The following is a 71164-nucleotide window of genomic DNA, read 5'->3' on the forward strand; positions in this document are numbered from 1 at the left end:
GATGATAGACACTAGCTTTTAATTTAACTAACTAACTAACTAACTAACTAACTAACTAACTAACTAACTAAGTAGATACTGTAAATCTTAAAATTGCTCATCCCTGGATTAGATTAGACTAGGCCTGTGAGTTATTTTGTTAGCTAATAAATGAGCATGGTTGTGCAGGCATGTGTGCAAAAATTTTGGCCGATGCTATAGATCTTTTGAATGGGTCCAGTATAAAGAGTTTCCAATCTGGAACCAATCCCAGGCAGTGTCCTTTTAAAAGAAGGTTGGTTTTCAAGTCTTAGTGGGTGATAAGGTCTAGTTTCATTCCAGGAAGAAAAGTCACTGCTGATTTCTGCAGATGACATCTATGATAAGCACATACAAGGTCAGTTACCCAGATTCCACCCCTGCTTAGTTGGCACGGCTACCTAGAGTCTGCTGAAGCCATCAGCATTCAGTGGAATGGGCCCTGTTACAGGTGTCACATAATACTTTTCCTGCTTTTGTAAAGAAATAATGGAATCATAGAACTGCAGAGTTGGAAGGGAGCCTGAGGATCATTTAGTCCAATCCCCTGTAATGCGGGTGCCGCTGTGGTCTAAACCACTGAGCCTCTTGGGATTGTCGATCAGAAGGTCGGCAGTTCGAATCTCCGCAATGGAGTGAGCTCCCGTTGCTCAGTCCCAGCTCCTGCCAACCTAGCATTTCAAAAACACACCAGTGCAAGTAGGTAAATAGGTACCTCTGCGGCAGGAAGGTAAAAGGTGTTTCCATGCATTCTGGTTTCCGTCACAGTGTTCCGTTGTGCCAGAAGCAGTTTAGTCATGCTGACCACATGACCTGGAAAGCTGTCTGCAGACAAACGCCGGCTCCCTTGGCCTGAAAGCGAGATGAGCGCCCAACCTCAGTCACCTTTGACTGGACTTAACCGTCCAGGGGTCCTTTACCTTTTTTACCTATGTAGCAATGCAGGAATATGCAGTTGTCTCATATGGGGATCAAACCTGCAACTGATCTTTCCGTGTGGCAGCACCTAATTTATACTATGATAATCACAGCATAGCTGTCAACTTTTACCTTTTCTTGCTGGAATCCTATTCAGAATAAGGGAATTTCCCTTTAAAAAAGGGAAACGCTGACAGCTATGAATCATAGAATCATAGAGTTGGACGGGACCAAGAGGATCAACTATATCAAACCCCTGCAATGTAGGAGTTTTTGCCCAATGTGTGGCTCAAACCCACGACCCTAAGATTAAGAGCCTCATGCTCTACCAAAACAATACAAGACATCCTTTGAAACTCACTCTTCTCTGAATAAACTCGTGTGGAGCATGGAATCTCAGCCAGCTTGGATTAATCTCAAATTTATTTGTAGAGAACCAAATTTCTGTTAGTTATGTATGCAGTTGGCTTTCCTTCTTTTTCTTTGTCTTCAGACTGCCAGTCTTTGTGCAATAGGGATTCCAGGGCATACCAGAAAGTTAAAGGTAAAGGGACCCCTGACCATTAGGTCCATTTGTGACCGACTCTGGGGTTGTGGCGCTCATCTCGCTTTATTGGCCGAGGGAGCCGGCGTACAGCTTCCGGGTCATGTGGCCAGCATGACTAAGCCGCTTCTGGTGAACCAGAGCAGCGCATGGAAACGCCATTTACCTTCCCACCAGAGCGGTACCTATTAATCTACTTGCACTTTGATGTGCTTTCGAACTGCTAGTTTGGCAGGAATAGGGACTGAGCAACAGGAGCTCACCCCGTCGCGGGGATTCAAACCGTCGACCTTCTGATCGGCAAGTCCTAGGCTCTGTGGTTTAACCCACAGCGCCACCCGCGTCCCACCAGAAAGTTACTTTTGCACAATTAAAGTGCATTACAGCACTCTGTTACCCTAGCACAAGAAATCCACTTCAAAACAAAACAAAAACCCTGTCATTTTATGGTAAGGAAAGTGAGAAGTGTGAACTAAACAAAGGATTTGCAGGAAGATGTATCACCCCACAAACAATCATTGTAGTATCACCCCACAAATGAGAATGAATGCTCAAGGAAGACCAGACATAAAAGGGACGGCATATCCTGTTTCACCACTTGAGGTGGAACAGGAAGTGCCATCCTACCCTGCCACCATCGCACTTCCTGTGCCACCGCCTCCACCACTGTTGAAGTGGTGTCGGCACTGGTGCCGATTTCCAGTGAGATCTAACAAAATCTCATGAGACCTTGCCAAACTCTCATGAGATATTGTGGAGTGCATGAGATCTCACAAGATCTTGGTGAGATCTTGCTGGAAATCAGTGTGGCTTTTCTGCGAGTGGTAGAGGAGGCAGGGTGTGTTGTGCCTTGGGGGCCCTGTTTTGGGGGGGCTTCCAATGCCCATAGCAGCTACTTCACCCCATTTCATGGGTGGGCCAGCCCTGTGACAGAGTGTAAGCTTTGTGCAAGTTTCCATACAGAATTCAAAGTGCTGGTTATGACCTATAAAGCCCTATATGGCTTGGGCCCAGGCTGCCGAAAAGAATCCTAAATTCTGAGTGCAATGTCAATAATAAAGGGTTTCCAATAACCCTTAAAGTTTCTGTCTGAGGTTTTCAGTAAACTAATAACTTCACCAAACTAAGTCATTTATCTTGCTAATCATAAGCTTGGTCGAGTTTGCAGTTTTTATGTCGTTGCAAGTATTAGGTAAGGTAAAAGTAAATGACCCCTGGATGGTTAAGTCCAGTAAAAGGCAACTATGGGGTGCAGCGCCTACCTCGCTTCAGGCCAAGGGAGCCAGCGTTTGTCCACAGACAGCTTTCTGAGTCACGTGGCCAACATGACTAAGCCGCTTCTGGTGCAATGGAACACCGTGACAGAAACCAGAGTGCATGGAAACACTGTTTTCCTTCCTGCCACAGTGGTACCTATTTATCTACTTGCACTGATATGCTTTCGAACTGCTAGATTGGTAGGAGCTGGGACAGAACAACGGCGGCTCACCCCCTCTCAGGGATTTGAACCACCGACCTTCTGATTGGCAAGCCCAAGAGGCTCTGTGGTTTACACCACAACACCACCTGCATCCCTTTTGCAGGTATTAACTATGCTATGGTTAAAATGCATTAAACATGGTCTTGAAAACCAACAAAACATGTGTGTCCCACATAATGAAGTCAAAATATTAAGGGATCCAAATGTGGTTGTTGAAGAGATATTAATATTCCATTACAGAGGCGTTGAAGAGTCCACGTAGCAGTTGGCTCTGGAAGCAGAGTGTCCTTTCCGCAAGAGTGTCCCTGTGATGAATCAGTTCCTCTGACCTTTCCTTCCAGATAAGGTAATTTTGGTGACACTCTCAATGGGCGCTTTAAGTTTGGGCAGTGTGGCTTGTGGTGATGGGTCAATAAATAGAAGCTTCCGAGCCACAGTTCACAACTTTGAACGATTTCGCACCCGGGACGGAAGCCTGATCCCGGGCTAAAATGAAGCTCCCGGTTGTAGCTGCCGTTCTTTTAATCTCTGCACTTTGTGCAAGAGAAACGGATGCACAGGTGAGATGGAAACAGACTTCTAGGAGAAATGCATCAGCTTTTAATTGGATGCTAGTGGGGGGCACGGGGGGGGGACCTAAACCAATGTGAATCAAAAGTGTCATGTTCTTTATTGACCAGAAGCCCCGTACCCAGCATTGCTCAGGAATTATAAGAAAGGGAAAAAAATGGAACTAGTGGTTAAAATCAGGACAGTTTTTAAAGGTTCAGTTTGCCCTCTTGATTCAAAATGTCATCTGGTCCAAACATAGATGACAACCTGCTCCTTCATCTCAGGAACCAACATGCCACATTTAGTTATGGTAGCTTAAGAAGTGTCCAAATGCATAGCGAACAAACAGTTTTCCAAAATAATTAATAGATACCTGTGCTTGCCTTCAGTGATGGAAGTCAAGGCACTGTTTATAAAAACCAGAGAGTTTTGAGAGGGCATCTTGCTCGTAAGAAGAAGCAGTGGGGGCCAGTGTGGTAACTGTGTTAGTTGACTTATCTCAGTTTCTCATTTCTCTTTAGCTCTGTTCTCCAAGTAGATTGCATTAAAGAAAAATGTAATTCTGAAAATTCATCAGCATTTCATTACGAATTTCTAAACTTTACAAGTTTGCAAGCAGTTTCCCCTAATATACACATTTCTGCAAGGCAGTACCCCCCAACGTAATACATTTTGTATGCTATTTTCACTAATGCTCACACTTTACCCTGGTATTGTGCGTGCATGTTTGTACACATTACCTGGCTGGTAATTTGGAAGGGTGACTGCATTTCAGTTTGCGCATTGTTTTGGAAAGGGCAGATTAGGATGGTTTGCTTTTAAATACAACCAATTTGAATTTCGTTGCCAGTCCTTGCAACATGGAAGGTAACTGACTGAAGTGGGGAGCTTTGGGTTAAAACCTTGTTTTCCCGTATGTTAATGTCTCCCGATTGTGGAGAGGGCTTGAGTCCACATACAGTGCTTCCAGAGAACGCAACAAACCCTTTTGTACTCGGATATAAGAGAGTAACTAAGGCAGAACTCCTATGCACACTTACCAGGGCGTAAGTCCCATTGAACTGAATGGAAGTTACTTTTGACTCTGAATAGGAATGAATAGGATCGTACTGTGAATCCAGCTTGCAAATAATGGCTTATGTCGCAGAGTCTATTTCAAATTAAATTCATGGAAACTAACAGCATTGTTTCAATTGTTTTGTTATAGCAGTGGAATCCTGGTTTAGGTACCTCCGTAAGTATGACACATTTTGTCCATCTGCTTTTGTTATGCTTTCTCTCAAAAAGGATGCTACGCGAGTAGGATCTGCGACAAATCACCCTCACTTGTTTAACAGGACCAGTCCTGTTCTGGGCTAGAATTAGCCATCTTCTTCCAGGATCCTACTTGATCAGACCAAAGACCCATCTAGTCCAGCATCCTGTTCTCACAGTGGCCGATCAGATGCCTTTGAGAAGCTCCAAAGCAGCGCATGAGTACAACAGCAACTCTCCACACTTGTGATGCCCAACAACTGAAGGCAGTACACAGCCCTTGTGGCTAGTAGTAGCAGAAGCCTTAGCCCTCCACGAATTTGTCTAACTCCCCTTTTAAAGCCATCCAAGCTTCCAACCAGCGCTATATCCTGTGCTAGCAAATTCCATGCTTCAACTATGCACAGGGTGAAGCATCCTCATGCTGGGGAGAAGAGTGGGCTAGAAAGGTTGCACTCATGCTCCTCTTGTGGGTTTTCATGAAAAATAAAATTCATTTTATATTTTTATTTTAAAAGAAGACATTCCACCTCTTCTCACCCTGGGCTGGGATGGTCAGCTTACAGGATCCTGTCAAAAGCACTGGACCTGCTTAAGCTTTTATTTTCCTCCTGGAAAGGGCTTTTCCTGGAATGACCAGTTTTTGTGCAAATAAATTTCCACGTGGAGGCAGCCAAGAGCTATAGATAGGGATGGAATTTCCTGCAAATCTCAACAGCAAGCTTATCCACGCTGATTTTTGGTTTCGTTGTGGGGATGTAAGGCGGGCAAGGAAAAGGACTGAACCACCTTTGTCTCTTGATCTTTTACAGCTTAGTTATTCCGGCCCAAATGTGCCTCCTCCACCTCCGCCTCAGCCTCCTCCTCCAGTAAGTATAAGAAAGTTTCCTTTGGGTCATTGTGACTCTGTGCTATGAGGTATGAAGCTACATAGCTCATTATATCAATTGGTAGTACCTTATTCAGGGGAGGGTGTTTATCAGAGGCTGCACCTGGAGCAAGGTCTGAGATGGTCGCTGTCTTCATTCTGCTCTTTGTTCTCTTAGGTTGCTTATACACCATGCATATAAAGCAAATTTAAAGCTCACCCAACCCCCAAATCTTGGGAATTGACGTATGTTATGGGTTCTGGGAATTGTAGCTTTGTGAAGGGTAAATTACAGTTTCCAGAGTTCTTGGGTGGTGTTGGGGATGTACGTTTATGCAGCCTTAATTTTTTAATGTTGAGGATGTACATTTATGCAGCAAATAAATAATATTTGAATAATATTTGAACAGGGAGGGCATTCTGGGACAGGGAGCCACCACTGAAAAGGTTCTCTCTCTCTCTCTCTCTCTCTCTCTCTCTCTCTCTCTCTGGTCTTCACTTGGTGGTTCTGCTTGGCATCACTGTAATTTCATTGTGAAGATGTGAGTGTGACAAATAAGCTGTGCATCTCGATCTTTTTCAGGGTCCTTACGACGGCCAAAATTCGGTAAGTATGAGAAACGCTTCCTTGGACACTTCAGAGTATGGGATATCAGACAATTTTGCTCAACTTATACACCCTCTGATAGCTACTGAAAAGGTTTTCTCTCGGATCTCCAGCCACCACACTGCAGATGGAGGGGGAATCTGGAGAACGACCTTTTCCAAGGCTGATTTGATTCCCCACCTCGTTCCCAATCTTTACTCCCCTCTTGTTCCTGATGTAGATCTTTATTTCTCCCTTGCTTGTCATGTCGCTCTTCACCCACCCCTTCTTCCCTGGCAGGGCAGGTGGGCCATTTTGTGGTTTGGCTCTGGTGGCAAAATGTCTTGGGCCGACCCTGGCTCCAGAGCACACTTCATGCTGAATTATAGCTGTTTGTGGCTTCCTGCCATTGCATGGATGCGTCAGTACTGACAGTGACTGGCCCCAGTTTTTTAAGGACCTGGACTTGGCTCGTCAATACGTGCTGTGGTTCTGCTTGGTTTCATTGTGCTTCTGTTGTGGTGGTGTCTGGTGGGCAAGAGACAGAACGGAACAACTTGCTTACGTATCTTGGTCTTTTTCAGGCCTATCTCGGTGTCCAAGCCCAACCTTGGCAGCCTCAACCTGCCTCAGTAAGTATGAGAAATTCTTCTTTGGAAGATTCTAGGTTCTTTGATATGGGGCGTTAGACTATGCGGCTTGGTTTAGATATCACTTAGTAGTACATGGCTCAGAAACTGAGCATTGAAAAATCAGCTGGAGCGGACTCTGAGGCAGCCTTCACTTGTATCCCTCTCTTCGCTCTCTTAGTTCTTCAGAGTTTTTGGTAATAATAGTAATGAAGGCACCAGGAGGACCTCCCTGGAGAAGGCAGGGAGTCACCATCAAAAAGGTTCTCTCTCTGGTCTCCACCCACCACACTTCAGATGGAGGGGTTGTCCAGAGAAACGCCTAAGGTGACAATCTCAGTTGATACAAGAGAAGGCTGGCAAGCAGGTATTTGGGTTAGCACTTTTAAGGATAAGAGAAGCACTTTGAATCAAGCTTGGAAACTCATTTTAAATGGAGCGGAACTATGTAAGGATGCTTAAAACAGAGTTCACAGACCTTTTTGCGTGTGAGGGCCACATTCCCTGTTCATCAGCCCTCCGAGGGCCGCATGCCAGTGGTGGGCGTGGCCAAAACGAAACCCACACAGGTGCTCCAGGTTTCCCTACTTACTTGGTTTATTTATATTGTATCCAAGGCACTGATACCCCCAGCTTTTAGTCAAAAAGACTGACGTGCAGAAATCTCCATCAAAGACAGTTCCTGCCCCCAGACTCACAAACTAAAAAGACATGGCAATCTAAAGACAATCTAAAAAGACCAGAGATTTACAGAAGATTGGAAGAAGTATGTGAATTATTTGAAAAGCAACTGTAATCAAATTACGCTAGTAGGACTACAAGAAGTTTTATAAGGAGAAATATACGAAGTGTTACAAAGTAGAAAAAGATAGAGATATTGGTTATGAGTTTGAAATGTAATAGGGAAAATAAGAAATGCATACTAAGAGATTAGATTGGAAAATTTTCAGACAGGACTGATGGAAGTCAAAAAAATTGAATAAGATGTAAAAGTATGTTTAATTACTGTTGAAAATGATATGTTAAAAAACTAAGAAAAATTTATATATATAAAAAATAAAAAATAAAAAGACATGGCACATGAGGAAAGAGGACTGGGGAGGGAGGAGGGAAAAGCAAGCTCAAACACAAGTTCTTCAAGTTACAGTTCATATAGTTCTGCCCATGATGTTATCTCAGATGCACCAGTAAAGGCAGATGTCACATTTCTTCCATATAATGTTGTTTGATTTATTTAACTACCAGAGGATGGTTTTAATATTTATTTAAACATGGCCCTGTTCTGTGCTAGCTGCCTCCCGCACAACTCACACATGCAGTCTGCCTCTAGCTGACCAACTGGTATTCAAGGAGCAGTTTATGGAGATGTGTGTTGGGCCAGAAATGAGTAACCTGTGCATCTTGATCTTTTCCAGAATTATGGTGGTGGCCCAAAGGGTTGCCATCTTGTGGTTTGGCTCAGGTGGCGAAATGTCTTGCGCTGACCCTGGCTCCAGAGCACACATCATGCTGAATTATAGCTGTTTATGGCTCCCTGTCATTGCATGGATGCGCCAGTACTGACAGTGGCTGGTCCCAGTTTTTTGAGAACCTGGACTTGGCTCGTCAATATGTGCTGTGGTTCTGCTTGGTTTCATTGTGCTTCTGTAGTGGTGACGTCTGGTGGGCAAGAGACAGAACGGAGCAACTTGCTTACGTATCTTGGTCTTTTTCAGGCCTATCTCGGTGTCCAAGCCCAACCTTGGCAGCCTCAACCTCCCTCAGTAAGTATGAGAAACTCTTCTAAGTTCTTTGATACGGGCCATCAGATTACGTGGCCCAGTTTAGTAGTTCATGGTTCAGGGTGGTCAGAAGTGCAGCTGCAGCAGACTTGCGAGGTGGTCTTCCTCTCTCTTTGCTATCAGTTCTCAGATGTCACCTGTGTGATATGAATAACGGTGCCAGGGGAGCCTCCCTTTTAAAATGTGTCAGGGAGGGGAGGTTATTGGGTTGTTCTTGTTTTTATTTTGATTATGTGTTTTGTGTTTTGATATTGTGATTTTATGTTGATAACTGCCCTGAGACTTGCAAGCATAGGGTGGCTTACAAATTTAATTAATTAATTAATTAATTAATTAATTAATTAATTAATAATAATGGCATTCCAAGGTGAAGAGCTGCCACTGAGGTCTCCAGTAACAGTATTGGATCCAGGTGTACTCTAAGTCCACAAGACTATTCTTTCAAGGGAGTACAAGCCTACAAGGTCTCCCTCGTCTCAGGATTCAACTTCACCCTATTGTTTGTCATCTAGCCCGAAACTAAACCCATGACACCAGTGCTGGGTTTGACCTGTGGCCCCTGAAACCCGCCCCCCATGGGAATATATGGCCCTCTGTGGTGAAAAGTTCCTCACGCCTGCCATATTTATTTATTTTTATTTCACAATGTTTATAGGACTGTTTTGATGGTTGTAAAACCTCTAGGCAGCTTGCAAACCTTAGGGAAGGCTTGTCCATATATTCAGTTCTGATTGCTGTGGGAGAAAGCAGGATCAGTGAATTTATCTTTTGATTTTCGTAGCAGGTGGGCTTGTATGTAGGCTCCCCTGGCCCGGTGAGTATGACCACTTCTTTGACCTCCTTGTGTAATATCCCCATTTTAACTTATTTCTGCTGGGTGGATACACTCACGAGCTCTTGCTCGATTTTCTTGCAAGTTGGAGCTTTCTGACTGGCATTAAAATTTCCCTTTTCCCCCCAAGTCCAGAAGAATCTGCTTGAGACTATATTCCTTGTGCAGGAATGAAATTTGTGTAGCGGGAATCAGTGTGCTCTGAGCTGACCTGATGCCTCCATTGAAATGCATAGATTAGTGAAAACACCACACAAAATACGTTCTGTTAAGCAAAATTGTACGCAAATGTGTACATTTGGAGGACTAGCACTAAAATACTGATTCATTTTCACGAAGACTTTTTCGAAAATTGCAAATGCGAAGTTTCAAAATTGCAAATGCGAAAATTGCAAATGCGAAGTTTCAAAATTGCAAATGCGAAGTTTCAAAATTGCAAATGCGAAAATTGCAAATGCGAAGTTTCAAAAAATGACAAGCTGATATTGACAGATTTGCCTATCCCGAACTACAAATCCTCCCTAACGGGAATAGGGACTGGGTTATTTATTTACCATCCAAAACATTTATAACCTGCTTTTCCTGACCAGATTAACTCAAAAGCTGGGCTTGTTGGAACAGGGATGGGGCAAGGGAAATGTGTTGGCAACGTCAGGGGACGTTTGGGTTGGCCATGGTCAACGGCAAAGCCAGGCGTCTCCCAGCCGTGCTGCCTTGCCTCGCCTCACCTCACCCAACAAGCACAGTACTGCCACTGCCTTCACCCCACCACTCACAAGCTACTTCTGCATGCTGGCTTCGGCTGATGGGGGTTGAAGTCAAACAACATCCGGAGGTCACAGGTTCCCCATCCCCACTGGGCCCTCTTTGCTGTAATAAAGGTAAAGGTACCCCTGCCCATACGGGCCAGTCTTGACAGATTCTAGGGTTGTGCGCTCATCTCACTCTAGAGGCCAGGAGCCAGCGCTGTCCGCAGACACTTCCGGGTCACGTGGCCAGCGTGACGAAGCTGCTCTGGCGAACTGGCACCAGAGCAGCACACGGAAACGCCGTTTACCTTCCCGCTATAAAGCGGTACCTATTTATCTACTTGCACTTAAGGGTGCTTTCGAACTGCTAGGTGGGCAGGAGCTGGGACCGAACGACAGGAGCTCACCCCGCCGCGGGGATTCGAACCGCCGACCATGCGATCGGCAAGTCCTAGGCGCTGAGGTTTTACCCACAGCGCCACCCGCGTCCCATCTTTGCTGTAATAAAAGGTAAAGATACCCCTGCCCGTACGGGCCAGTCTTGACAGACTCAAGGGTTGTGCGCCCATCTCACTCTATAGGCCGGGGGCCAGCGCTGTCCGCAGACACTTCCGGGTCACGTGGCCAGTGTGACAAACTGCATCTGGCGAGCCAGCGCATCACACGGAACGCCGTTTACCTTCCCGCTAGTAAGCGGTCCCTATTTATCTACTTGCACCCGGGGGTGCTTTCGAACTGCTAGGTTGGCAGGCGCTGGGACCGAGCAGCGCGAGCGCACCCCGCCGCGGGGATTCGAACCGCCGACCTTTCGATCGGCAAGCCCAAGGCGCTGAGGCTTTTACCCACAGCGCCACCCACGTCCCCCTTTGCTGTAATAGTTTGGTAATAAACCAATCTCTTTGGAGAATCTGTGGTCACCCACGTGTTGCCCACTGTAAGCCCCATCATCCCTGGCCATTGGCCATCCTGAATGGGGCTGCCAGAAGTGAGAGGCCAACAAAATTTGGAGGACCACAGCTTCCCTATCCTTGGCACAGGTGGAAGCACACCTGTTCACCAATGATTGAGTGTCATGGGACACCTGCAACAACTTGGGTTTCTGTGAACAGGCTTCTTTTTAATATGAAAAGGGAAAGAGTATAAATTACAATTAGAGGGAGGAAGATGCATTTCTCTCATCCATCCAAACACGTTTTATAAATATGTGTGTGTGTGTGTAGATACACAAACACCCCATCACTGATATTTTAAAAGCTGGGAAGAGGAGGTGCCATTTGTTTTCTAAAAAGAAGTTTGTGGAAACAAAACCAACCATTCTTTCTTTCTTTCTCTAGCAGGGCTCTGGCTACTCTGGCAGTCCAGGGGCTCGTCCTTACCCTCCTCCTCCTCCTCCCCCAAACGGCTACCCTGGCTCGGTGAGTATGAGAAGTCCTTTTCTGTCTTCCCTATCTTTTCATAGAAACCATGTGAGCTGTCTGATCCTAGTCCTACCGATTTCCATGTCATCCCTCTGTCCAAACAAGTGCTGCCTAGGACCCCAGCCCAAAGCTTTGGGCAAGGGTCAATTATATAGGCTCACCAATCAGTGATCCACTGGGTTGCCAGGCCAGAGGTATCCCAGACCCTGAGACTTCAGGCCCCAAACCTGAAATCTAGGGGTGGTGAAATATTGCTTGAGGGATTCCATGTCAGCTACAGCTCCTAAACAGATCTACCTGAAACCAACAAGCATGTTTAACACTGAGGTCCAGCACCGAGGGCCTTCTGGTGGTTCCCTCACTGCAAGAAGCCAAGTTACAGGGAACCAGGCAGAGGGCCTTCTCGGTAGTGGCACCCTCCCTGTGGAACGCCCTCCCACCAGATGTCAAGGAGAACAACAACTACCAGACTTTTAGAAGACATCTGAAGGCAGCCCTGTTTAGGGAAGCTTTTAATGTTTGATATATTACAGTATTTTAATATTTTTTTGGAAGCCGCTCAGAGCGGCTGGGGAAGCCCAGCCAGATGGGCGGGGTATAAATAATAAATTATTATTATTATTATTATTATTATTATATGCATAGGAACTGCTTCCAAGAATAAGAATGTGTTTAAGGTTCAGGGCACCTAAGCAGTTTCATTTCTGATGCGGAAACAAACAAGACCAGATGACATTTTGTATTTGTGTTTTTCTAGGATGACGGTGGACAGAGTGTTGACGCATGGGTAAAATAACCTTTGTTTACATGAAGTTGCAAATTCTCCTTGTGCCGGGTCTCAAACGGATGTTTAGGTCTGTGCACCAGCCACAGCTGAGTCCTGAACCAATTCAAGGGGAACTGGGAGTTGCTTGAATTGGGCTGAGATAGGCCTGGATGACTGTGGACCTGTCTGGGTAGCTCAAAGCAATCTGGGGTTGTCAGGGGGAAGGGCATCAAGTGGGAAGCAGATGCAAGCATTGGGCAGGGAACTGGCTGGATTTTCCTGGGAGAAGGTAGACTCTTTGAATAACCAGTGTCTCTTTCCTTCCTAGTGGGAAGAGCTCATCAACAGTGTAGAAGTAAGTATTGAGAAGGGTCTTCTTTCTCTGGCTTTTTCATAGGTTAGCTAAACAAAGAGAAGTGAAGTTGGCTATTAGGTTAGATTGTGTGTTTATTTGAGCCACTCCCATCTAGCAGGTAGCATGCCCATACTTGTATCAAGATTACCTGGGTCCAAATCTCAGCTAGGAAATTCCCTGTGTGACCTCTTGAGCAGCCGGGTCTACCTCACAGGGTTGACATGATGATTAATAGGGAGGATTAGTTAGCCTGTCCTGAGCTTTTTGAAGGAAGGCAGGATGAAATGGAACCACCTTCTTCTTCTTCTTCTTCTTCTTCTTCTTCTTCTTCTTCTTCTTCTCCTTCTCCTCCTTCTCCTCCTTCTCCTCCTTCTCCTTCTCCTTCTCTTTCTTCTTCTTCTGCAATCACTCGTAGCCGAGTAAGATTGTCCTCCATAAACATGGTTTTAAAAGTGAGTCCATAAGTGACTGTGGAGGCCAATCCTGGATCTACACGTCCTTCCACAGTAAGGATACAGTGGTACCTCAGGTTACATACTCTTCAGGTTACATACGCTTCAGGTTACAGACTCCGCTAACCCAGAAATAGTGCTTCAGGTTAAGAACTTTGCTTCAGGATGAGAACAGAAATTGTGCTCCGGCGGCGTGGCGGCAGCAAGAGGCCCCATTAGCTAAAGTGGTGCTTCAGGTTAAGAACAGTTTCAGGTTAAGAACGGACCTCCAGAACGAATTAAGTACTTAACCTGAGGTACCACTGTATAGGTTTCCGGATGGGAGTTGATCATGGTGAAGGTTTGCCAAGCGTGCCTTCCTCTTAGCACGTTTCTCCCTTTTGTCCTGCGTTCAAGCATCTTCAAAACTCATGACACCTTTGGTAAAGGCTGTTCTCCAACTGGAGTGCTCACAGGCCAGTGTTTCCCAGTTGAAATGGAATATAAGTGAATGGAAACCACCCCTTTTTAGTACTGCTGTTCAGGATTCCCTGGAGCTGTTATTTACATAAGAAAAGACCATGGGCTTCAAGTGAATTTGTGCAATTAGTATTTTGTCCAGTCTCTGGCCAAGGCCCTTGTGAAGCCAACAGAAACAAATGATGATTTTTTACATGACTACTACTACTACTACTACTACTACTACTACTAATACTGCTATTATTTGTAGAACGAGTTTGGCGGCAAAAGACAAGTGAGTATAAATCTCATTTCTCCAATTGTGAAAGCTGTAACTTGGGGAGGAAAAATTGCGCATATAAGTAAAATGTCTTAAGACTTTATCGGGCTGGTAAGGGACTAAACATTAAATGAAAAATAATGGAATGGGAATCTTGATGTGGCTGGATGACTTGCAGCCTCCCTTAGATTTGGCCGCTGCTCCTGGAGCTGTGTGCAAATGGAATTTTTTTGGGGGGTGGCCGACACTTTTTTCAAGGGGGAAGGGGGAGAAAATAATGCACCTCAGACATATTTTCAGAAAATGCATCTTCTGATACATTCTGTTCCAGTTCTATGGCCTAAACTTGAAACTAAAAAGCCCATTGTGTGCTTAAGAATCAGTGTGTGCTAAGGGGTCTGGGTGCCTAGGCAGGTTCTTTTCTCATACTGAAACAAACAAGATCAAAGAACATTTGCATTTTCCCCCCTTTTTGTAGAGTTCTTCGAAGCAGTCAAGCCCAGGACTGGTAAAATACATTTTGTTCAATTAAGGTTGTCATTTCTGTATCAAGCTGGCACTAAGATTGTGGTCCCCTTGATTCTAATTCAACTCCCATGCTTAGAATTGTGCTCTAACAATGCAGTCCTATGCATAACCTCAGAAGCAAGGCTGTCTGCACACTGTACCTTTAAAGCCCATTCAAAGCACCTTCTTTTCCTCAAGGAATTCTGAGCACTGTACTTTGTTAAGGCCTTGCTGGGAATTGCATTTCTGTGAACAGCAAACTATGGTGCGCTGAGTGTGCTTTAAAGGTATAGTTTGCACACAGCTTAAGTCCCATTGTTTTCAGTGGAGCTTATACTCAGGTCAGTGTCCATAGGATTCTAGGCTAAACATACGTCCCAATGCATAATCCTGCGCATGCCTATTCAGATGTAAGACCCGTTGAATTCAATGGACCTTGTTCCCAGGAAATTGAGTACAGGATATCACCCACAGAGCATCAAAGGAAAGCCGTGAGAGGGAAGTATGAGGACTAGTGGTCTATTTTGGGGGAAGAGATGGAGTAGGTACACACATAAAAGACCCATGAGTACAACCCAACAATAATTTGTGATGAATCCCCATTGAAAAAACTCTATATACGAATAGCTAAGAGTCCTTTGGTTTCAACGGGTCTTAGTTGTGACTTCCTTTTTGCTGGGCTGTGGAATTAACTGTTTTAATGATCGTGTCACAGTTTTGTGCTATTGTTCTTGCAAGGGTGCGATTTCGGGAAGGGTTCTTTGAACAAACATGAAGAAATGCATTTACATCTGGGATCTACCTGACCCCAGAACCCTTCCGCTGACATTGTAAATGGGCTAACTGACCCCCTGCCCTCGCCTCTGCATTCACTTGCTAGGTGAATGTGGAACCATGTGATATTCATGTGGAAATTGGTGCTGTGAACCAACGCTGTCTGGCCAGTTCAGGTGTTGTATTTGTACACATATAGCGCTCACGAGAGCTCTGACCATTGAGCCAACAGGCTCCTTTCAGGAGGAGCCTGAATTCAGCTTCTTCTTTTGCTGGAGCCGGACAAGAAGATCCAGTCTCTTTGAATAACTGATGTCCCTTTCCCTTCTAGCTTGCAGGAATATTTGGAGGCAGAAGAAAACAAGTAAGTATATGGAAGCAGCTTTTTACTCTCTTTGGCTATTTTGTATAATCTCAGTATCTAGTGAAACAGGGGTTAGCTGAAGATGGAACATAAGTGTACACAAACCATTGCTTTTTACTCGGGGCCTGCTTAAACATTCAGCGGGATCAAGGCCACAGGCATTAATTGCATTTGTGCAATTAATATCATGTATTAGAATCATAGAATTGTAGAGCTGGAAGAGACCCCTAGGATCATCCAGTCCCCTGAAATGCTGTCCCATACAGGGATTGAACTTGCAACCTTTGCACTTTCAGCACCACGCTCTAACCAGCTCAGCTGTCCAGTCTTGTTTGGGGCTACGTCTCTCAGATGCGCAGGCAATTCTTGCTGGGGATATGTGTTTATGAGCCTGAGATTCTGTGCCATTTATCATATGGAAGCCAACAGGAATGAATAATGTCTATTTTATTTTGTTTTTGGCCCTGACCACGGGTGATGATGAGCGACAGAAGTCTCATTTCTCTCAATTGTGAAAGGTGTAATTTTTGGAGGGGGAGGTGCACATATAAACGTGTTGAAATGCATAAAGATTACATCGGGCTAATAAGGGCTAAACATTTAAATGAAGCATAATGGGATAAGACTTTTGGCTTGAACTGAGTACATGTAGCCTTCCTTAGAAGTGCAGGCTACTACTAAACTGTGTTAAGATGCCAACTTGATATAGAGTAGGGAGACAAATTTACAAAGTGGGCTTCTTTTTCAAGGGGGAAATGATAAATCTCAAAAAATAAAATAAAAAATCTCATGATTTCCCCGCCGAAGGAACTCTGTCTCAGCTCTGCGACCTAAACAGGTTTAATTGGAAGTAATAAGCCCATTTGATTACAAAAAAATAAATGTGTGCTTAAGGGTCTGTGCACCTATGCAGTTTCTTTTCCCATGTGGACACAAACCAGATCAAATAATATTTTTATTTTTATTTTTTGTAGAGTTCGTCAAACAGAAACCAAGGATGGGTAAAATAACTTTTGTTTTCCTGAGGCTGTGATTTCTGTGTCAAAATGCCACTGAGATCCTAGTTCCCTTGAGTCTGATGCTGCTCCCAAGGCATGTGTGCTTAGAACCATGCTCTAACAATGCTATCCTATGCATATCTCCTTGGAATTAAGTCCTACTGTGTTCAGCAGGGCTTATTCCCAGGTAAGCATCTATAGGATTGCATCCTTAATATATGAATTGCTGCACAATCCTATGCATGGGTGCCTACACAGACAAAAGGCTGCATACACAACATATATTTAAAGTACGTTCAAACCACATCTTTCCCTGTCAAAGAATCCTGGGAATTGTAGCTATGTGCAGAGTAAAGTTTTGTTCCCTGGACTCTTTAGTGGGGAACATGTGCTTTAAATGTATGGTGTTCAATGGGACAGCTATAGAATTTCACCCTCAGAGCATCAATGGAAAACCTCAAGAGAAAAACGTAAAGGCTAGTGGTCTGTAGAGGGGAAGAGATGTGATAGGAACAGGCAAGAAAGACCCAGAGTGCACATACATAATGAGAAGTAGTGGATACAATGCATCTCAAGAAATAACAGGTACAATGCTTCATGAAGAGCTCCCCTTGTAAAAAAGGCAAAATGTGAGCTTCCTATCTCTTAAGATCTAAACTGATTTCCATGGGACTTAGCTATGACTTCTTTCGGATGGATTTAACTTGCCTTAACTGCTTTGATGATTGCTGCGGTATTAAGTGGTCCACCCGTCCTATAAGACTTCCCCTCTTTGCCCAATGGTAGGGCTGGCCCTGGCTATTATGTGGTGTAGTGGTTAAGAGCAGTAGACACGTAATCTGGTGAACCGGGTTCGTGTCTCCGCTCCTCCACATGCAGCTGCTGGGTGACATTGGGCTAGTCAGACTTCTTTGATGTCTCTCAGCCCCACTCACTTCACAGAGTGTTTTTTGTTGGGGTGAAAGGGAAAGGAGAATGTTAGCCGCTTTGAGACTCCTTCGGGTAGCGATAAAGCGGGATATCAAATCCAAGCTCCTCCTCCTCCTCCTCTTCTTCTATTGAATACAAAGTGGGAAAGCTGCACAGATTAAGACAGGATGGGGAGGCAGGGGCACCAACTTGAATAAAATATTGTGGGGGGCTAGGTAAACCCCGCCCCACATAATCACATGATGCAGTGCACACAAATCATTTGAATGGGAATGCCCATCAACTTTGTAGGGCCCCGGCCCCTTCAAATATTTTATGGTGGGGGACGAAGCCCCCACAGCCCCTAGGAGTTGGCTCCGAGGGTGTGGGTGTTTTCCTGCCGTGGGTGTTTTCCTGCCCAAGTGGTTCAGGATATGTGAAACCCCAAAGCGAGAAAGGCAGGGGTAGGGGAGTTGCAAGGAAAAAGTGAGGGCAGCAAATAGATGAGAACCCCCCTTTTCCCTGGAAGAAGTTGCCATAGAGGTTCCAATATGCATGGTTATGTGAGGCGTTCCCCATCTATATGCCACTTACTGTTACAAATAAATAGTGAAGCGGTTTACGAAAACACACACAAAAAAGCCTTTTTGAATAATCTATGTTCCCCCCCTCCTCTAGTGGCAAGATTTTACACCAGTAAGTATACAGAAGGGTCTTTTTTCTCTGAGTGTTTCCTATCACCTCAATATCTAATATTGAAACGGGTTAGCTGAATGGAAAGGTGGAGTATTGGGCCAAATTACTAGCATGTCACAACTTGAAGGAAGAAACTGCAAAACATGTCACATGTAAGCTGTTCTGGTTAGAAGATGATGATGTACGTTACTAAATGTATTGCCACCCATCACCAGCCAGTCCCTGAATTTAAAATTCATAACTTAAAAGCAATTAAGGTGCAGTATAGAATGAGTCCTGAAAGCATACATCTCAAGGGTCAAAGGCCGAGACGAAAGGATGCATGATTAATCTTAACATATGTGAACATTAAGAGGAAAGCTTTGTCCCCGTTTGGCTTTGGAATAGGACATTCCTGGACCAAATCAGACTGGGATATTTTTTTCTCCTTGGTTGGTTGAAGGTGAAGAGAGAAGAAAACTATGTTCTTTGCTCTTCAATTAGGATGTTGTTCATCATGCCACAAGCTGTAATATAAAATCAGCATCATAAATGAATTAGGCAGGATTCTTTGAGAAACAGAGAGTTAAATTGGAATGATCCTCTAACTTGGGAATTGGCAGACTTTAGGCCAGGCTTCCTCAGCCTCGGCCCCCCAGATGTTTTGAGACTACAATTCCCATCATCCCTGACCACTGGTCCTGCTAGCTAGGGATCATGGGAGTTGTAGGCCAAAAACATCTGGAGGGCTGAGGTTGAGGAAGCCTGTTGGGATCTACTTTGTTTTTACTAGAATCGCAGGAGCCACCAAACAGAACCAGGCACCAACGACATGCACTTAGAAATAAATACAGTCGTACCTTGGAAGTCAAACAGTTTAGTTCCCAAACGTTTTGGCTCCCAAACCCGGAAGTGACTGTTCCGGTTTGCGAACTATTTTGGGAAGCCGAATGTCCGATGGGGCTTCAGCAGCTTCCGATTGGCTGCAGGAGTTTCCTGCAGCCAATCAGAAGCCACACTTCGGTTTCCAAATGTTTTGAAAGTCGAACAGACTTCCTTTTTTTTTTTAATAAAATTTTTATTGGTTTTTCAACATATAATATAAAACAATACAAAAGACAAACACAAACAAACAAACATATAAACATGTATAATTTCATAAATTTTTTCATATACCCAGTTTCAGCGACTTCCCCATGCCTCCCTTTTCTGCATCCCTGTTTTGAACTTTTTTCAGCAACCCCTGGTCCCAATTACTTATTAGTTCCTTTCTATAACCTCTTTCTTTCCTATCCAATCATTTATCGCTGCAAATCTGTTATGCTTTACCCATGACATTTTAACACTCAATAATTTTACAAGAATTTTTAAGATAAAGTTTAAATTTCTTCCAATCTTCTTCCGCCGTCTCTTTCCCTTGGTCACGGATTCTGCTCGTCGTCTCTGCTAGTCCCATATACTCAATCACCTTCGTCTGCCACTCTTCCAGTGTGGGGAAAGTCGAACAGACTTCCAAGGTACGACTGTAATTCCACATCTCAGAATTTGTTCTGAGCAGTAGTGGTCTGTGCAGAGAGGCAAGGGCACTTAACTGACCTCTTATTGCCAGTGTACTTGCACCTTACTTGGAGACTGCAAGGGAGAGGGGAGAACTGTGTGATGCAAACAAACCAGCTGAGCAAACCTGGAGCTCCTGCCAACCTCCCTGCCACCTCAACCCTCTCCCTCCTGGTAAGACACAGCAATGCCATTGGCAGGAGGTCCGGTAAGCACTGTTCTGCCTCCACTTCTGGCTCCTCCCGGTTCTGAGTATAACTGCGCTCACCATCCTTCCACTCACAAATCCATCCCTGCCTCCCCCCCCATCCCAGCTTCAGGTTTCTTCATTTCAGCAGTTTAAGCCAAGTGACTGTGATAAGTCTCGTTTTTTTCTGGTTGTGAAACTGTATGTTTTGGAGGAGAAAGTGTGCACATGCAGGGGGAAATGTGCAAAGGTTGTATCAGTTTAATTTCTCATGCGGAAGCCAATAGGAAAAAAATAACATTTATTCCCCCCCCTTCCTTCTTGTAGTTTGATTGGTTCGGCAGAAGGAAACAGGTATGACAGGTTTCGTTTCTTTGATTGTATTCTCTTCTCCTTGTCGTTTCTTTGGACCAGCACCTTGAATATGTGAGCTTATGATCCATCCCTTTCATATTCATGCACATGGACACACAGAGAGAATTATTGTGTTCTTTCTTTCCCTCTTCAATTATTGGATCTAAGTTAAGCATGTATAATCCTGGGTACAATGCCTTGTGCTAAGGTTGCTACTTACATATCACAAAAAAAGATGATACAGACCTGCATAATTTATTTGTAGAGTTGGAAATTAGAGATCATTTCTCTAATTTATTTGTAGAGATCATTTATTTGTAGAGTTGGAAATTAGAGATCACAATCTTGGGGAAGATTGTGACCAGGTGGCCTGTGTGTCTGCTCAGTCTGATGTCTGTGGGCTACTTCAAAATATCTGCTTTCCCTTTTAACAGTACTTTTTCTTTAAACTGGACTAGACTGGTTTGAGAGTCCCTCAAACAGAAGATTGAAAGGCAACAACACAACAAAAATACAAATTCTGTAGTTTTAAAAGACATTGTATGCAACATATTGCCACTACACTGGTACCTCGGGTTACATATGCTTCAGGTTACACACGCTTCAGGTTACAGACTCTGCTAACCCAGAAATAGTACCTCGGGTTAAGAACTTTGCTTCAGGATGAGAACAGAAATTGTGCTCCGGCGGCGTGGCGGCAGTGGGAGGCCCCATTAGCTAAAGTGGTGCTTCAAATTAAGAACAGTTTCAGGTTAAGTACGGACCTTCTGAACGAATTAAGTACTTAACCTGAGGTACCACTGTAAATAGGTCGAGTTAATTGTGCCCCCCCTTTTAAAACAAAACCCCCCTGAAACTGTAATTTTGGAAGGTAAAAGAGCACATACTAAAGAGAATATGCAAAGATCGTATCAGGCTAGTAACAGGCGAAACAACAAAATAAATACAATAGGGTGAGATTGAAGTTGATGGACTTACGGTACTTTTGTAGGCCTTCCTTAGATGCTAAATTAGAGTTGTGTGCAGATGGCCTCTTAACACTTGATAAAGTGTGTGCAGAAAATTCTGCAAAATGACCTACTTTTTCTGAGCTTGGGTGGGTGAGAAAAAAATAAATCTCAAAAATGTTCTTGGAAAAAGAACCTTCTGAAGAATTCTGGCTCAGCTCTATGACCAAAACATGATAAGCTCTTTTAATTTTATTGGGGGTTGCTTCCAATAACTAAGAGTGTGCTCAAAGATCTGTACACTTAAACAGTTTCATCTTTGATGTGGAGAGCAACAATATCAATTAACTTCTCCTTTCTTTCTTTCTTTCTTTCTTTCTTTCTTTCCTTTTTCATTTTTTTGTAGACTGACGACAGCCCAAATTGGGTAAAATGCTTTTTTAAAAAAATGTACCTGACATTGTGATTTCTGCGTTAAGTTGACACATATCCCAGTCCCCAAGTTATATGTGCTTATAGGTAAAAGGTAAAGTTAAAGGATCCCTGGACAGTTAGATCCAGTCAAAGGCAACTATGGGGTTGCAGCGCTCATCTCGCTTTCAGGCCGAAAGACCTGGCATTTGTCCACAGACAGCTTTCCAGGTCATGTGGCCAGCATGACTAAACCGTTTCTGGTGCAACGGAACACCGTGATGGAAACCAGAGCGCATGGAAACACCGCTTACTTTCCTGCCACAGCAGTACCTATTTATCTACTCGCACTGACATGCTTTCGAACTGCTAGGTTGGCAGGAGCTGGGACAGAGCAACGGGAGCTCACTCCATTGCGGAGATTCGAACCAATTGCACTCTAACAATGGAATCCTACGTATTCCCTCTCAGGATGCAAATGCAATAAATAGATAAATAAAGTAAGCCCCACTGAGTTCAATGTAACTTAGTCCAAAAAGACATTGGGCGTAGAATTTTACCTTTGGAGTGTCCCAGAAGAAAATTTTCTAGGCTAGTGGTCTGTTGGCAGATGAGATAGGAACAGAATATGCACCTATACCTTAAGAAAGAGTGGGCACAACACAATGATGTGTGGCAAATTCCCATTTAAAAAGCCATAAGAGAGAAACCTGGGCTGTGTACACATTGCCATTTACTCTGGCTTGATTGCACCCCCGCTGCTGGATTTTGACATTAGCCACATCCCCCTATCTGTCCTGTAGCTTCTTGAGACATGCTGCCATTTGACGCACCTCCTCTCAAACCAGCTTCTATCCGATTTGAAAATGGCAGCCACATGCCCTTTGCACCTAAGCTGGGCTGTTTAGATTTTGGGGCAGCTGTTGTGAATGCACAGGTGACAGCTTCGTGAATAGGAGTGAGGTAGTGGGCTGAAAGCAGCAGGGATGCCAAACAAAGAATGCGCATTGGGTGAAGACATCCCGGCCTCCTCTTTAGCGTGTACAGCAACATGCTAATGTGACTTGAAACACAGTGGGTTGGTGGGAATAACCTTGTTGCATTTTAAGTCGCTAACATGTACGAATCAGGAGTTGTTACTTCCTTCTCTGGTGGGTCATAGTGCTATTTGTTTTCACGATTGCCACAGTTTTAAGCTCATCGTTATTCTTGCAGGGCTGCTTGGGGAGTGTTGTTGAGGCAAACATGGGATCTACCTGACCCCCAACACCCTTCTGCTGAAATTGTAAATGGGGGAACTGACCCCTGCCTTCCTCCAGGGATGTCCTAGGAGGGGCACCTTGCTAGCTCAGTGTGTGGAAGCATGCAATACGTACGTGGGAATGGGTACTGTGCACAACATACACGGCTGATTCCACACATGTAGCGTCCTTGAGATATTTATCCTTAGAGCCAACTGGCAGCTTTGGAGATGGAGAGGCTAAACTGAGGTTCTCCTTTCTCATATTGTTGAAGATCCCACCTGGCTTGCAGTTGTGCATTGCAGCCCTTGCTGTACGAGCTGCTGGATCGGGGCCTTAGGCAGGGCTTGCTATAGACATTTTCCTGGCTGAGGCAGAGCACCAGATGTGTGTCTCTCCCTCCTCTACCAACAATTTCTACCTTTTTGTGACACTCAAGACCTGACGTCTGAAGTGGCTACCTCACTTTGCCTAAAGTTATGAATGGCCTGGCTGTAGAACACAGAGAAGGTGGGTGGGGCAGGTCCCCAAGCTGCATTTTTGGTTCTGGATGTGAGTTTACCATCTTAACCCCATGTTTGGAATCTCTCCTCTTTGAATAACCTACACTCTTTCCCTTCCAGATGAAAAGATTATTCGAGATGCCGGTAAGTAAATGGAAAGGATTTTCTTCTCTGGTTGTTTCATATAAGCTTAGTGCCCAATACTGAGATGTGTTAAGCGGAATGAAAAGTTGTAAAGACAGCTACTGGGCTAAGATATATATACTGTATATATTTAAAGTCTGGTATACCAGGTAGCATGTCAAGACCTGAAGTGAGATGACCGGAATCCAAATCTGAGCCACAGTACTCTCTACATGACTTCTCTCTTAGCCTGGTCTACCTTAGAGGGTTGATGCAATGAACCTTCTTCATTGAAGAAAAGTGAGATAAAAATGTAATATAAGTGGATATAAACCATGTGGCGATCACACAGGGTCCCCAGACGTTTCACTGTCTATTGATCCCTCTTGCCACCACTTTTTTCTCGCTGCCACCACCCAGGCCCTACCTGGTACAATACTGAGTCCAGTCAGGTTTAAATTGGGACATAAACTTCTGTTTATTTATTGCAGTTTAACAAGCGTGTGGTTTCATAAATGGTATCGGTCAATTACAATCATAGGGTGCCTATCCAGACCTACAAGTTCCGCTACCTGCTCTCACTCACTAAACCACCTCTCAGATATTTACTTGTCTTCCTAGCCCCTAACTGTTCCTGACTCAGCTTATTTCGCTACAGTAACTCAACTTACCCACAGATTCTATCCCAATTCACTCCCACTCCAACCAACCACCCAATTCCCAACGAACTCCCCTTTCGCCCCAACCAGAGCTGGTTTTATAGTCCCTCTGACTCCACACGCCCCCCTGTCCGGGTTCTGATTGGGTGACTTGTTTAACTATTTCACCTCCCGCACTCTCATATGATCACATCACAAACCACCCCTTTATCTCTCTTCCCACCGCCGGCCCTGGGGCAGTTTATACATTCAGTGGAATCAAATAGGGCTGTACCACTTCAGGCTACAAGTGGTGGGTGGAGTTTACATCTGAATGCTCCTCTAACTCAGACATGGCTTTGCTTCCCCTAGAATCCCAAGACCCACCAAATAGAACTAGGTGCAAAAGACACAGACTTAGAGTTAAGTAATTCCAAACCCAGGAATTTGTTCTGAGAAGTAGGGCTCAGCTATTGCACATAGATGTTAAAAAACTTGGAGACCACTGTGAAATCCTGAAATGTCCCATTGTATAATGGAATTCCTCAGTGTTGCCTTCTGGGATATGTTATCTACGTTGGAGTAGGATGGCTGAAATACAGTACCCCTAATCCCCAAAGACCCTCTATCTAGAAGGGAACCATATTTAGTGATAACAAAACCCACCAAGAGATCCAGAAGGATGTCTTGTTTGCACTTATGAAGTTAAGAAACTCTGAATAATGTATTCCTTTTCGTTATAGATGGAGCTCGTAGAAAGAGTGAAAGTAAGTACAGTATATGGAAAATGCTTTCTATATTAACAGATTCATATAATTTCAGTGGTACTGGACTGGATTTGAGCCAGTGTGATATAGAGAATGACAGAACTGGAGTAGTGAAACCTTGATTTAAATCTCTGATTAGCCATGTATGTACCCATGTAAACTTTTGGGTCAAAGATAAAATACTCAGAAATACCGGTAACCTATTTTCGGCATTGTATTTGTCCTATAACACAGCTGATCAAAAACCACAACAAAAACTAACAATGGCAGACACAAATCATACATGCATACATACGTCAAATTATTTATGCATTTTGTAACTTAAAATTAATGCTAAGATCCACTGAGTTCAATGAGACTGATTCTCAGGTTTGCATGTATAAAATGTTTAGCTAAATCTGTAAAAGTTAAGAATTTCTAGCAACCTACTGAAATTAAACCAGTCATTCCAATACATAAATATGGCTGTGCTGGCTGAGGCTGATGGGAGTTGTAGTTCAACAGGACTTAATGTTACCACAGTGGGAAAGGGGTAGCACACAAAACCCCATGTCTCCAACACAGCCGGACAGATGTTTCCGGCTTAAGCAAAATTCCTGACTAGAGTTATTCAACCATGGGTGGTGTTTGTTCTCAGAAAATATGACAGGTCTATTTCTTGTCATTGAGGGCCCATCCACAGTTTCATTTGTCCCATGATTTCAAGTGATTTCAAGTCACAAATTCGAGAGGTGGCTGTTTGTTGTTTTTGCTCCGCCGCTTTCCCTGGGGAAACCTCCTGCTGAATCGGAAGAAACAGAATCCACAGAAAACCCAATGGGCCCTGAAATAATGGCCACCTTTCTGCTACCTTAGGAATCATTTTAATGAAGTGCTACTTAAAGTAACTCCTACTGCCCCCCCCCTTTATTTTATAGGAAGCGTTTTCTAGAAAGAATTCTCAAAACGTAAGTACTGCTGGGGGGGGGGGGAGGATGTTCGCAATTTTGCTATTCCAAAGGCAAGCAAGGTTTGGCATGAATGTGAAGAGCCTTCCAGTTCTCTTCTTAAGTTTGCAGCTAGAGCAAATCCACAGCTTTTTGTCCCAGAGAATGAAAAGGTCACATACCGCCACGGTCACCGGATGTGTTGGATTTGTCAGGTTGACTTTGATACTCCTGGGCATGGTCAATGAATTGGCTGCGGGCAAAGGAATTGGGCATTTGCGTCTTTCTAAAAGAACATTTGAATCGGTTTGCCAAAGATGCAGTTGCTGAAACATTCAAACACACACCGGGGATCAAAAATCTGTTGATTTTAGTTCACGGTAATTGGAAATGTACATAAAGCTCTCAAATAAAATTCTTTGAGAAAAGGTATTGGATCTTGCATAACAAGTGGGCAGAAGGTACACAGTTTTTTCACTGTAAAGCCATCCTCTGGAAAAGCTGCCAGACTTGTTTAGATGTTACAGTGTTTACGTTGCAGTACAATCTTTGTATAAAAGACTGGCGATTGCTGACAAGGTACTGTATATGGCAACATTGGTGCATTTCCCCCTAGAAAAATAGGTGCTGGTACTCACCGCGAAGTTGTTACGGTATGTGGTCACGCTTTTTAACAACAACAACAAGAGGTACCATTGAGTACCCCCTGAAAAAAAGGCACTGGGCAAAATGAGAGCAAGAGGAGGCAAGGTACTATACCAGTCTGTGATACAAATATTGTACTGCAACAATACTGTCTGAACCCAAATAAATCACAATCAATGAGTATTTTTAAAAATATGGGAAGACAATATGCGGTTAAAACTGTTTTTAACACTTGATTGGAAGCCGCCCAGAGTGGCTGGGGAAACTGGGGCTGGGCGGGGTATAAATAAATTATTATTATTATTATTATTATTATTATTATTATTATTATTATGTTTGAGGCCAGTATTGTTTGGATTTTGCAGAATATCTGAGAGTACAAATGGTACCAATTTAGGGGGGGAATGGCAATTAAAGCGTTGGTGAAGAACTTAGGTTTACCAGTGCACAATGGGTAAAATAACCCCATTTAATGAAAGCAACAATGAAGAAAAATATTTTTTACCTGCCCTCCGACCCAAGGTCCAAGGGCAGGTCCTAGCAATTGGAAAAAAAGTTAAAAACAATTAAAAACAAATTACAATCATAATGATAGAGTGGATCCCAAAAATATAGATCTCAAGTGTCCAAGACAAAGGTAGAATGAAGTGTCTCCAGGATTCTTCAAGAACTGCTTAGTGAAGGCACCAGATGCACCTCTGTGGGGAGGGAATTTCAGAACTTAGGGGCTGCCATAGTCTGAGAATGCCTTTTCTCACCCAAGTCCACTGAGCTTCTGAAGGTGATGAAACTACCAAGAGGTCTCTCTCTGCAGAACTTAATACTTGAGAGGGACTGTAAGGAAGAAGGTGTTCTTTCAGATATTTGGGGCCCAAGTTCTTTCGAGCATTAAACTCTAGTGTGAGACCTTCATTTGGGGCTGGGAACAAACTGGCAACCAATGCAAATGTTGTACAATGAAACCCCAGCCAGCAATCTGGCTTCATTTTGAACCAATTGAAGTCGTCTTCAAAAGCAGCCCCACCTAGAGCACATCACGACAGTCCAGCCTGGAAGTTAACAGAGTACATAGCACAGTGGGCCAAATGGGGCCAGAGCTGGGGAACCAGCTGAAACTGGAGAAGGCAATCCTAGCCAATGAGGCCACCTGAGTCTCCGGTGAGAGCGTTGGATACAGGAGAACCTCCAAGCTATGGACTTGCTGCTTCTAGGAGAGTGCAACCTTGTTCAGAACAGCCCATCTCTCCACCTCCTGGATTTGAGAACTCAGAATACCTCCATCTTTTCATAATAGCTCTCTTAAGGAACTGAAGTAATTAACTCTTCATTTGTTTCTTATCTTTTTCTTTCAAGAATAACCGCTATCAATGGCCGTTCCAGGTGGGTAGCTTCTTTGTTTATTACTTTTCTTATGACCAATTCACATGTACTATATGTACACTGTTAGGGACAAAATGTTGGAGTTCTTTTTTTTTTTTTAATATCCTATGCATGAGAAGATCATTCAAGAGGTCACCACTGCCTTATACTGAGTCAGATCATGTGCACCTACATTATGCCTGCAAATTCCATCTGCTGCCTTGAAAAGGGGTGAAAATACAAACATAGCTGTTTTTAGATTCCCCTATTATAGTGCCTATTATAGTGAATTATAGCAGCTATTATAGCACCTATTATAGTGAATGGGGAAAAGTTGGGCCTTGCTTTTAACAGACTGTATTTGGTCCTGATCCCAAGTTGAATTATAAAGACGCTGAAACAGATCAAGCTTCTTCCCAAAGATACAAGGCATATCTTGTGGTTGACACACGCGCCTAATGCCTATATAAGCCTGGGCTTCTGCCATGCTTTTTTTTAAATAAAAAAACCAAACAAACATTTATTAGAAAACTAACAAAACTTTTTAAATTACTGTTTCTGTAGAGTAACGCTGGTTCTTACCAACAACAGGTGAGTATGACAAATTTGGTTTGCCTCCTTATTTCATATCCTATGGTAGCTAAGTGAGCTACCATATATAAAAGTCATAGAGCCATAGAGGTGCACATGATCCAAAGAGTTGAAAAGCTATTTCCATGTGCCTAAGAGGCCTTTGGACTTGTTAGGCAGCAATCCATCACTTCCTCATGCCTCAGGATATTTCATTTTTGGAGTAAAAAGTGTGTTATATGGCAAAGGAATCCAGCTCTGAAGCGGGGGGGATCCAAATTTCCCTCGGTGCTTATATTTAGACTGGGCTTGCCTGAAGTATTTATTTGGAATAACATGCTCCAATTGACTCTATTAAGCAGGTATGCCCCCTACTTTCTGGTACATGTCACGGGCAACCCCTCACCTTACAAACTCTGGCATGATACCCGTGTTCTTCACAGAACTCATCATTAAAAAAGCGGTTGTTGCATCATTTTTTTTTAATCAAGACTTTATTATGAAGCTAAAATAACAATCCAGTAAGGAGTATGAAATAAAGGAAAATGAAAAAGTACAAAAAACAGGGTTCAAAGGGACTACACAGTGAATCTGAAATAGTACAAAACAAATGTTATGAACACCAAGTATAGCCATATATCATTGGGACTTGCCTTCCGCATGTTTGGCCTATCATGTAAGTAACAAACGGCAGCCAAATGGAGGTAAAATCCATAGGTTTAGCTGCACCCTTAATTTAAACACCAGTTTCTCGGAAATGAAAATAATGCAAACAGTTCCTTCCTTTTCTTCTTCAGCCTCCCCAACAACCTCAGCAGAATCCAGGAGCAGCCGTATATTTATATGCTGTGAGTATTAATTTACTACCAACAGGATTTCACATCATTTGGGTTGTTTTTGAAATGTAAGCATTTCCTTCCCTTTCCCATTTAGCCCGCTCCTCCACCACAAAATCAAGGAAATGGACAGCCTGTGAGTATTAGTTTCTTAGAACAAAATTTTAAGTCTTTCTATTTTATATGCAAGCATTTACTTTCCTTTCTCTTTCAGGGTTCTCAGCCATATCCAGGATATGGACCGCCTGTGAGTATTAGGCCACTTCGAGGCTGATGCTGTTTTTGGATGGGGCTCACTCACAAACTAGCAAATTCAGGTTGCACAGTTAAAGCTGATTTGAAGCCCTTGTACAACATTTCTTCCTCCACCCCTCTGCAAATTGGACTGTTTGCAATAAGGAAAGTAACAGGAAAAGCGTGGGATGACACTAGCTTGACACACTATTTTATAACCTCCCCGCAAACAAACCATAATGAATGCCCAACAAACATTCCTTCCTTCTCTTTCAGCCTCCGCCACCATATGGACCATATGGACCACCTGTGAGTATCAGTTTCCTAGAAACAAGATTCTGCATGATTTGCATTGTTTTTTTGAAATGGAAGCATTTTCTTCCTTTTCTCTTCCAGCCTCCTCCACCCAGTGGAAATGATCAACCTGTGAGTATTCATTTCCTACAAGCAGGATTCTTTATATTTTGCCCTCTGTTGCTATAGCACAACAAATCCACTTTATAAAAGAATTTGAGGCTGTGTCCACGCTTCCATTGATCATACAGTCACTGCATTTCCAGTACTGGTTTTTTTAATGACAATATATTAAATGCATGGGCACCCTGTAAATTGTTGTGAAATATTACCGTTTGATGCATTGTTTCTCAAACGAGTTTCGGGATGATTGGATTAAGCCATTCATATGACACTAAGCTGTGCTCATGTCAACAGCTACATGGAAAGTGCTGTGAAATGCTTTAAGGTGCTAATGTGAACACACCCTGACTCTTTGTGGTTTGGAAAGTGAAATGCAAGGAAGAAATGATTAATGGGAAGATGAAGGGAGGGGGGAGCAAACCAGGATAAATGCAGGATGAATGCTCATTATTGTTTAACTGCCCTACGGACAAATGAGAACAAATGCTCAATAAAGGCCAGGCACAGTTCGCAAAAGCTTTGAGAGGCAAATCAGGATGAACACTCAATAAACAAGTAATCTGGAGAAGCACTTGATTTCCTACAAAAAGTATTTTATACTTGTGTATAGGTTTAGAATGCAAATGTTGTCTTCCTTTTTTTCTTTCAGTCTTCGGTATCATTTGGAATATATGGACAACCTGTGCGTATTATTTTCCTAACAACATGATTTTACATCATTTGCATTGTTTTTGAAATAGAAACATTTCCTTCCCTTTCTCTTTTAGCCTCCTCCCCCACCAAATCAGGGAAATGGGCAGCCTGTGAATATTAGTTTCTTAGAAAAAGATTTAAAGTGTTTTTTAATTGTATTGGAATGCAAGCATTTTCTTCCCTTTGTCTTTCAGGGTCCTCAGCCATATCCAGCATATGGGCAGCCTGTAAGTATTAGGCCACTTCCAAATTGATGCTATTTTTGAATGGGGTTCAGTCACATACCGACAAGTTCAGGATGAACAATTAAATTGATTTGATGCCCTTGCACAACATTCCTTCCTCCACCCCTTTGCAAATTGGACTCTTTGCAATAAGGAAAGTAACAGGAAAAGTGTGGGATGACACTAGCTTGACACACTATTTTATAACCTCCCCGCAAACAAACCATAATGAATGCCCAACAAACATTCCTTCCTTCTCTTTCAGCCTCCACCACCATATGGACCATATGGACCACCTGTGAGTATCAATTTCCTAGAAATCAACCTGTGAGTATTAATTTCCTACAAGCAGGATTCTACATGTTTTTCCCAATAAGCAACTGATGTTGTTTTCCAACCTCCCCACGGATTTTCTGCAAATGGTTCAGGTTGAATGCCAAATAAGAAGGCTGGCTGCAACCTTAAGGTAAAGGTACCCCTGCCCGTACGGGCCAGTCTTGACAGACTCTGGGGTTGTGCGCCCATCTCACTCAAGAGGCCGGGGGCCAGCGCTGTCCGCAGACACTTCCGGGTCACGTGGCCAGCGTGACATCGCTGCTCTGGCGAGCCAGAGCCGCACACGGAAACGCCGTTTACCTTCCCGCTGGTAAGCGGTCCCTATTTATCTACTTGCACCCGGGGGTGCTTTCGAATCATTCCCATCCACTTCTCTTTCTCCTCTTCTGTATTAGGGTGCCTCTGGAGTGTCAGTATTTTACAGGAGGGATTCAGGCACGTAGCAGAACTTCAGTTTAGAGCAATTAAAGTAGATTAAAGGCGCCTGTTGCTATAGCACAACAAATCCACTTTAGAAAAGAATTTGAGGCTGTGGCCACACTTTTGTTTATCATACATTCACTTCATTTCCAGTGCTGGTTTTTTATTGCATATTCACATGACATTATATTAAATGCATGGGCACCCTGTAATTTGAAATGTGAAATACAGTGGAACCTTGGGTGTTGAACGTAATCCATTCTGGAAGACCATTTGACTTCCGAAACATTCGACAACTGAGGCACAATGGGCGGTCTGCAATTTCAATGGAGAAAATTGAGAAACGCACCTCGGAAGCCATTCGATAACGGAAGCAATTACTTCCGGGTTTTCAGCATTCGAAAACCGAAACATTTGGCTTCAGAGACACTTAAAAACTGAGGTTCCTCTGTATTACCATTTGATGTATTGTGTCTCAAACCAGTTTCAGGACAATTGGATTAACCCATTCCTATGACACTAAGCTATGCTCATGTTATCAGCTAGATGGAAAGTGCTGTGAAATGCTTTCAGGTGGTAATGTGAACACACCCTGACTCCTTGTGGTTTGGAAAGTGAAATGCAATGAAAAAATTATTAATGGGAAGATGGGGGGGGGGAGCAAGCAAATTGGGATGAATGCAGGACAAATGCTCATTATCATTTAATTGCCCTACAGACAAATCAGAACAAATGCTCAATAAAGGCCAGACACAGTTTGCAAAAGCTTTGAAGAAGCAAATCAGGATGAACATTCAATAAATAAGTCATCTGGAGGAGTACTTGATTTCCTACAAAAAATATTTTGTATTTGTGTTTTGTGTTGGAATGTAAATGTTTTCTTCCTTCTTTGTTTCAGTCTTCCGTATCAGTAGGAATATATGGACCACAAGTGAGTATTATTTTCCTACCAGTGTGATTCTACATCATTTGCATGTGGTACTCTGGTTACGAACTTAATTCGTTCCGGAGGTCCGTTCTTAAGCTGAAACCATTCTTATCCTGAGGCGCGCTTTTGCTAATCGGGTCTCCCGCTGCGTGTGCACCTCTGGTGCGTGATTTCTGTTTGCATCCTGGGGCAAAGTTCACAACCAGGAGCAGCTACTTCTGGGTTAGCGGCCTTCGTAACCCGAAGCGTTCGTAACCAGAGGTACCACTGTACAAGAATTTCTTTCCCTTTCTTTTTCAGGATCCTCAGCCATATACAGGATATGGACAGCCTGTAAGTATTAGGCTACTTCCAGACCAATGCTAAATGGGGTTCACTCACATACTGACAAGTTCAGGTGGCACAAATTGATTTGATGCCCTTGCAGAGGAATCTTTCCCCCACTGCTCTGCAAACTGGACTTTTTGCAATAAGGAAAGTAACAGGAAAAGTGTGGGGTGACACTTGCTTGACCCAATGTTTTATTACCTATCCAAAAACAAATCAGAATGAATGCCCTATAAATATATATTTCCCTTTATCTTTCAGCCTTCACCAGCTGGTGAAAATCAGCAACCTGTGAGTATTAATTTCCCTACAAACAGGAATTTACAGCTTTTGCATTGTTTTGAAAAGCAAATATTTCCCTTTCCCCCCCTCTTTCAGCCTCCTTCGCCATATGGAGGATATGGACCACCTGTGAGTATCAATTTCCTAGAAACAAGATTCTGCATCATTTGCATTGTTTTTGAAATGGAAGCATTTTCTTCCTTTTCTCTTCCAGCCTCCTCCACCCAGTGGAAATGATCAACCTGTGAGTATTAATTTCCCTACAAACAGGAATTTACGGCTTCTGTATTGTTCTGAAAGGCAAATATTTCCCTTCCCCCCCCCTCTTTCAGCCTCCCTTGCCATATGCAGGATATGGACCACCTGTGAGTATCAGTTTCTAGAAACAGGATCCTGCATGATTTGCATTGTTTTTGAAATGGAATCATTTTCTTCCTTTTCTCTTCCAGCCTCCTCCTCCACCCAGTGGAAATGATCAACCTGTGAGTATTAATTTCCTACAAGCAGGATTCTACATGTTTTCCCCAATAAGCAACTGACGTTGTTTTCCAACCTCCCCATGGATTTTCTGCAAATGGTTCAGGTTGAATGCCAAATAAGAAGGCTGGCTGCAACCTTAACTTCCTACAAATCAGATTTGCAAGCATTCCCATTCCCTTCTATTTCACCTCTTGTGAAAGGTGCCTCTGGACTGTCAGTATTTTACAGGAGGGATTCAGGCATGTAGTGGAATTTTAGCTCAGAGTAATTAAAGTACATTAAAGGCCTCTTTTTCTATAGCACAACAAATCCACTTTATAAAAGAATTTGAGGCTGTGTCCACACTTCCATTTATCATTCATTCACTTCATTTCCAGTGCTGGTTTTTTTTATTCCGTATTCACATGACATTATATTAAATGCATGGGCACCCTGTAATTTGTTGTGAAATATTGCCGTTTGATGCAATGTTTCTCAAATGAGTTTCAGGATCATTGGATTAAGCCATTCCTATGACACTAAGCCATGCTCATGTCAACAGCTAGATGGAACATGCTGTGAAATGCTTTAAGGTGCTAATGTGAACACACCCTGGTTTGGAAAGTGAAATGCATGAAATGGTTTTGGAACGCAAACGTTCCCTCCCTTCCTTTATTTCAGACTTCGGTATCAGCTGGAATAAATGCACCACCTGTGAGTATCAATTTCCTAGAAACAGGATTTTACATCATTCAACTTGTTTTTGAAATAAAAGCATTTCCTTCCTTTTCTCTTTCAGCCTCCACCACCCCCTGGTGGAAATCAACCTGTGAGTATCAATTTCTTACAAACAGTATTCTAAAGATTTTGCAGTGTTTTGAAACAGAAGCATTTCCTTCCTTTTCCCTTTCAGCCTCCACCACCACCTGGCGGAAGTCAACCTGTGAGTATCAATTTCCTACAAACAGGATTCTACATCTCTTGCATTGCATTGAAATCGAACCATTTCCTTCCTTTTCTCTTTCAGCCTCCTCCACCACCTTTTGAAAGTCAGGAACCTGTGAGTATTAATTTCCTAGAAGCAGTATTTTGCATCCTGGTTGAACAGTCCAATGAGGAAGGGGGAATCTGTTCTGGTAGTACCAGCAAATCCTGAGCCCTGCCAGTCTTGCCCCAGTCAGCACAGCTAGAGCTCAGAACAATTTCTGTTATTAGGCACTGTACTAAAATGTACATAAGTTCATTTAATCATGTTTATACTTCTTATTGGCTACCACTTATATATTTAATTTTTAAATTGCTGCATATATAGGTGAAAGAAATATATCATGTTCAGGTTTTTTGCATTTAGTGATTGGCCAGGAATTATATCCTCTAAGTTTGGTCTTCTTACTCAGGAAAAGAAGTATACCAGCTTTAGGGTTGTGTTATGTCTTGCCTCTTTCAGAGTTCTTCAGGGTCTCTGTTCCCCCCAAAGAACATTCTTAGTAATACAATGCAATGCTTCTTGTCAGTTTTAAGAATGCCTCCTATGAATAAGCAATGGCAGAAATGAAGCAGAATCGTTTTAATTAATTTCAACCATTAATTAATGTGTTTTCATTGCTTTCACTTAGAAACAAGTTAGACATAAATGGGAGTGCATTCTTTTCATTATTCATCATTTCCGAAACGAAAGCGCACTTGTTTGGTTTTCTTTTCCTTCACCCTCTTATGTAGCGTTGAAGTACAGTAATAGAGGGGAAAGCTCAGTTCAATGCACTTTTATAGCTTTCAGTGAACAGCCATTGTAACTTTCCGGAGAACACAAAGTTAAATTTCAGAAGTACAATTTCAGTTTTTTACTGGGAGAGCAACTTTCCTTTCCAACTGCAAGGACTGTGCAGCCAACAAAGAGATACAAGTGATCTGGATGTGGCTCAGTTACCCCTTAGGTGAGCTGGCAGGTGCAGCTATTAACAGCGTAAGCTGGAAGACTGGATGCTCATGGTTCAAGTAGCCCTGTGAATATGAGCATAATAACATCAACTTGGGATAGTAGTAGTTTATTGAGATTAATTGTGGCACACTGGTTAGAGTCACTCCACTTTAGCAAATGCAGCCCCCTTGATATTTGTTTGAGGGGGCCCAGCACATGTGTGGGTGTGTGGCAGCTTCAGTCCTCAGCTCCTCCAGACGTCACACATGTGATGCACCCCAGACCCCCCTAAAACTTGGGGGCAACCTGGCGCCTCTGTTATCTTCAGTTGGCAGTTACATATGTGGCAATAAGGGGAAGGGGATATGGGAAATATAGCCACATGACAATGAAATGCAAAAAAGAACAGTCTGCAATGATTCAGTATAAAACCTGATGAACAAAATGGTCATTCACAGCAGCTGTAATTGTGAACACAATCACCCCTGCTCTGCTGTGGGGCAGGAAGTTATTGATATTACATCTGCAGTAGTTACGGAAAAGAAGTGTTTTGGAGTACAAAATAAGGTTTTGTGTTTTGAAAGACCCATCTGTTTCAAGTTCTTTTTAAATCTTTATGAATTAAAGCTTGAAATAGATGGATATTTTGAAATGATCTTGTAATCTACCCAAATACTTTGACTTTTTAAAAGCAAACTCTCCTTCAAACTGAAGCACTCGGTGAAAGATTCCTGACACCCACTCACTCAAAAAAGAAACAGCAGATTCTCCTCAGATCTAGTTGTTTCTTATTATAATGTGTACTTTCCCTGTTTTACAACATGCTTATATGTCCATGCCCTTATTGCCCTATCCATTCCTCCTCAAAAGCCTAGCTTGAGTATTTCCTGTACCTTTTCAGGATGCAATCATTTGTAGGATCCACTTGATGTCCTTAGTAGCCTCTTACTTAATCTTTAAAAGCGCTTTCTAAAATAGTGACTTAATGATGCACCCTCACCCACTCCTTCTAGCAATTACATGATGATTTCCCCCCCGTGAGTTCAAGCGCATCAACATTCTTGTTGTTTTGCACTTGGTCTGAGATGGTTGCCTGCATTTTGTTTTTCCAGGCACCATAAACCTGACCATTCAACCTGGGAAATACACTCAGGTGAGTACAGAGGATGCTGCTTTCGCACCAAGAGAGACTAAACTATGCTAGTTTGTCCAAAGACGTTCGTATATGGGTTACCTTGGGGTGTGGGTATATAGGACTATTGGCAATGAATGTAAGAAGTGGAATGCAAAATGTGAAATACCAGCTGCTTAATATAGATGGCTTATTGCAATATGCATGTTTCAAAACTTGAGTTGAAGAATAATCTTTTAGTTCAGAGCATCAGTTCTCGGTGCCATTTTAAGATGATCCCATATTTCAGATAGCTGTAGCTCCAAAGAACAAATAGAAACCATAGATTTGTTGTTAGCCATACTTTGTTCTCTGTACCAGAAGTTTCTATCAAGCATTTAGGCATGAATCCTAAATGCTACCTGGAGGGTGTCATGGTGGGTTATACTGTTGTGAACCTAATAAGAAAACCTCAACCTATAGTACACTGTTCTCTTGTCTGTATTTCCTTGTAACTTTTTAAATGTTGTATTTTTTGTTGTGGTAACCCACCCAGGGACTTCATGGTGAAGGGTGGGCAATAAATTAATGGAAATAATATTATTACACATATCCCCATCTCCTCTTGGGTCAGGTTTGATGTCAAGATGACAGCCTGCTGATCCTGAATTTTTACTGCATGTCCATAGGTGCTGTGGGGCTTAAACATTGTGCAGAGCAATGTTTTAACACACAGAGGGAAATATTTATACGTATAAGAGTAATGCTAGTTAATCCCCCCCCCCCACAAACCTGAATAGATCATGATATAAAAAGCATAAGCAAAGTTATATTTCTGAATCTTGTCAAGACACAACGTATATCTGATTCCCAGTTACTGACTTCCACAGGAATTATTGACAAAGAAGAAGTCTTGATTTGGGGATCGTTTGTTTTATCCATTTTTTTTTTTTAAAAAAAGTTCTGGCCCCAGAGACCAGAATTAGGGAGAGGGAAACACACTAGGATGATTTTTCTACCTAAGGTATCGTTGGGTACTTTAAACCTTGAATTGGGGAGCAATTCCATTTGCTGCTCTGCCTCAGGCAACAAAAAATGTATGCACAAGACCAGCCTGCTATTCCTGTCGCCTCCCTAAATATTTGTATGCATCTTACAACACATATGCCAGTGTCTCTTCAGATATGTGAAAAAATGTAACTTGGAAATGTAGATAAGTCTGTTTCAAAAGAAGAGCCATGCAGGTAAAGTTCAGTGCAATCCTGTATCTTGTTTCCTCAGAAGAAATTCCTGCCATGTTCATCAAGTCCCATTCCCTAGTCAGGATGTTGAGGAATTAAGCCTGAGTCTCTGTGAAAGAAAAGCATCTTATTCATCCCGTAGGCTCCAAATGTGTAGTGCAGCTGCCTCACCTGTTATGTTAACACTTGATGTGGTGTTCTTGTGCTGGCGTCATTAACCAGCAAACAAGGTGAAATTTATGTATGCACATGTAGGAAATACCCAACCTTATTTCACTCGTTTTTTATTGCCGTTTTCAGATTGGCAAGCTGGATCCGCTGAGAACAATCTTCAGTGCCTGCCGCTACGCTTTCCTTCTACAAATTTCATAACTTTATTACCAATCAGGTTTCATAATGCGAACCGCAACTTCCTTTTAACCGGGGTCTGCTAACTGTAGTTTTTTCTGTTGATTTTGGGTGCCTTTACTGTAACCCAGGGTGAGGGAAGACTCGTGAACACTGGTTGCTTTGCCGTAAAATAAAAAATATGTTACTACATCACAACATTTTGCCTTTTTAATTGTATTGCTGCAAAATTAATTGATTTACAAGTTGAAGACATTATGCACCCCGTTCTAATGCTGTGGCCTTTGTGTCAGGTAAAAACTCACCACTCTGAAAAAAAAAGCCATATATATTTTGAAGCGCTTACTCCCACCATCCTTTCCCCCCAGGTCTCTTGTTATCATTTTTTAGAAAAAAAAATATAAGCAATCATTACACATGACACAATACCATTAGTTTAAGGAAATAACAACAAATCACAATTGTATCCCATATGGCTTCCCTCAGATCTTACATCAAATTGCCAAAATGTCTACAAGGCCTTCTCTCCAACCAGTGGCGTAGCGTGGGTTGTCAGAACCCGGGGCAAGGCAAGTAATTTGCACCCCTAACCCGTGGATTTGCGCCCCCTAACCCTAACCCCCAGATGTTGTGCCCGGTGCAGCCGGCCCCCCCTGCACCCCCCACGCTACGCCACTGTCTCCAACTATATTCTGTGCAGCATAAGCCCATTTAAATTGGTCTGACTTTGAATACAACCCTTGATTTCTTTCCACAAATGTTTTGAATGCAGCAATCTTTATTATTATTATTATTATTATTATTATTATTATTATTATTATTTGTATACTGCCCTACACCTGCAGGCCTCACAACATAAAACCACAATATAAAAACAGAAAATACATAATAAAAATAAACAAGAACAACCCAATAATCCTCCCTTCTGTCACACATTTTTAAAGGGTATCAGATATCAATCAGCCAATCAGGCCTGGTTAAAGAAGATTTTCGCCCGGCGTCAAAATATATAATGAAGGCGCCAGCTGAACCTCTCTGGAGAGAGCATTCCATGTTACGTATTATCAAAAAAATTCCTAGTCTTTATTTATTTACTATATTTCTATACTGCATTCACCAGAAATGGTCTCAGAGCGATGGACAACAAAATAAGGTGATATTTACAAGCAAAGATAACATAAGGAAGAAACATTCTCACAAATTACACAAATGATGTTGCATTGTTTTACAGTCAAGTGACTCAAAACGGCTCACATGGTAAAAACAAAAGAACAAATAACACAATTAACAGTGGTGAAGGTCAAATATGTCTTAACCTTTCGACCCACCCCTTCCCCCCCAAAAAAAAAACCTGACAGAAAAGGTGTTGTTTTTAAATCTGGTGTCTCAATGAATATAAAGTGAGGGAGAGGTATGCTTTTATTTTAAGACACGAACCACTAGCCCAAGCCTCAGCCGTTGAGCTTAATTTTGTTGATAATAATTTTATTTCATGGATTTATTTCACACTTCTCATCTGAAGTAGTCAAAAGAGCTTGTGATTAAAATTGACAAAAAACACTTATGCGGCTCAGCCGCTTGTGAGGGGCCTGGTGCAACTGCAGAAGAGGGCTGAGGGAAGGCTTTTCCCGCAGAAGATTTTGGAGGGAATCCTGAGGAGATTCTGAGGAGACTTGAAGGCCCGAGAGAGAAGAGAGATCCTGAGGAGATTCCAGAGAGGGAAGGAAGGGACATGAAATGTCTAGAGAGGGCCATGGAGGAGACAGTAGCCTCCATCCTCTGCCCTGTCTCCCTCAGCGGCCAGGGAGTGCTACAGAGCTTGGGGTTGAGACTGTGTGGAGCCAGAAACAAGTCTGAGAGAGACTTTTAATGGCTCAAGTTTGACTTAGCTACATTATTGCAGTCCGTCCACATCTGTTGCTTCGAGACTTCCCAGGCTTGGGGGGACCAGGGGGAATTTTTTTACATGAAATATACAGGTTTTTGTGGTTGGTTGGTTGGTTTATTTTATTATTATTATTTACATTTTGGGGCTGTGCCAAAGCGGAAGGGTGGGCTAGATCCTTTTGGGTAAGGGATCAGGCAGATAGTGGATGGCAATCCCCCCCCCCCAAAAAAAGCTCCACATTTTTTTGTGTCTGGATTATTTACACTTCTTGAAATGTGGCAACCCTATTTAATGTTATATATATATATATATATATATATATATATATATATATATATGCATTCCTCTTGCTTCCTATCCTCTTTTTCCCTTCCTGAATTGAATAAATCCTGGTTCACATCTCCCTCTGAAGGGTTTTGCAAACCCTGTTAGGAGGTTGGAAGCAAAGCTCTGTTGAGGAAGAGAAATAGAATTTGTTGCTCTCTTTTCTCCCCTTTATTGTTTGTTTGTTTGAAGTCATTTCTGCACCAGATAAAGTAATTTTAAGCCCTCAATCACCCCCCCTCACCAACCTGTCCTTTATTTTGCCTGCCAAATACAGCACTAAAAGGCAAAACAGATATTTAGAGCTCTGTGGATTACTGTTGCCTAGTGTCCAAAACAAACACTCATCAGTAGCACCTCTGAATTCACTCATTGGTTAAAGACAGTGAAAGGCAAGGTGAAGCGGTGAAGCAAGGCTGCGTCCTGGCTCCCCCTTTTAAAAACTTTTATAGTAATGATTTGGTAGTGGCGCCCTCCCTGTGGAATGCCCTCCCATCAGATGTCAGGGAAATAAACAACTGACTTTTAAAAGACATCTGAAGGCGGTCCTCTTGAGGGAGGTTTTTAATGTTTGATGTTTCATCGCTTTTTTATCATCATTATTATTAATATTCTGTTGGGAGCTGCCCAGAGTGGCTGGGGAAGACCCAGCCAGATGGGCAAGGTATTAATAAACGAAGATGATGGTGATGATGATGAAGAAGAAAATTTCACCTCTACAGTAATTAGGAATAGAAAGATCAAAGTCTTGATGTAGACAGATGAGTTAGTGCTGCTCTCCCTTTCCCGGCTGGGCCTCAAAAAACTCTTGGAAGTGATCAGCACATACTGTAAACAGGAAAAGGTATCTATAACTTACTCTAAGACCGAGATTATGATTTTTAGCAAACACAGCCCTAGATTTAAATGGTGCAAGCTATAGGACAAACTTGCTCACTTAGATATCTGGGTGTACTCTCTTGAAACCCTCTCTTGGAATTGTCATATTTAGGCAATGAAAGTCAAAGCACATAAAACTATAGGGGCACTGAGGAAGTTCTATTACAGGGTGGGAGAAGGCTAAAAGGGAAAAAACCGAGCCAACGCTCAGCAGGAGCGGCGCACGCACCCTCGCTTGACACAGTGGCGCATGCACCCAGGCGCCTGGCTTTGCTCAGTTGCTGCCTCATGCTCTGTTCTGCTGTGAGGCGGCTGGCCCTATGTGAAGAGGGAGGCGGGCAATGGCAAAGAAGAAGAGAGGCGCCCCCAATTTGCCCACTTTCTTCCTCCTCTACCTGGGCTGCAAAGGTTTTTGAGATCAATGCAAGCTAAAAAGCATTGCAGGGGGTTGGGCTGGATGACCCACAGGGTCCCTTCCAATTCTATGTTTTTTCTGAAAAACACACACACAAAACCCAACTATGGTCCCTCTGCAGTCCTCACCCCAAGCAACTGTGTGTGAGACATGCTCCCCAGAAAGTGTGCCTTGTCTTGCTACCTGTGGTTTTGGTCTCCTGTCCGCCCCCTACCCCCAATCTATTCATATTCCTTTCTCCCTAATCTCCAATATTACATTTTCCTCTGGTTGAGACTTAAAACAGAAAGCCCTAATTCCCAGCTGTGCTTCTTGTTGCAGTCCTACTGTCTATGCAGAAGTAAGGTCCTATTAGATTCAGCAGGGCTTACTCTTAGGTAAGTGCAGTCAGGGCTGCAGCCTTTGTGACTGAAGTTTTGGGTCCTTTTTAGGTTCAGGATGTCACTGCTTTACACCCACACCCACCCCACTCCCCACAATATTTGAAAATGTCAGCTTTGTACTTAAACACAAATTGGCCGGGAACTTCATTGTCTGTGACTTTATTAATTTATTTAAAGAACAACAAACTGGTGATTGCTTTAACTTTTTGATATGTGGTGATTTGAATCATGAGGATGAATTAGAAGAACCGCTGAGTCTTGAGTGAGTCTTGCTTTGGAATTGAGGACTTTATTAGATTTTCTTCTGCCTTTTCATTTTATTTTGTTCCAAGGGCTTCAGAGATAATGTGTAAGCGTGGTGTTAGCTGCCTAAAAAAAAGGTCAACAACTCTGGGGAACCTTCCTAAAAAAGGTTGGAGGGATCTTTTGCACCACGGCGCCTGATATGCTTAAGATGGCCCTGCTCAGGAGCCCAGCTTGTCACCCCTTGCCTGCAGAGCTAGTAGCTTCTCACCCTTTTTCAAACACCCTCCCCTGTGATGTCTTCCCTCAGACTCCTCTCTTCTCCCCTCTCTTTTGGAGTCCTCGGTGAAGCTGCTGCTGCCCCCCAGTCTTTGAGCTGCCCCCCTGCCCCAAAGAGAGGTGCCCCCTCACACTACCCCACAGGAACCTGGGAAACACCCCCTGGGCTGCCCCAGAGGCACCATTCGCCTGGGGAGCTTGTAGCCAGGGCTGCTGCAACAAACAGCTGCCAAGCCTTTGGGGGTACAGAGACACGAGAGGGCATCAGAGGAGGGAGGAAAGGAAGAGGGATAGAGGCCAGGGTTGCCCACAGCACCCCTGACCATCGTTCAAGGCACCCCAGGGTGCCATGGCACACTGGTTGAAAACCACTGCTCTATGGTGTTGAAATCTGGGGCTATGATTCGAACTCCATTAAAGTTACAGAACTTTGAAGGTGCCACACCATTCAATTCTCATGCAGTTCCACCTCAATTTAGTAATCTCAGCTTCTACTGTGTGGCATATAATGCAAGAAATTACTGCCCAAGTACTTTCATTGATGTTTGTGCTATAATTACAGGCTTGCTTATGCAAAACCATGTTTTTCTTTAAAGAGAGATACTGCCCAGTTGCTTTTCTAGTACCATCAGTATGCATAGTTTTGTTTATTTATTATTTACAGAATGTGGAGCCCAACCCCCGTCACTAATTATCTCTGCGCACAACACAACAATTTAAACTGCCATTACCAACGAAGACCAAAAGTAAAATGCAGCTAAGATAATGCTCACCAATCTACCTGTTAAATATTATAAAGAGCATGGCTACATTGCCCCATGCATAACATACATATGCACAACCAGTCCAGAAGACATGGCAGAAAGTTGCAAGAGGACAGCCCCAAGGGGTATGCAATCTAAGCTTTAACATGGGTAACAACAGAGGAAGGGGTACATAGGGAAGCAATGTGTAGTTGTTTCAGTTACTCATCTTAGGTTCTGTTATGGATAAGGATAGGTAGATACAAACATAATTTCACATTATGGTTCTTGCCAGCTCTTGTTGCAAGTCTTCTCCTTCACCATGAAAGTACCCAGCTGCATAGATACAACTGTACATTTCAAAATTAAACCATCCTAAAAGATGTTTATGGGGTAGAAGGACTATTTCATTTGAGAGGTAGGAAGTGAAATGAATATATTGGTGGAACAGCAGAATGCTTGAGAGAATTTCATTGTCAGTTGTATTCCTTGGCAGACACGGTACTGAGGCAGCAGTGACCCCTGCCACCTCATTTAGCTCATGTATGTTCACACCAAAAACTTTGCTTTAATTTTAAAATTTCTCCAGTTATGTAAGGCCAATAATCTCTGGTTAAGATAAGCCACTATTGCCTCTTCAAAGTATAATGAAAGATGTGTTGGGCAGAGATCCAATCATTTTACTTTAATCACCACTTTACAAAGATTATTTTTTAAAAAACATTTTCTGTCCTAGGCTTTTAGGATATAGTACCTGATAGATATATAATGGTGTGCTGTAAATATGGCAACCACATGGAGACGTTTTCAGAGTAGGGAGGTTTGGAGTTGCAAGGAAACCAACCTTGTAAAGTGTAAAAACTGCTCCACCCACTGGTGTGAACAGACAGCATTCAATGTGGAAACATATAAAAGTGTACCAATGTATATAATATGGAGCAATTTTTATTGTGCTGTGGGGTATGTGTGTGTGTGTGTGAGAGAGAGAGAGACCTTGCAACATTTCAAGTGTACGAAACCACTGTCTTTTAACCTAAACAACCTCACAGGGTTGTTTGTGGATAAAATGGGAAGAGGGGAGAACCATGTACAGCAACTTGAGTTACTTAGGGGGAAATGGGATATAAATGTAATAATAAATAAATAATAAAATAGCTAGCCAATACAATAAATGCCAGTTGAAACCGTAGAAGTATAGATTGACAAGAAAATATGGACTGTAGAAACGTACAGATACATTTCTACAATACGGTGTGGTAGCATGAATAAAAGAATCAAAAGAGATTCACTTGAGGAGAAAGACATTGTAGCATAACTCAGGCCCCTTTCAGATGTTCACAGGAGCACAATGAACACATGATAGGCTGCCTTCAGAGTTTATAATGAATACATGTAGGGTAGGACAGAGGTCCTTCACCCCAAAAAACCCTCAGACGCTAAAGAAAAAGAAGGTGGAACAGCTTGAGTGCCTACTTAAGGCAACTTACCAGCTTTAGAAATGCTTAGCATGAGAAAGTGAAAAGAAAGACAAAGGAAAACAGCCATCTTATATCAAGACAGGAAAATGGAATGAAAGAAAGATCTGTAACTGAGAGGCAGAGAGGTATAAATCACATGCGTAAAAGTGAGACGTTATCTTAAATAAATGAACCGCTGTAGCTAAAGCGGAAAGATAAGCAGAGACAAACCTGGCATAGCCAACTGCAATATTATTCTTACCTGTACTGGCACTGGTGTGTAAAAAGTGGGCACCCATGCCAGATCAATTGCACACAGAGTGACAGAGAAGAAGTGGCTGAATGCCACTCTCAAAAATGACCTTGATTATCATTTTCAATATCACACACCATTGCATGGCAAGATTTAGCGTTAAATTCAGGTAAATTGTTGCAGTTCTGAAAGTAACGGACTGATTATGCATCGCAATGAACGTGGGGAGATGGGCTACCAAGCATAAGCAGAGTCTGCTGGAGCAGCCCAATGGCCCACCAAGTCCAGCATCCTGTTCTCATCAGATGCCCGTGGGAAGCCCACAAGCAGGACCCACAAGAGCACTCTCCCCTTCTGTGGCTTCCAACAACCAACATATGGAAGCATGCAGCCTCTGAACGTGGAAGCAGACCTGTCACGGCCAGTAGTCATTCATAGAATTTAACTCCATGAATTCCTCTAATCCTCTTTTGAAGCCATCCAGGTTGATGACCTTCCCTGGGCACCTATGTGTCGCTTTCATAGACCTAAAGGCTGCCTTCGACAGTATCCCAAGAAACTGCCTATGGAAGAAATTAGAGAGATGGGGCATAGATAGAAGGCTGTTATGACTTATAACCCAATTACACCACGGGTCGTCGGCTAGAGTGAGACTCACACCGGCGGGAAACTTATCCAACGAGGTCCCAATAAATAGAGGTGTGCACCAAGGCTGCATCTTGGCCCCACTCCTCTTCAACTTGTTTATTAGCGATATGAAGCTCTTTCTGAATGAGTCTCAAGCCAACATTCATGCCCCCCGCCTAGCTGATTTTCGCTGCCCTTTGCTCCTATATGCCGACGATGCAGCGATCCTTTCCTACTCTAGAGTCGGTTTATGCAAAGCTCTAAAGATTTTTGCGGCTTATTGCAAACTCAACCATCTGACAATTAATCATGGGAAATCTAAAGTCCTGGTCTTTACCAGGTCTCGGAAAACTTACAGCTGGAAGTTAGATGGAGTCCAATTAGAACAGGTTTTTAAATTTAAATACCTGGGAGTCTTTTTTCACTACAATCTAAGCTGGAAGCCACAGATACAGTATTTACTAAACAAAGAGAAAACAATACTCTACGCCAATTTTTTGCGGCCGACGGAGCCTCTCACATCCCTTCTGCATTGAAGGTATACCACGCAAAAGTGGTCTCCACCCTCTGTTATGCTGCCCCGCTCTGGGCACCAGGGTCCAATTTAACATTGCTGGGGACATTGCAGAATCAGTTTCTCTGTCACCTTCTGAAACTCCCCATGTGTCTGAGCAACGCAGCCATACGTCTGGAGTTAAGGATTGCATCATTGGAGACTGTCATCTGGAAGCGAGTCTTTGGCTATTGGCTGTCCAGCTGGCATAGGCTTCCCGACCATTATCTTTTTCAGTGCCTCTGGTGGGACGTCTTTGTCAATCCGTGGGTAGGAAAAATCCATGCCAAACTTCTGAGCATCGGAATTTCCCCAGCGGACTCCTTAAAGATGAATTTACGCTCAGCCAAAAGCTTTATTGAGCAAAGATTAGCAGACATTGAAAATCAACACAACCTCGCCAGGGGTGGGGGTGTCTGCTCCCCCAGGTATCATGGAATAACCCCACCACTTGGCCTTCCATCATACATGTCATCTCTTTCATCAGTACCACACCGACTTGCATTTACTCATGCAAGGTTCAATGTCCTTCCATTGAACCTGCTGAGCCACAGATTTTCCAAGGGTTTGGTGTCTCCGCTATGTGTGTGTGATGGGAAAACTGTTGAATCTCTTCCACATATAATGTTCAACTGTCCCCTACATAACATAGCCAGGACTAAATTCCTGGGTCCTGCTTTACTGCGCTTGGTTGGCAGGCCTGTTGAGTTACACGCCGCACTGCTTTTGCAGGATACAGATCCTTCTGTAACTCTGCAGGTAGCGAGATTCCTGAATGCGGTTATCTCACACACAAAAACCACCAAAAAACAACAAAAACATCAAAACTAATCGGACTGTTATGATGAGAGTGCAGGTCGGATCTCGTCTTCAGTTTTTCTTTTTCTGTGAACCGTCCCTTGGAGCTCTCCTGGCCCCAAGCTGTCATTTGGCTCTGCTCAATGACCCACCCTTGCATCGTGGTGTTCACCTTCTGTTGTCGGATATATCGGTTTTTACGTCTTTGTGTTTTTATGTTTGTACATATTTTATGGGCTAATAGCCGTAAATAAATAAATAAAATAAAGATGACCTTCCCTGTCTCCTGTACGAGTAAATTCCATAGTTTAACCACAGAGTTAAACTGGGAAAATTGACAGAGGAACACTACCTGTGGTAGGTGATCAAATTTAGGCATTTCATGCAGCACATTATGAGTTAGCTGCCAAATAGATAACAGGCTTCAGGTAGCTGTATAGGTTGTTTAAAATTGTTCTGCAGGCCAAAGCCACGTTTTTGCATTATATCTGCAGCTTTCATCCCCAGTCATTAAAAACTGAATTCCATTAATACATTTGGGAGCATACCTCTTTACTGTGATTTTGGTGAATGGTATGTCCAGATTAGTCTATTCTTTTCAGAGCTGTGACAATTCCCCTAAAAGTAGCCAAAAGACCTACAACCAACCAGCTCTCCTTTGCCACCCTGTTCACTATTGATCTGACATAGGTTTCTGATTCAACACACCATCAGTAACTCATTTTTAAAAGCACTTTTTGGATGCTGGCTAGCCTACTGTTAGGATCATAGAATCATAGAGGTCGAAGGGACCCAAAGGTCATCTAGTTCAACCCCCTGCAATGCAGGAATCTCAGCTAAAGCATCCATGACAGTTGGCCATCCTACCTCTGTTTAAAAACCTCCAAGGAAGGAAAGTTCACCACCATTGTAGGAGTCTGTTCCACTGCTGAACAGCTTTTACTGTCAGAAAGTTTTTTCCGAATGTTTAGTCGGAATCTCCCTTTTTGCAACTTGTAGCCATTGGTTCAAGTCCTACCCTTCAGAGCAGGAGAAAACAAGCATGCCCCCTCTTCCATGTGACAGTCCTTAGATATTTGAAGATGGCTATCATATCATATCTCATCTCAGTCTTCTCTTTTCCAGGCTAAACATACCCAGCTCCTTCCAGTGCTCCTCATAAAGCTTGGTTTTCAGACCCTTGATAATCTTGGTTGCCCTCCTCTGCACACATTCCAGCTTGTCAACATCCTTCTTAAATTGTGGTGCCCAGAATTAGAATCATAGAATCATAGAATCATAGAGTTGGAAGAGACCACAAGGGCCTTCGAGTCCAACCCCCTGCCAAGCAGGAAACACCATCAGAGCACTCCTGACATATGGTTGTCAAGCCTCTGCTTAAAGACCTCCAAAGAAGGAGACTCCACCACACTCCTTGGCAGCAAATTCCACTGTCGAACAGCTCTTACTGTCAGGAAGTTCTTCCTAATGTTTAGGTGGAATCTTCTTTCTTGTAGTTTGGATCCATTGCTCCGTGTCCGCTTCTCTGGAGCAGCAGAAAACAACCTTTCTCCCTCCTCTATGTGACATCCTTTTATATATTTGAACATGCTTATCATATCACCCCTTAACCTCCTCTTCTCCAGGCTAAACATGCCCAGCTCCCTTAGCCGTTCCTCATAAGGCATCGTTTCCAGGCCTTTGACCATTTTGGTTGCCCTCCTCTGGACACGTTCCAGTTTGTCAGTGTCCTTCTTGAACTGTGGTGCCCAGAACTGGACACAGTACTCCAGGTGAGGTCTGACCAGAGCAGAATACAGTGGCACTATTACTTCCCTTGATCTAGATGCTATACTCCCATTGATGCAGCCCAGAATTGCATTGGCCTTTTTAGCTGCTGCATCACACTGTTGGCTCATGTCAAGTTTGTGGTCAACCAAGACTCCTAGATCCTTTTCACATGTACTGCTCTCAAGCCAGGTGTCACCCATCTTGTATTTGTGCCTCTCATTTTTTTTGCCCAAGTGCAATATTTTACATTTCTCCCTGTTAAAATTCATCTTGTTTGTTTTGGCCCAGTTCTCTAATCTGTCAAGGTCGTTTTGAAGTGTGAGCCTGTCCTCTGGGGTGTTAGCCACCCCTCCCAGTTTGGTGTCATCTGCAAATTTGATCAGGATGCCCTTGAGTCCATCATCCAAGTCGTTGATAAAGATGTTGAATAAGACCGGGCCCAAGACAGAACCCTGTGGCACCCCACTAGTCACTCTTCTGCAGGATGAAGAGGAACCATTGATGAGCACCCTTTGGGTTCGGTCAGTCAGCCAGTTACAAATCCACTGAGTGGTAGCATAGTCAAGACCGCATTTTACCAGCTTCTTTACAAGAATATCATGGGGCACCTTGTCAAATGCCTTGCTGAAATCAAGGTAGGCTACATCCACTGCGTTCCCTTCATCTACCAGGGTTGTAATTCTGTCAAAAAACGAGATCAGGTTGGACACAGTATTCCAAGTGTGGTCTGACTAAGGCAGAATAGAGTGGAACTATTACTTCCCTTGATCTGGACACTATACTATTATACCAATAATAACCCCATCATAATATTCATTATAACAATACCAATTTATAAAATAATTATTAATACCAATCATTCAAATACCAAATTATATAATTTAGTTAAGTTGGCCTCCCGCATGCTAGATCTGATGATTTGATGTTTTTCTTTATTTCTGTGTTCCAAAATCTTATTAGTTTCAATTACATTCTGGTCATAATAATAATCTCTTATACAACAACTGCAATATTAATAACTTCTATTCGTGTTGACAATTAAATGATTTATAAAACTACAAGTGAGGAACTCAAACCATATCCTTGTTCTTCCTTTGTGTGACTATTATACTGTCCATGGTGTTTCTTCCTGTCCTTGTAAGATGTTATGTTTTTCTTTCCCCAATTATTGCTGTTATCCATCATGCCTTGGGCGGAGCTGATATCCCATTGTTGTTCCAGAAATTTCTCCATCGCTCCATCCCATGCTTCGTTTTTTTTGCACCGAGAAATTTAACAACAGCTGCAAAAGTCGCTCTGTCCCAGTAAATAGACTTGTCACCATTTCCCCCTCTGCCTGGGAAGAAGAGTTGTCTATCGAACTGCAGATGACTCAATAAAGAACCTTATCATTTCCTTCACAGACTCCTTTCACCCTTCCTTCCAGCTGAAGATATATGGCCAATTATCCTTCCAATTAAATTAAATTCCAAATCCTCTTAGCATTATTCAGTTCACTTCATACATAATAAAGGATGGGGTAGAGTCAGCTCTAAGTTTCCATCGTAAACATTTTGCAAAATAGAGCTTCTCTCCCTTTTTCCTTTTTACATACACAGTTCTTTTTGACGTTATATTCCATATTTATAATCCAAGTTCTTCCCTCCTCACTTGCACAAATTTAATTTGAACTAACATTCAGAGGAAGGTTGCTGAATTATAAATATAGAGAAGAAAACTTTAAATAAAGAAACCGTAGGCTCCCATCCACCCCACTGTCTTTTGCACCGAATGAAGTCTTATCCCAAATTCAGACCTTAAAGTCCTTGCAGTTGATTTGTTCTTCAGTTTGTGATCTCATCCCTTCCAGCATGCACCTGTACTTTAGTCCAATTAAGCTCTAATTAACAGGAGAACTTCTAGTTCTTAATGGCAGCATTGGAGGGTTTTCACCAGGTGAGGTGCTTTTGCACTCAATGCCTCCCTACCACCTGCATTCCATGCCAGAGCAAGAGCCAGGTATCGAGACGAACTGCGAGTGAAGCCCATTCCCCCCCATCCCTGGGGGAAATTTGCAATGTTGATTAATAATAATAATAATAATAATAATAATAATAATAATAATAATTTATTATTTATACCCCGCCCATCTGGCTGGGCCCCCCCAGCCACTCTGGGCGGCTTCCATAGAAACCAAAAACACAGTAAAATATCACACGTTAAAAACTTCCCTGAACAGGGCTGCCTTAAGATGTCTTCTGAATGTCAGGTAGTTGTTTATCGCTTTGACATCTGCTGGAAGGGCGTTCCACAGGGCGGGCGCCACTACCGAGAAGGCCCTCTGCCTGGTTCCCTGTAGCTTTGCTTCTCGCAATGAGGGAACTGCCAGAAGGCCCTCGGCGCTGGACCTCAGCATCCGGGCAGAATGATGGGGGTGGAGACGCTCCTTCAGGTATACTGGACCGAGGCCGATTTACCTTCAATCATTCTTGTTTTTCCTTCGCCTACGATCTCCCACTGTCATGGGGGCTGCCTCCATTAAGGCAGAGTGAAATGGAATAGAAGCCAACATGTTAGAATGTTTTAGGAATAAAAGAGGCGGTTTGTATTGGTTTTCAAAAGAATATAACAGAAAAAAGAAAAGAAAAGAAAGAGAAAAAGATAATCCAAAATAGCATCAAATCCAAAAATTGAGATTCTATGAATCTTGTGACTTCCCCCCATCTTGTCCCTGGTTACTTCAGACTTTCTTTTCAACTGCATATCAATACTATTCCAGCTTTTCACACCCTATATTACCTATAAATCCTCCTTAATTTACAAGTGTTCCTAAAATCCTACCAATGTTTTCACCTGTTTACAATAATTTTGTAAATACATAATAAACATTTCCCATTCTTTTTTATATTTGTTGAAAGTATTGCAACCAATCTGATACTTGTTCTTTCACCTCTTCAAATTCCTTTAATTTTACCTCATTTTCTACTTCTGTTAGCAGCTCTATAAGTTGGCAAATTACTCCTCATATTTACTTTCTTCAACGAAATTACCGTATTTTTTGCCCTACAGGACGCACTTTTTCACCTCCAAAAATGAAGGGGAAATGTGTGTGCGTCCTATGGAGTGAATGCAGGCTTTCGCTGAAGCCTGGAGAGCGAGAGGGGTCGGTGCGCACCGACCCCTCTTGCTCTCCAGGCTTCAGGAAGCTATCCGCAAGCCTGGGGAGCCTGGCGGGAGTTCCTGCCGGGCTCCCTAGGCTTGCAAATAGCAGCCTGTTCTGGGGGCTGGGGTCGGGGGAAGCTCGGGCCTGGGGGGATAATAATTTTTTTTCCCTTTATTCTTTAGCCCAGAATTGCATTGGCCTTTTTAGCTGCTGCATCACACTGTTGGCTCATGTCAAGTTTGTGGTCAACCAAGACTCCTAGATCCTTTTCACATGTACTGCTCTCAAGCCAGGTGTCACCCATCTTGTATTTGTGCCTCTCATTTTTTTTGCCCAAGTGCAATATTTTACATTTCTCCCTGTTAAAATTCATCTTGTTTGTTTTGGCCCAGTTCTCTAATCTGTCAAGGTCGTTTTGAAGTGTGAGCCTGTCCTCTGGGGTGTTAGCCACCCCTCCCAGTTTGGTGTCATCTGCAAATTTGATCAGGATGCCCTTGAGTCCATCATCCAAGTCGTTGATAAAGATGTTGAATAAGACCGGGCCCAAGACAGAACCCTGTGGCACCCCACTAGTCACTCTTCTGCAGGATGAAGAGGAACCATTGATGAGCACCCTTTGGGTTCGGTCAGTCAGCCAGTTACAAATCCACTGAGTGGTAGCATAGTCAAGACCGCATTTTACCAGCTTCTTTACAAGAATATCATGGGGCACCTTGTCAAATGCCTTGCTGAAATCAAGGTAGGCTACATCCACTGCGTTCCCTTCATCTACCAGGGTTGTAATTCTGTCAAAAAACGAGATCAGGTTGGACACAGTATTCCAAGTGTGGTCTGACTAAGGCAGAATAGAGTGGAACTATTACTTCCCTTGATCTGGACACTATACTATTATACCAATAATAACCCCATCATAATATTCATTATAACAATACCAATTTATAAAATAATTATTAATACCAATCATTCAAATACCAAATTATATAATTTAGTTAAGTTGGCCTCCCGCATGCTAGATCTGATGATTTGATGTTTTTCTTTATTTCTGTGTTCCAAAATCTTATTAGTTTCAATTACATTCTGGTCATAATAATAATCTCTTATACAACAACTGCAATATTAATAACTTCTATTCGTGTTGACAATTAAATGATTTATAAAACTACAAGTGAGGAACTCAAACCATATCCTTGTTCTTCCTTTGTGTGACTATTATACTGTCCATGGTGTTTCTTCCTGTCCTTGTAAGATGTTATGTTTTTCTTTCCCCAATTATTGCTGTTATCCATCATGCCTTGGGCGGAGCTGATATCCCATTGTTGTTCCAGAAATTTCTCCATCGCTCCATCCCATGCTTCGTTTTTTTTGCACCGAGAAATTTAACAACAGCTGCAAAAGTCGCTCTGTCCCAGTAAATAGACTTGTCACCATTTCCCCCTCTGCCTGGGAAGAAGAGTTGTCTATCGAACTGCAGATGACTCAATAAAGAACCTTATCATTTCCTTCACAGACTCCTTTCACCCTTCCTTCCAGCTGAAGATATATGGCCAATTATCCTTCCAATTAAATTAAATTCCAAATCCTCTTAGCATTATTCAGTTCACTTCATACATAATAAAGGATGGGGTAGAGTCAGCTCTAAGTTTCCATCGTAAACATTTTGCAAAATAGAGCTTCTCTCCCTTTTTCCTTTTTACATACACAGTTCTTTTTGACGTTATATTCCATATTTATAATCCAAGTTCTTCCCTCCTCACTTGCACAAATTTAATTTGAACTAACATTCAGAGGAAGGTTGCTGAATTATAAATATAGAGAAGAAAACTTTAAATAAAGAAACCGTAGGCTCCCATCCACCCCACTGTCTTTTGCACCGAATGAAGTCTTATCCCAAATTCAGACCTTAAAGTCCTTGCAGTTGATTTGTTCTTCAGTTTGTGATCTCATCCCTTCCAGCATGCACCTGTACTTTAGTCCAATTAAGCTCTAATTAACAGGAGAACTTCTAGTTCTTAATGGCAGCATTGGAGGGTTTTCACCAGGTGAGGTGCTTTTGCACTCAATGCCTCCCTACCACCTGCATTCCATGCCAGAGCAAGAGCCAGGTATCGAGACGAACTGCGAGTGAAGCCCATTCCCCCCCATCCCTGGGGGAAATTTGCAATGTTGATTAATAATAATAATAATAATAATAATAATAATAATAATTTATTATTTATACCCCGCCCATCTGGCTGGGCCCCCCCAGCCACTCTGGGCGGCTTCCATAGAAACCAAAAACACAGTAAAATATCACACGTTAAAAACTTCCCTGAACAGGGCTGCCTTAAGATGTCTTCTGAATGTCAGGTAGTTGTTTATCGCTTTGACATCTGCTGGAAGGGCGTTCCACAGGGCGGGCGCCACTACCGAGAAGGCCCTCTGCCTGGTTCCCTGTAGCTTTGCTTCTCGCAATGAGGGAACTGCCAGAAGGCCCTCGGCGCTGGACCTCAGCATCCGGGCAGAATGATGGGGGTGGAGACGCTCCTTCAGGTATACTGGACCGAGGCCGATTTACCTTCAATCATTCTTGTTTTTCCTTCGCCTACGATCTCCCACTGTCATGGGGGCTGCCTCCATTAAGGCAGAGTGAAATGGAATAGAAGCCAACATGTTAGAATGTTTTAGGAATAAAAGAGGCGGTTTGTATTGGTTTTCAAAAGAATATAACAGAAAAAAGAAAAGAAAAGAAAGAGAAAAAGATAATCCAAAATAGCATCAAATCCAAAAATTGAGATTCTATGAATCTTGTGACTTCCCCCCATCTTGTCCCTGGTTACTTCAGACTTTCTTTTCAACTGCATATCAATACTATTCCAGCTTTTCACACCCTATATTACCTATAAATCCTCCTTAATTTACAAGTGTTCCTAAAATCCTACCAATGTTTTCACCTGTTTACAATAATTTTGTAAATACATAATAAACATTTCCCATTCTTTTTTATATTTGTTGAAAGTATTGCAACCAATCTGATACTTGTTCTTTCACCTCTTCAAATTCCTTTAATTTTACCTCATTTTCTACTTCTGTTAGCAGCTCTATAAGTTGGCAAATTACTCCTCATATTTACTTTCTTCAACGAAATTACCGTATTTTTTGCCCTACAGGACGCACTTTTTCACCTCCAAAAATGAAGGGGAAATGTGTGTGCGTCCTATGGAGTGAATGCAGGCTTTCGCTGAAGCCTGGAGAGCGAGAGGGGTCGGTGCGCACCGACCCCTCTTGCTCTCCAGGCTTCAGGAAGCTATCCGCAAGCCTGGGGAGCCTGGCGGGAGTTCCTGCCGGGCTCCCTAGGCTTGCAAATAGCAGCCTGTTCTGGGGGCTGGGGTCGGGGGAAGCTCGGGCCTGGGGGGATAATAATTTTTTCCCCCTTTATTTCCCCCCCAAAAAACTAGGTGCACCCTATAGGGCGAAAAATACAGTACTTCTAGTGGCGAAAGTCACCATGGTGTTTTTTGTTCTAACATATCTTTATATTTCTCCCAGACTTTAATAATGGATTTTCTTATAATATGATTCTGAAACCCCTGCGTACTTTGATTTTATCGTACCATAAATACACATGTCATCCAAATCTATTATCATGTCCCTCTAGATCTAACAGGTCTGTATTTTTTAATGTCACCCACTCCTGGATTCAACAGATGCAGGATGCCTCATAATATAGTCTTAAATCTGGTAGAGAGAAGCCTCCTCTTTCAGAAATAGGGAACCAGAAGCCAACATTTTAGAATGTTTTAGGAATAAAAGAGGCGGTTGGAATTTTGAGTGGGCCATTAGAATGTATCCAATTTCACTTTGCACCTCTTAGGTATGTGACAAGGCAGTCAGGTGGATAATAAGTGAATCAGTTTGAACTCGAAGCTTCAGTAGGAACATGGGAAGTTGAGTTGCATTGAGACAGACCATTGGTCTATCTAGCTCAATACCGTATATTCTGGTTGATGGTAGCTCTTTAGGGTTTCATATAGGAGTCTTTCCCAGCCTTACCTGGAGATGCTGGAAACTGAATTTAGGACCTGAATGCAAAGTGTGTGCTACTTTCTGTAGCCTATAGGTATGAGCTGGAGGACTTATGGATACTTGTTGAAAGTGTCTGTCATGCAGGGAGCACAGGCACATGAACTGCAGGGGCAGGGGAACCCTGTCATTGGCACATAGCCTTCTTTGATCATGAAAGAAGGCATTCTCAGGTGATATCCGGACAACTTGTTCTGACATTCAAATGCTAATCTGCAATGTGCCTTGGTTGTGTAGGTCAGGTGTTTTGTTTTTGTTTATAGAAAAAAGAACATGCTTCCATTTCTCAGGAGCCAGAAGCTGGATCAAAGGCCTGTTATCAGTTGCAATAAATGCTGTTAAAACTTATTGCTGAAGCAGAAGAATGGGATCTACTGAGACACCAAGTTCCTGGAAAGATTGTTCTATCATAGGCAACAGCAGATAGCCAAATATAACCCAGGCAACTGATAAAAAACTGACAATATCCAGATTGTCACATTTACTTGCCCTTTGCTGTTCTGGCAGGTTATGTTCTGATTAGTATGCATAAACATATGTAGAAAGGTCAGGTAAAGGACAAGCGTAAGATGGTGAATGGCTGGTTTGCAGGTGATGGGTAGAGGGTGTTCTGTGATGTAAAATCATAGGAAAGTTGCAACATACTGACACGTGACTCTAGAACAGACCTAGAACAAAAAAAATAGTATCTATCCCATGCTATATCCAGAACACAAGTTACCAGCTGTTTTGTTTCTCTAGTGTAGCAAGACCCCTGCCACCAACACTATCATATCCCAGACTGTGAAGCCCAAATAGGGGCCTAACTGGGTAGCAAAGTGTGAATGCATGAAACAGAATCACTATATTGTAGCTATAAATTTTTGAGAATCACTATAATGTGGTCTAATCTTTTAGGAGAGTTACATTTAGTGGAGATTACACTTCATACTTCAGTTTTTACTCATTGATGAAACTTTTTGCTTTTGTTGAAAGGAAACTGACGGCACAAGGGATAGAAAAAGGATGGAAAAGAATATTGTTACTACAGTTTATACTTGGAAAAAAAGGGTAATTGCCATCTAGGTTTTACTCAGAGTAGACCCATTTAAATGAATTGACCTAAATTATCCATGTCAGTTAATTTCAGTGGGTCTACTCTGAGTATGACTAATATTGGCCACAACACATAATTTTTTGGGTTTTTTTTAATGGTGGTTTGTAAATGGACTGATAAAACACTGCACAAATAAATAATGAAGTTATGTGTATCACATCAAAATTGCTTTTGCAGCAGTGTTTTAACAATATCAACTTGTGGAATTGACACATACGATCAGTGGCGTAGCGTGGGGGGTGCAGGGGGGGCCGGCCGCACCGGGCGCAACATCTGGGGCTTAGGGTTAGGGGGCGCAAATCCACGGGTTAGGGGGTGCAAATCCACGGGTTAGGGGGCGCAAATTACTTGCCTTGCCCCGGGTGCTGACAACCCACGCTACGCCACTGCATACGATAGTAAGTGGGCTACAACTCTACTCTCTTGCAAGTCTGATCTGAAACATTCTTAATTATTTGAACTCAACTTCCCCAAATTCAGTGTGGGTATACATCAGCTAAGGCAATGACTAGGGACCACCATTCCTGCTAGCCAACTCTAATGGATGACAGCACCCTGGCTCCAAGCATTGAATCAGTGATATTCATCAAGGTTTAAAAGGGAAAAAATAGCAGGATAGAAGTCATTTGAAGCGGATGTCAAGTGGACGATGCTACTTAAGTGGGAATGTAAATAGCATCAAATACACATTCAACTCAACTGCAGACACCCCCCATTTATGCTGAAAGATCCTTAGGCTAAATAAAACCAGTCCTTGACTCGCTGATATGATGTGCAGGTTAGGATAGGAACCAAAAACTCTGACTCAGCCCCACTGGGTTACGCTTTGAAATTCACGACCTTGTTTCGGATTGGGATTTAACGTAGTGAATTTCAAACATTTGCACATATTAAATACTGGAATTGTAAAGGTAGTAATATCTAAGCAACTTGCTGAACTCTGTGGGACAGGCTCATGCAGAGCTCATCTAAAACCCGGGGCGGGAGTCCTTGGTTGTCTGGGAGGAACAAGGTGTTATTGGCATGACAGCGTAAGTCTGGCAGGCCCAGGGCAAGTGTACCAGGCTGCCCCACTGCTTTGTAGACCACCTTATTCTTTGAATTTGCTTAAGAATTGCCACCTCAGAAATTCATTCCATCTTCGTAAGGGTCTCCTCAATTATACTCAGAAATGTAGGCATTATCCATGTCACAAAGAAGTTTTGGCACATCCCTCATTGCACATAGTTAGAAAAGGTCAATTTGGGCCATTTTAACACCCAAGTTAGGAAGAATAATGCCACCTATTCTTTGTTGCCAAGTTGGCCCCTGGTGTTTGGAACCAACCACTACTTTCCATGTGATGATAGTTATGATGAATTGACCTTTCCTTATTGACAAAAGTCATAGGTTCCCTTGACAATAGAGGTATTACATTTGGTCAACCAGGCTTGAAAATTGAGGACAGAATTATAGTATAAATACAGCAGGTAAAACTGCTCATTCTTCACCTTGGTGACTTCACTCCTGAAAGACACCAACACAAAGCCAAGATGCATCTCCAGGTTGTGACCACTGCTCTTCTTGTCGTTCTCCTTTGTCCAGATGGGAGCATCTCGGTAAGTCTGTTTTTGCACTTAAGGGAGCCATGTAGAATATTTCAATACTGCTTAGCTAGATATTCAGTGAGCTGCAAGTGCATGTTTTTGTAGGACATAAATGCTCCTTGAGGCAAGATCGTATGAAAACTCCCTGCATTTAGGGGCTATTCTACACACGGGATCTAAAACCTACAATTAAACTTAAGGGATCAATTTAATTGTAAATGTTTTCCATTTGGATAAAAATGAGGGAAATTCACTTCCTTTTAGGATTCTACACCATGGAAAAATGGAAGGAGCTGGCATAGAAACTATAGCTTCCTGAATACAAAGGATAACAATGGCAGCACAAGCCTGTTTTGTTTTGTTTTGTTTAATAGGAAGTAAGTCCCATTAGGTTTAAGAGGACATATTATCATGTAGTATGCATGGGATTGCATCCATAGTGACAAAATGTGTTTTTCACACATAAGGAACTTTATTCAGAGAAGTTTAGCCTCCAAGTCTAGTGTTTCATCCTTCTTTGTGCTAACAAAATAGAGAAACTGAATTCATATAGCAAAATGTTTCAAGCCTCCTGAAGGCAGAAGCTGAAATGTTCTGCATATATGAATTCAATATCTCAGTTTTGTTTGATGCACATACTCACACACATGAGCTGGGAAAATTTCCTGTTTGAAACCCTGGAGAGCTGCGACCAGTCAGTGTAGACAATACTGAGATGTATGGGGCAGTGATATGGCTCAGTATAAGGCAGCTTCCTATGATCCAATGGCTCTAAGATCAGTCTCAGAGGCCTTCTCATTGGCTTGACCTTGAGAATGAATAGGTTGGTGGGTTCTAGGCACATAGCTTTCTTGGTGATGGAACTTCCTCCCAACAAAACATTTTTTTGGGCTTTCTGAGTTCAGATCTTTAAGTGAGCCCCAGAGATCTCTCCATTTTGCAATGCTTTTGAGTGAACTGTTGCTGGCTTCAATCTTTTTTATATATTGCTGCTGCTTCTAATAATTTCTTTTATGGATTTGCTGTATTCTTTGTTTAAAAGAAGGTAAAAATTATTTTGTCCCAGAAATTCAACCAGACCAGCTGAGCCACCACTTGAATCAGCTTTTGTTGAAGGGGTGGAGGGGGGCTGATGGTATTTTATTTGTCTTAAGAGGCTTGCAGACCAATCAATCTAATTGCTGTTTTTTGTTTTTAAACTTAGGCCCCTCAGCTTGTAAGTATTACAAATCTTTTATGCATTGAGAGAACTGAATGACTAAAAAAAAATCCCCTTTAGCTAAAAATGGATGTCATTTTCATGTTTCCAGTGGATAAATAAAAGGGTTTCCAAGATTCCTGCATGCTTGGGAACATCTGGATGCTGGCTAGGATCCATGTTGGTTCAACACACACCCTCTAATTTCCAAAATGTTCTACAGTAAGGATGAGGGACATGGGTGACACTGTGGTTCAAACCACAGAGCCTAGGGCTTGCCGATCGGAAGGTTGGTGGTTCAAATCCCCGCGAGGGGGTGAGCTCCCGTTACTCGGTCCCTGCTCCTGCCAACCTAGCAGTTCGAAAGCACGTCAAAGTGCAAGTAGATAAATAGGTACTGCTCCGGCGGGAAGGTAAATGGCATTTCCGTGTGCTGCTCTGGCCAGTAAAGCGAGATGAGCGCCGCAACCCCAGAATCGTCTGCGACTGGACCTAATGTTCAGGGGTCCCTTTACCTTTACAGTAAGGATGAGGGGCCATACTGAGAGGTGATCAAGCATTTGACTTTCAAGATCATAAGGATTATAAGAACACAAAAATATCAGGCCAGCATTATGGTCTCATAGTGGCCAACCAGATCCACATAGGAACCCTGCAAGCCAAACCTAAAATATAGTGTGGTGGTGATTTGCAAATCTTCTCTGTATTGTCTGAATGGTCTGCAGTTTCTTCCCATGAGGCGCCCTTGTCTTTTATTGCCTGGTTTTGCACATTAGTTTGTAGAAAAGCCACACAGAAGTGACAGACGAGAGCCACAGAGAAGTCTCAGGCTCTGCTCACGGCAAGGGTGGTGCAAGATTTTGAAAATTCGTTCATTGACGTGTCCCTCAGAATTGGGTGATTAGAATCATAGAATCATAGAGTTGGAAGAGACCACAAGGGCCATCGAGTCCAACCCCCTGCCAAGCAGGAAAGGATTAGATCCCTCCCACAATAATGCTGTGTAGTTGAAATGGTTAAACTCGTTAAAGCACCTTTACTGCATGACATGGCCCTAATACTTACAAAAACAAATACTTTACACCAAGTATAAGAAGTTTTGATTTCTGGAATTTTAAAATGTCTTTTTGATAGGTCTAAGATTTAAAGGCTGGGCAAATTTTAAGGACTGTAATGGGACGTTTAGGGTTGACCTGGCTGAAGCCGAAGGGAGGTTGACTGTTCTTCTTGGCTGTACCCTTATGCCTTTTCTGCTGGGGCAACTTTCACTGAGACTACAGTGTAGGGAAAAGAACAACTGTTTTCCCCTGAATACCATGGTTGTAGTACTTGAAGGTATTTGAAACACATATTTGATTTAGATGATATAGGGCATTGCAGCCATTTTCCTGTTATGGCCTTTTACTAAAAGAGTTACGGGAACACTCCTGAGAAGGAGATGTTTATGCCAGAAGTGTGCCCAATTTTCTATACTCCCACAAGGGTATTAAAGGTTGTTAACTAATGATAAATTGTTTAAAAGAGATGATTGTAGCAAAATCAATTTCCTCCTTTCTGTTTCAGCTTGGTGGTTTATTAGGCGTAAGTATTGCACATCACTTTTAACGGGAATATCATTAATTATTTTTTAAAAAACAACAATATTGAGCAATCAAATCAACTGCATGTCATAATTGCCCACAACTGTTTATCCCAGATGCCAGTTGCCTCTCGTTTCTGTCAATCACAATCTGTCTTTTAGGATCAGGCAGTCTTGCAGAGGCCACAGGCAAAAGTGATATGAGTTAGATAAGGATCGCTGGGATGATGCATCAAGGAGGATGGTGCCACTGACAATATGGGGGGGGGGGGGGGAGAACTTGCCAATATTTTTTCTGTTCATGTTCAGAAAACATGTGTGCCTGACTTTGAATACTCCCAAAAGGGTATTAAAGGTTTTTAACTAAGGAAACATTGCTTAAAAGAAATGTTGGTTGTAGAAATATTGATTTCATCCTTTCTGTTTCAGTGGTGGTTTTCTAAGTGTGAATTTAGTATATTAGCGATTTTATATCTTTAATCTTTGAAGGTATTTAACAATATATCTTCATTCTTTGACGGTATTTAACACACACACACACAGATGGTGAGAGAGAGAGAGAGATTAAATGTGACTGTGGCTTTAACATAAGGAGTAGTTTGTCCTGGAGCAGCATCAGAACAGGTGAAGGCTGAGTTGCAATGGCTGCAAAATGCAAAGCAGTCCCAAAGGTACAAGTTCCAAAGTTGCTTTGAGAAATGTTGTTTATTGCAAAGTTCTTCATCAGTTTCAACAAGATTCAACAGCTCTAGGAGTTATTTGATAGGTTTTGTTGGAAAAATGCCTGGGAAGGCCGCCACCTTCATGCTTCAAAGTTCTGTATGCTAATAAAGTGATGCCAAGGTTTACAGCAGATAAAGGATCTTTTATACAGCCTACTTTCTCCCTTGCATACTCATAAGAGTACCATGGTTGTGATCCTTGAAGGTAGTTAAAACACACACACCCCACAAACACAAAAAGATAGATGAAATGTGCCTGTGGCTTTAACATAAGAAGTAGGTTGCCCTGGACTAGTTTGACAGTGTGAAATAATCAAAAAGTTCACTATGTTTATCATGTTCATGAAACATGAAGGAATAACATATTTCTTTATCTTGTTTAGGGCGGTGGCAGCAGACGTGTGAGTATTGGAAATCCTCTATGTAATGCCTTCATGATCCACAAAATCCTTCAGTGGGGGAGGGGCCTTGTCCTTATTGCAAGATATTGCTGATTAGTTCATTGAAGCGTCCCTCAACATTGGCTGATGAGATTCGTGCCACAATACTGCTGTGTGATTGAAATGGCAAAAGCATGCTGGCTGCATGACATGGCCCTTATACTTGCAAAAACAAATACGTAAACAAAAGTGTTGTGTGAAGGCATATTACGTTATACAAAAAAAAAGGGGGGGGGGAACCCAGCCTATTAGATATCTTATTTTTGATCACCTAGTTAGTGAGTCCTGGGTCTAAAAAAGGTTGAAGATACCTGATGTAGTTATGAATGCCAATGCTGCGTTTTCCCTGTTATGGCCATTCACTGCACAAACTACCCAAACACTTCTGGGAAAGAGATGTTTATGCCAGAAGTGTGCCTGATTTTCTATACTCCCACAAAGGTATTAAAGGGCATTAAAACTAAAGAAACATTGCTTAAAAGAGATGTTGATTGTTTTCCTCCTTTTTGATTGATTTCCTCCTTTTTATTTCAGGGTGGTGGTTTACTAGGCGTGAGTATTTGCATGTTACATTTAATTGGACCATCATTGATTGTCACCGGGGGTCAACAGGGGAGGAGTTTACAGTGATGCCTAGGTTTACACCAGATGAAGTATCAAAAGGGCAACAAAGAATAACAGATTGCATCATCTGGGGCTTCTGTAGTTGTCTCTCCAGCAACAGGCCGCCATTTGAAGAGCTTCAGGTCCAGGCAATGATGCTTTCTAAATAGGGAAGAGATTCCATGTAGGAAAGACATATGTAGAACAGACAGTAAAGCCCTATTACTCTGCATAAAAAAAAAAGTATGTTATATTTGGTCACTTAGTTAAGAAGTGTCCCTCAGGTCCTAGATGCTTTTTATTGTAACTGAAGTGATCCACCGAGCCATACTAGGGTTCCATTCAAGTAGATGATAATTGTTTGCCGTGTGAGTACTGTAGTAGAAATCTAGCCTCTCCAGACAGACTTTGATGTGTTCAACTATTCATAAGTCGTGATAGAGATTTTATTTAGGGCCTTCTTGGTGGAAATGTGAGTACTGAAAATCCTATGTAATGCCTTAATGATCCACAACATCCTTCACTGGGGGAGGGGCTTGTGTTTCCTGCAAGATTTTGTAGATTAGTTCATTGAAGTGTCCCTCAATATTGGCTGATGAGATTTGCGCCATAATACGGCTGTGAGATTGAAATGGTTAAGGCATACTGGCTGCATGACATGGCCCTTATAATTTGCAAAAACAAATACGTAAACCAAAGTATTGTGTGAAGGTATATAATAATAATAATAATAATAATAATAATAATAATAATATATTATTTATACCCCGCCCATCTGGCTGGGCCTCCCCAGCCACTCTGGGCGGCTTCCATAGAAACCAAAAATACAGTAAAATATCACACGTTAAAAACTTCCCTGAACAGGGCTGCCTTAAGATGTCTTCTGAATGTCAGGTAGTTGTTTATCGCTTTGACATCTGCTGGAAGGGCGTTCCACAGGGCGGGCACCACTACCGAGAAGGCCCTCTGCCTGGTTCCCTGTAGCTTTGCTTCTCGCAATGAGGGAACCGCCAGAAGGCCCTCGGCGCTGGACCTCAGCGTCCGGGCAGAATGATGGGGGTGGAGACGCTCCTTCAGGTATACTGGACCGAGGCCGTTTAGGGCTTTAAAGGTCAGCACCAACACTTTGAATTGTGCTCGGAAACGTACTGGGAGCCAATGTAGGTCTTTCAAGACCGGTGTTATATGGTCTCGGCGGCCGCCCCCAGTCACCAGTCTAGCTGCCGCATTCTGGATTAGTTGTAGTTTCCGAGTCACCTTCAAAGGTAGCCCCACGTAGAGCGCATTGCAGTAGTCCAAGCGGGAGATAACCCGGGAGATATAATATCATACAAAATCAAAACAAAAACAAAAACCTGTTAGGTATCTTCTTTTTGATCATTTTGATCTAGTTAGTGAGTCCTGGGTCTAGAAAAGGTTGAAGATACCTGATGTAGGTTATGAATGCCAATGCTGCGTTTTCCCTGTTATGGCCATTCACTGCACAAACAACCCAAATATTTCTGGGAAAGAGATGTTTATGCCAGAAGTGTGCCTGATTTTGTATACTCCCACAAAGATATTAAAGGGTGTTAAAACTAAAGAAACAGTGCTTAAAGGAGATGTTGATTGTCTAAAAATTGATTTTCCCCTTTTTATTTCAGGATGGTGGTTTACTAAGTGTGAGTATTGCAAGTTACTTTTAATTGGAACATTATTAATTGTCACCGGGGGTCAACAGAGGAGGAAGGGCATAGCCATTCTCTGCAAACCATGATCAGACTTCTTGTTGTTTTTAAAGACAGTTTGAATGATATATCAGATACAGTGGTACCGCGCAAGACGAATGCCTCGCTAAACGAAAAATGTGCAAGACGAAAGGGTTTTCTGATTTTTTAACCACTTCGCAAGACAAATTTTCCTATGGGCCTTTCTCGCAAAACGATTTTTTTTTTTGAGTTTTTCCCCACAGGCTCCCTCTAAACTTCAGCGGAGCGGGGCAGGCTGGGAGGGAATCCCTTGGACCCCCGCCGGACTTCCCGATGCTCTTTTGAAGTCCGGCGGCGTCCAAGGGATTCCCTCCCAGCCGCCCGCGTTTAAAAGCACTCCGGGGAAAGCAGCAAAGCGCTGCCCCTTCACCTCTGTCCCCGGAGCTTGCCGTTCTCCCCCGGCCTGCCTTCAGAAGAGGTCCGGGGACAGTCTGGTCTGAAGGCGGTCTCCATAGGAACGCATTAATTGATTTTCAATGCATTCCTATGGGAAACCGTGCTTTGCAAGACCAAAAACTCGCAAGAAGAAAAAACTCGCGGAACGAATTAATTTCGTCTTGCGGGGCACCACTGTACAATCTGGCTGTATGGTCACAGGTGGAAGTCTGACATTGGCTTCAAAGTTCTGCATACTCCTTTCTCCTTTCTATCTCATAGTAGTGGTTTACTAGTGTGAGTATTTTATATTACTTTTAATTAGAGAGGGAAATACCTCCAACCTTTCAAGATATTTAACACAGAGAAACAGAAAGAGTGAGAAAAATTAAATGTTATTGTGGCTTTAACATAAGGAGTAGTTTGTCCTGGAGCAGCATCATTACTGGTGAAGGGTCAGTAGCAATGGCTGCAAAATGGAAAGCAGTCCCAATGGTAGAAGTTGCAAAGTTGCTTTGAGAAATGCTGTTCCAATGAAACGTCAAGACTCCTTGGCTGTAAAGCTCTGTCATCAGGTCCAACGAAATTCAACAGCTCTAGGAATTAATTGGTAGGTCTATCAGGCTTCAAAGTTCTGCATGCTGTTACAGTGATGCCTAGGTTTACAGCAGATAAAGGACCTTGTATACAGCCTACTTTCTCCTTGCATACTCATAGCAGTACCATGGCAACAATCCTTGAAGGCGGATAACCCCCCCCCCCCCACAAACACACAAAGATAGATGAAATGTGCCTGTGGCTTTAAACATAAGGAGTAGGTGGCCCTGGACTAGCATCCTAAGAGGGGAAAGATCAATAGCAATGGCTGCAAAATTCAAACCAGTCAAAACTGTAGAAGTTGCCAGGTCAGTAGGACGTCCAGTCAATGATGCCTTCTATTGAAGAAATTTGACATAAGCGAGACCTATTTAGAACAGGCAGCAAGTCCACATTTGTCTGTGTGAAATCATAAAAATGTTCACTATATTTATCATGTTCCTATAATACGATTGACTAACATATTTCTTTATCATCTTTAGGGCGCTCTTGGTGGAACTGTGAGTATTGGAAATCCTCTATGTAATGCCTTAATGATCCACAACATCCTTCACTGGGGGAGGGGCTTGTGTTTCCTGCAAGATTTTGCAGATTAGTTCATTTAAGTGTCCCTCAACATTGGCTGATGAGATTTGTGCCACAATACTGCTGTGTGATTGAAATGGTTAAGGCATACTGGCTGCATGATATGGCCCTTATAATTTGCAAAAACAAATACGTAAACCAAAGTATTGTGTGAAGGCATAATACATTATACAAAAAAACAAAAACCAAAACCTGTTAGGTATCTTATTTTTGATCACCTAGTTAGTGAGTCCTGGGTCTAAAAAAGGTTGAAGATACCTGATGTAGTTATGAATGCCAATGCTGCGTTTTCCCTGTTATGGCCATTCACTGCACAAACAACCCAAATATTTCTGGGAAAGAGATGTTTATGCCAGAAGTGTGCCTGATTTTGTATACTCCCACAAAGATATTAAAGGGCGTTAAAACTAAAGAAACAGTGCTTAAAGGAGATGTTGATTGTCTAAAAATTGATTTCCTCCTTTTTATTTCAGGATGGCGGTTTACTAGGCGTGAGTATTGCAAGTTACTTTTAATTGGAACATTATTAATTGTCACCGGGGGTCAACAGAGGAGGAAGGGCATAGCCATTCTCTGCAAACCATGATCAGACTTCTTGTTGTTTTTAAAGACAGTTTGAATGATATGTCAGATACAGTGGTACCGCGCAAGACGAATGCCTCGCTAAATGAAAAATGCGCAAGACGAAAGGGTTTTCTGATTTTTTAACCACTTCGCAAGACAAATTTTCCTATGGGCCTTCTCGCAAAACGATTTTTTTTTTTAGTTTTTCCCCACAGGCTCCCTCTAAACTTCAGCGGAGCGGGGCGGGCTGGGAGGGAATCCCTTGGACCCCCGCCGGACTTCCCGATGCTCTTTTGAAGTCCGGCGGGGTCCAAGGGATTCCCTCCCAGCCGCCCGCGTTTAAAAGCACTCCGGGGAAAGCAGCAAAGCGCTGCCCCTTCACCTCTGTCCCCGGAGCTTGCCGTTCTCCCCCGGCCTGCCTTCAGAAGAGGTCCGGGGACAGACTGTCCCCGTACCTGGTCTGAAGGCGGTCTCCATAGGAACGCATTAGTTGATTTTCAATGCATTCCTATGGGAAACCGTGCTTCGCAAGACCAAAAACTCGCAAGAAGAAAAAACTCGCGGAACGAATTAATTTCGTCTTGCGGGGCACCACTGTACAATCTGGCTGTATGGTCACAGGTGGAAGTCTGACATTGGCTTCAAAGTTCTGCATACTCCTTTCTCCTTTCTATCTCATAGTAGTGGTTTACTAGTGTGAGTATTTTATATTACTTTTAATTAGAGAGGGAAATACCTCCAACCTTTCAAGATATTTAACACAGAGAAACAGAAAGAGTGAGAAAAATTAAATGTTATTGTGGCTTTAACATAAGGAGTAGTTTGTCCTGGAGCAGCATCATTACTGGTGAAGGGTCAGTAGCAATGGCTGCAAAATGGAAAGCAGTCCCAATGGTAGAAGTTGCAAAGTTGCTTTGAGAAATGCTGTTCCAATGAAACGTCAAGACTCCTTGGCTGTAAAGCTCTGTCATCAGTTCCAACGAAATTCAACAGCTCTAGGAGTTATTTGGTAGGTCTATCAGGCTTCAAAGTTCTGCATGCTGTTACAGTGATGCCTAGGTTTACAGCAGATAAAGGACCTTGTATACAGCCTACTTTCTCCTTGCATACTCATAGCAGTACCATGGCAACAATCCTTGAAGGCAGATAACCCCCCCCCCAAACACACAAAGATAGATGAAATGTGCCTGTGGCTTTAAACATAAGGAGTAGGTGGCCCTGGACTAGCATCCTAAGAGGGGAAAGATCAATAGCAATGGCTGCAAAATTCAAACCAGTCAAAACTGTAGAAGTTGCCAGGTCAGTAGGACGTCCAGTCAATGATGCCTTCTATTGAAGAAATTTGACATAGGCGAGACCTATTTAGAACAGGCAGCAAGTCCACATTTGTCTGTGTGAAATCATAAAAATGTTCACTATATTTATCATGTTCCTATAATACGATTGACTAACATATTTCTTTATCATCTTTAGGGCGCTCTTAGTGGAAATGTGAGTATTGGAAATCCTCTATGTTATGCCTTAATGATCCACAAAATCCTTCACTGGGATGAACAAACCAAAACCTGTTAGGTATCTTATTTTTGATCACCTAGTTAGTGAGTCCTGGGTCTAAAAAAAGTTGAAGATACCTGATGTAGGTTGTGAATGGCAATGCTGCGTTTTCCCTACTATGGCCATTCACTGCACAAAAAACAAAAAAACTTCTGGGAAAGAGATGTTTATGCCAGAAGTGTGCCTGATTTTCTATACTCCCACAAAGGTATTAAAGGGCATTAAAACTAAGGAAACATTGCTTAAAAGAGATGTTGATTGTTTTCCTCCTTTTTGATTGAATTGCTCCTTTTTATTTCAGGGTGGTGGTTTACTAGGCGTGAGTATTGCATGTTACTTTTAATTGGACCATCATTGATTGTCACGGGGGGTCAACAGGGGAGGAGGTTACAGTGATGCCTAGGTTTACACCAGATGAAGTATCAAAAGGGCAACAAAGAATAACAGATTGCATCATCTGGGGCTTCTGTAGTTGTCTCTCCAGCAACAGGCCGCCATTTAAAGAGCTTCAGGTCCAGGCAATGATGCTTTCTAAATAGGGAAGAGATTCCATGTAGGAAAGACATATGTAGAACAGACAGTAAAGCCCTATTACTCTGCATAAAAAAAAAAAAAAAAAAGATGTATGTTATATTAGGTCACTTAGTTAAGAAGTGTCCCTCAGGTCATAGATGCTTTTTATTGTAACTGAAGTGGTCCACTGAGCCATTCTAGGCTTCCATTCAAGTAGAGGATAATTAATTGCCATGTAAGTAGTAGACATCTAGCCTCTCTAGGCAGACTTTGATGTGTTCAAATATTCATAAGTTGTGTTAGAAACCTTATTTAGGGCCTTCTTGGTGGAACAGGCAGCAAGTCCACATTTGCCAGTGTGAAATCATCAAAATGTTCACTATATTTATCATTTACATAAAACATGGACTAACTTATTTCTTTATCTTCTTTAGGGCCTCACTGAGGGACTTACTGGTGGAACTGTGAGTATTGGAAATCCTCTATGTAATGCCTTAATGATCCACAACATCCTTCACTGGGGGAGGGGCTTGTGTTTCCTGCAAGATTTTGCAGATTAGTTCATTGAAGTGTCCCTCAACATTGGCTGATGAGATTTGTGCCACAATACTGCTGTGTGATTGAAATGGTTAAGGCATACTGGCTGCATGACATGGCCCTTATAATTTGCAAAAACAAATACGTAAACCAAAGTATTGTGTGAAGGTATATTACATTATACAAAATCAAAACAAAAACCTGTTAGGTATCTTCTTTTTGATCATTTTGATCTAGTTAGTGAGTCCTGGGTCTAGAAAAGGTTGAAGATACCTGATGTAGGTTATGAATGCCAATGCTGCGTTTTCCCTGTTATGGCCATTCACTGCACAAACAACCCAAATATTTCTGGGAAAGAGATGTTTATGCCAGAAGTGTGCCTGATTTTGTATACTCCCACAAAGATATTAAAGGGTGTTAAAACTAAAGAAACAGTGCTTAAAGGAGATGTTGATTGTCTAAAAATTGATTTTCCCCTTTTTATTTCAGGATGGTGGTTTACTAAGTGTGAGTATTGCAAGTTACTTTTAATTGGAACATTATTAATTGTCACCGGGGGTCAACAGAGGAGGAAGGGCATAGCCATTCTCTGCAAACCATGATCAGACTTCTTGTTGTTTTTAAAGACAGTTTGAATGATATGTCAGATACAATCTGGCTGTATGGTCACAGGTGGAAGTCTGACATTGGCTTCAAAGTTCTGCATACTCCTTTCTCCTTTCTATCTCATAGTAGTGGTTTACTAGTGTGAGTATTTTATATTACTTTTAATTAGAGAGGGAAATACCTCCAACCTTTCAAGATATTTAACACAGAGAAACAGAAAGAGTGAGAAAAATTAAATGTTATTGTGGCTTTAACATAAGGAGTAGTTTGTCCTGGAGCAGCATCATTACTGATGAAGGGTCAGTAGCAATGGCTGCAAAATGGAAAGCAGTCCCAATGGTAGAAGTTGCAAAGTTGCTTTGAGAAATGCTGTTCCAATGAAACGTCAAGACTCCTTGGCTGTAAAGCTCTGTCATCAGGTCCAACGAAATTCAACAGCTCTAGGAGTTATTTGGTAGGTCTATCAGGCTTCAAAGTTCTGCATGCTGTTACAGTGATGCCTAGGTTTACAGCAGATAAAGGACTTTGTATACAGCCTACTTTCTCCTTGCATACTCATAGCAGTACCATGGCAGAAATCCTTGAAGGCAGATAAAACACCCCCCCCCCACACACACACACAAACACACAAAGATAGATGAAATGTGCCTGTGGCTTTAAACATAAGGAGTAGGTGGCCCTGGACTAGCATCCTAAGAGGGGAAAGATCAATAGCAATGGCTGCAAAATTCAAACCAGTCAAAACTGTAGAAGTTGCCAGGTCAGTAGGACGTCCAGTCAATGATGCCTTCTATTGAAGAAATTTGACATAAGCGAGACCTATTTAGAACAGGCAGCAAGTCCACATTTGTCTGTGTGAAATCATAAAAATGTTCACTATATTTATCATGTTCCTATAA

The 71164-nt window shown here is 42.5% G+C and overlaps 2 protein-coding genes and 2 long non-coding RNA genes across 9 annotated transcripts; all 4 read left to right on the forward strand.

Annotated features, from left to right (window-relative positions):
- The first annotated feature begins 3375 nt into the window (after positions 1–3375).
- On the forward strand, positions 3376–14296 carry LOC128419218 (uncharacterized). The gene is made up of 12 exons (XM_053399645.1): positions 3376–3520; positions 4723–4746; positions 5579–5635; positions 6218–6241; positions 6805–6852; positions 8565–8612; positions 9412–9444; positions 11546–11626; positions 12387–12416; positions 12724–12750; positions 13912–13935; positions 14252–14296. Exons 1-12 carry the CDS (start codon positions 3452–3454, stop codon positions 14294–14296), a joined length of 510 nt encoding a protein of 169 aa, XP_053255620.1. The 5' UTR covers positions 3376–3451.
- Positions 14297–14398: 102 nt separating this feature from the next.
- LOC128420386 (uncharacterized) lies at positions 14399–18905 on the forward strand. Its single transcript, XR_008332012.1, has 4 exons — positions 14399–14428; positions 15533–15565; positions 16540–16566; positions 18151–18905. It is a non-coding gene; the product is annotated as an uncharacterized LOC128420386 (long non-coding RNA).
- A 2641-nt stretch (positions 18906–21546) lies between these two features.
- Positions 21547–38345, forward strand: LOC128418503 (basic salivary proline-rich protein 2-like). Of its 6 annotated transcripts, XM_053398225.1 has the most exons (20): positions 21547–21619; positions 23468–23491; positions 24852–24875; positions 25793–25822; positions 27800–27826; positions 28370–28396; positions 29173–29223; positions 29309–29347; positions 29426–29458; positions 29722–29754; positions 29842–29871; positions 30512–30544; positions 30750–30782; positions 33169–33201; positions 33522–33554; positions 34213–34245; positions 34445–34474; positions 34559–34591; positions 36562–36602; positions 38102–38345. In XM_053398225.1, exons 2-19 carry the CDS (start codon positions 23468–23470, stop codon positions 36568–36570), a joined length of 555 nt encoding a protein of 184 aa, XP_053254200.1. In that variant the 5' UTR covers positions 21547–21619; the 3' UTR covers positions 36571–36602; positions 38102–38345. The 6 variants fall into 6 exon arrangements, with proteins under 6 accessions (XP_053254200.1, XP_053254201.1, XP_053254203.1 ...); XM_053398226.1 differs by lacking the exon at positions 30512–30544; XM_053398228.1 differs by lacking the exons at positions 30512–30544; positions 30750–30782.
- A 2757-nt stretch (positions 38346–41102) lies between these two features.
- LOC128418505 (uncharacterized) lies at positions 41103–48236 on the forward strand. The gene is made up of 3 exons (XR_008331711.1): positions 41103–41205; positions 41977–42032; positions 48117–48236. It is a non-coding gene; the product is annotated as an uncharacterized LOC128418505 (long non-coding RNA).
- Positions 48237–71164: the final 22928 nt, after the last annotated feature.

The sequence above is a fragment of the Podarcis raffonei genome, chromosome 8 (assembly GCF_027172205.1).
Source record: "Podarcis raffonei isolate rPodRaf1 chromosome 8, rPodRaf1.pri, whole genome shotgun sequence".
Classification (NCBI taxonomy): domain Eukaryota; kingdom Metazoa; phylum Chordata; class Lepidosauria; order Squamata; family Lacertidae; genus Podarcis; species Podarcis raffonei.

Excerpts from the sequence above, each read along its gene's own strand:
- LOC128419218 (XM_053399645.1), top strand. The coding sequence starts at position 3,452 with ATGAAGCTCCCGGTTGTAGCTGCCGTTCTTTTAATCTCTGCACTTTGT. Across the intron at positions 3,521-4,722 it reads CAAGAGAAACGGATGCACAG|TGGAATCCTGGTTTAGGTAC; the intron begins GTGAGATGGAAA and ends TTGTTATAGCAG. Across the intron at positions 5,636-6,217 it reads CGCCTCAGCCTCCTCCTCCA|GGTCCTTACGACGGCCAAAA; the intron begins GTAAGTATAAGA and ends GATCTTTTTCAG.
- LOC128418503 (XM_053398225.1), top strand. The coding sequence starts at position 23,468 with ATGAAAAGATTATTCGAGATGCCG. Across the intron at positions 28,397-29,172 it reads CTGGTTCTTACCAACAACAG|CCTCCCCAACAACCTCAGCA; the intron begins GTGAGTATGACA and ends TTTCTTCTTCAG. Across the intron at positions 30,783-33,168 it reads ATCCAGCATATGGGCAGCCT|CCTCCTTCGCCATATGGAGG; the intron begins GTAAGTATTAGG and ends CCCCTCTTTCAG.